The sequence below is a fragment of the Liolophura sinensis genome, chromosome 10 (assembly GCF_032854445.1).
Source record: "Liolophura sinensis isolate JHLJ2023 chromosome 10, CUHK_Ljap_v2, whole genome shotgun sequence".
In the NCBI taxonomy this organism is placed as follows: domain Eukaryota; kingdom Metazoa; phylum Mollusca; class Polyplacophora; order Chitonida; family Chitonidae; genus Liolophura; species Liolophura sinensis.
The window spans coordinates 4078497-4139444 of NC_088304.1; the positions used below are offsets into that span (position 1 = coordinate 4078497).

A 60948-nucleotide genomic window follows, 5' to 3' on the forward strand; every position below is an offset into this window, starting at 1 on the left:
CAAAGTAACAACATTTTTCAAAAGTCAAAGCACAGGTTTGCTATTACATGGGTAACTACAGAGCAGCCTGGCCTTGACAACTAATGCCACACAATTAGTAAAACTCTTTATTGCAAGCTCTACTGTACTTCATATTTTCAATTCATGTAATTTCTTATAGCTTTTAAATGAGAATCTGAGAAAACAAGCATTCACTGTGGTCAAAGAATAGGTTAATTATCTCTCGGCTCTGATTCCAACAAACAACTTTAATAATAAAATGTTTCCTTACTTACAGAATAAGAAACTTTAACAACAATCATGGTAAATAATACTGATGTAAGCTCAAAAAGCAGTAAAAATGTGACAAAATGTTGAAAAGAAAGTGATTTTTCCAATGTTTTCAGCACAGTAGGCCTATCTGTAATAGTGGGGACCATTTTGTCTTCAATAAAAATTCAGGTCCAAGCTAAAAAAAGCACTTTTATGATAAACAACCCTGCACTCTGCATATATATCATAGGAAAGAGTGAGTGTCTGCTCAGCTTGGACCTGAATCAACTTACACAGAAAAAGTTATAAAATGTGGAGATTTTATTTTGCAAGTTTGGTGCATGATATATCATTCAAATATATTGGATTAAAGAAGATCAACATGAGTAAGAATAGGTTGGGCTACAATAAGGCCCTAAAGAGAAGCATACAATTCACTCAATGTTAACTAAAGTTTTAAATTAAAATCTGGAAATACTTTAGAACTATAACAGAATGCGGACACGACCAGGATAATTTCGTTCAGCTTACATGAAGGACATGCCCCAAAATATTACATAGTAGAATATGTCAACGTGTCAATACTATAAAATTGATTACTGCTATGTGTACAAACTCAGTGATTACTTATACACGAATGATATATATATATGTATGTATATGGGGGTGGAAAACTTATTAAAACTGAATAAAACAGACACAAAATGATACTTAAAAGTGGATAAACTAGATGAGAAAAATCTGAATCTCAAAGCTGGTAATAGGATCTCACTCTTTGGCATCTAGAGTCCTAAAATAACAAATAAATATTTGACAAAGAGAAAAAACATAAAGTAGCTGCTATTTGTTCAACAATCTGATGAACACATCGTCCATGTTGATTAAACAATTTTCATTGTTTTTTCTGTCATTATTTGTCTTTATTTTGTTCCAGTCTGTGTTATAAACACAAGTGCATGTACATAAAGGTAAAATAAAATGTTTGACAGACCACAAGAAAATGGACTCCTTTTAATGCCCCAAATTTCCAAAAACAACAAGGGTTGAACTGTTATGAATGAATAACATCTTTAAAATATAAGGATGGATGTAAATTACAAAGCTCATGCTCAACAGTCATGTAAAAAATCCTGTTGAATCACCCTGCAACAGACAACAACAACACAGACATTTTTCCCTTCTTTTTCACGGTATGCATGGAAAGGACCGGTCATAAGTTCAGAAAGAAACAAAAATGACAACATACATCTATGAATTGGTTACCTTAGCAACAATATTTAGCACAAGCACAAAAAGAATACCCGGTTACGTATTGACAAGAATACAGAACCATTCAATGTTTGTTCGTTTCATTGTCATTTGTGGTTATATCATAGTTTTTTTTTAAATAAAATCAATGTCTTTAGATCAGGCTATGGACACAACACCAGCTCATTAATCAGAAACACTTAACTTGTCATGTTAGACTTGTAACCCATTTTTCTGCACCACTGGAACAGACACATCTGTCCTGTACTCTCAAACATATTTCCCTGACCTGCATTTCTGTCACATCACACCTTGCCCAATATGAGGATTACAGACACCATACATCTGCATATCCTATCACTGATGCCTTGTTCAATACAAGGATTATTGACGCCATACATCTGCATATCCTATCACTGACGCCTTGCCCAATATGAGGATTACAGACACCATATATCTGCATATCCTATCACTGGCGCCTTTGCCCAATATGAGGATTACTGACACCATATATCTGCATATCCTATCACTGACGCCTTGCCCAATATGAGGATTACAGACGCCATACATCTGCATATCCCATCACTGAAGCCTTGCCCAATATGAGGATTACAGACACCATATATCTGCATATCCTATCACTGACGCCTTGCCCAATATGAGGATTACAGACACCATATATCTGCATATCCTATCACTGACGCCTTGCCCAATATGAGGATTATTGACGCCATATATCTGCATATCCTATCACTGACGCCTTGCCCAATATAAGGATCACAGACACCATATATCTGCATATCCTATCACTGACGCCTTGCCCAATATGAGGATTACAGACACCATATATCTGCATATCCTATCACTGACGCCTTGCCCAATATGAGGATTACTGACACCATACATCTGCATATCCTATCACCGATGCTTGTTCAATACAGGATTATTGACGCCATATATCTGCATATCCTATCACTGATGCCTTGTTCAATACAAGGATTATTGACGCCATATATCTGCATATCCTATCACTTGATGCCTTGTTCAATACGAGGATTATTGACGCCATACCATCTGCATATCCTATCACTGACACCTTGCTCAGCATGAGGATTACTGACACCATATATCTGCATATCCTATCACTGACGCCTTGCCCAATATGAGGATTACTGACACCATACATCTGCATATCCTATCACTGAAGCCTTGCCCAATATGAGGATTACTGCACCATATATCTGCATATCCTATCACTGACGCCTTGCTCAGCATGAGGATTACAGACACCATATATCTGCAATATCCTATCACTGACGCCTTGCCCAATATGAGGATTACTGACACCATACATCTGCATATCCTATTACGAAGCCTTGCCCAATATGAGGATTACTGACACCATATATCTGCATATCCTATCACTGACGCCTTGCTCAGCATGAGGATTACTGACACCATATATCTAATAATACGTGGTTATAATATCTTATAATTATGTATGGTCTCACATATTTCAGGCAATCATATCATTACTCTGCACCATTGTATGGCTACATCTTCAGGTGTGGTCTTCTAGGACACGATTCTGGCGTATCATGTGGCAACAATTTTTTTTTCTTGCAGCACTGGATGGCCACATATTGCCAATGCACTACTTCTTCAGGAATGATTTCTGCTGCACTGAACTGCCAAAGATACTACTGTAGTGTCTGTATATGTCTATACATACCTCTGCAGTATATGCAACTCAGCCAACAATGAATAAATGTGAAAGTTATATAATCCACCTATCCATTTTGTTCAGTTTATAAGTCTTCATCCTTTCCTGTTTATCAAGCCTTCCAATCATATAAATATGTCCTCAATTCCTGAGATAGTCTACACTTTCCACAACAAAGGTGAGAGATAGTCTACACTTTCCACAACAAAGGTGAGAGATAGTCTACACTTTCCACTACATAGGGTGAGAGATAGTCTACACTTTCCACAACAAAGGTGAGAGATAGTCTACACTTTCCACAACAAAGGTGAGAGATAGTCTACACTTACCACAACAAAGGTGAGAGATAGTCTACACTTTCCACAACATAGGTGAGAGATAGTCTACACTTTCCACAACAAAGGTGAGAGATAGTCTACACTTTCCACTACATAGGTGAGAGATAGTCTACACTTTCCACAACAAAGGTGAGAGATAGTCTACACTTACCACAACAAAGGTGAGAGATAGTCTACACTTTCCACAACATAGGTGAGAGATAGTCTACACTTTCCACAACAAAGGTGAGAGATAGTCTACACTTTCCACTACATAGGTGAGAGATAGTCTACACATTCCACAACAAAGGTGAGAGATAGTCTACATTACCACAACAAAGATGAGAGATAGTCTACACTTCCCACAACATAGGTGAGAGATAGTCTACACTTTCCACAACATAGGTGAGAGATAGTCTACACTTTTCCACAACAAAGGTGATTTTCAAGTTTTATTATATTTTTATACCCTTTGCCGACATTGAACAATGATATACAGTAGTATCTCTGCCTGTAAAACACCACTTGAAATTAGTATGGCATTATGATGACATGTTAATCTAATTCAATTAAGATAAAATCTCCTACAAACCGACCACCTCACTTGCATGACCAGTGTATTCTCTGACGTTTGGTGACATTTGGTGACACTTGGTGACACTTGGTGATGTAAGCCAGGAGAATGCACCACATCACTACTAACAAATTTATTCAACTACGATTGGTACTTCAACAGAAAAGGATACTCCCATGAGAGTTGACTGCCAGCAGGATTTTAATTAGATTAGAGGGAACGCTTTTCTGCTACCTGGTATCTTTAATATGAATACATGCTTGGCATTATCATTTATTTTACGCGTACATCGCTACTATGATAAAAAGTGCAAGAACAACAATATATTTAATTCCAAGCTCTTTGTTATATAGAGCTTTAACTATACAAGCTTACTATATTTATTTTAAATGCAGAGTGTGTCCAGCTTCCTATCACTGGACTCAACTTCCTATCATCTTGTCTGTAGTCTCAATGGAAAGTCCATCATCAAAATTTGTATACAAATAAGAGTGACAACTTTACAGCAGTGTCTTTAAAAAACAGAATTAAGGAGAAAAATTCTGACTGACAAATTGTCTGATCAATTGAATGGAGAGAATTCATTCTACATCAGCATACTGAGAGTAACTCAAAACGCCAACTAAAAAAAAATTCCTTGTAGATATTTTACAGTCTGGATGCAAATTTAAGTTTGTGTTAAAAATAAATTTATTTACATCCTGTCTTTGTACAAAGTGTCTTCTTTCAATAAATACTAAATAGTGGCTCTTTACTCACAAACTCTTTTTTTACCTTCAACATGTTCACTCAAAACCTCAGTACTGTCATTCTGAGTAAAACCTAGGTATTATTTGTCTACCATTATGTGTCAACAAACTCAACAGTCTCAAATACATGTACAAATATTACAAAGCTCAGTTTGGGGGGTTCGGATGAACATACAAAATTGAAAATGACCATGAAAGAAGTTTCTAAGTAAACACATCATAGGGGTGATACTTAAAGATGATTTTCAAAGTCTGCAGTACTTTTGAATTGCACAGCCCTGTTCACCAGTTTTTGATAAAAAAAAAAAAAAGAGAGAGAGAAAAAAAGGAAAAAAAATGAAAATTGTCTAAATATGTCTATTAAAATGATAACATTTCAAAAAACGAGCCATCAGACTTAGAAAATGCCACAACGGTCAAAAACATCAAAACAAATGTCACAAACACGGACAGGTTTGCTGAGGTTGAACTTGACAATGGGAATGTCTTTGGAGGAACATTTTGAGCAAAGAAGACGTCCACAGTGGCGGCTGTAAGAACAGAGATGATATTTATAAACATACCTATGATGATATCAATTTTAAGTATTTATATGTTTATGTTGATTTATGTTGTACTTATGAATATTTCAATTTATAAAGAAGATTTATTTCAGGTTGTGGGGAAAGGGCGGAGCCTTGAGGAAACCCACAGAATCTATGAGTGGAGGAACTGGGCAGAAACTTGAGGAAACCACAGAATCTATGAGTGGAGGAAACTGGGCAGAAACTTGAGGAAACCACAGAATCTAAGCATCTACCTGACAAACCTCACATATATGAGTGGAGGAAACTGGACAGAGCCAGGAGGAAACCACAGAATCTAAGTATCTACCTGACAAACCTCACGTTTATGAATGGAGAAAACTGGACAGAGCCAGGAGGAAACTTTAGCACCTAATCATGTACCTGACAAAACCTCACCATTTATGAGGGGGAGAAAACTATGCAGAGACTGAAGGAAACCACAGAATCTAGCCATGTACCTGACAAACCTTAAGAAAACTGGGCAGGCTCTGGACGAAACGATAGCACCTAAGCATGTACCTGACAAACCTCAAGTTCATGCGTGGAGGAAACAGGGAAAGGAGGTCTAGAGGAAACCACAGCACCTGACAAACCTCAAGTATGGGGTACGCAAACTGTGTCCACCCCAAACATTGTTAATTAATCTGATCAAGCTGTAAATTTTTATAAGGTTCCACTGTATTTGTTCACTAAAACCACTTCCGATTTCTCACTTTATCCACTATTTGGAAGCCATTCTTCCAATTATTTTAACATAAACATGTAAAACTTAACAGACTTGTCAAATTCAACTGACTGGGCGTTCAACAATGTACTCAACAATTTCACATTTATATGGCATCAAAAATTTCTCTCGTCGAATGAAAATAGAGCAATCTATTTTATAAACTGTGTTCACATGGCGTAATTTGTCAAATGCTGAAAAATAATTTTTTATATATATATATATATATATATATATTTACTCAAATCACCGAACTCAACAATTCATTATGGCAAATCGCACTACAGTGCAAAAATCACTGTTTTGGGCTCTGATAAGTCAAGGGCTAGAGATCTTGATAACTAAAAGCTCCTCTGAGACAGAACTTTACCATAGAGGGCCTACACTGCATAGTAACAAGGCCTTTTGAATTGTGTTCAAATTTTTTTGGTCAAAAATCACTTCATCACAACAAAATAATTTTGCAGAGTTTAACTCACCAGTGATGTTTTCTTGTTTTGATACCAAACTTGACATTGCATTCCAAGCAGTTCTCGCCTTCATTCCATGGGGGCTCCTTAGAGAGCATGTCTGTGGGAAATATGCAAAATGAAGAATGGGAACATATTGAAAAATATTCTGAAAAACTTTGCTATTTACTTTCCTTTCTTGTAAAATGTTCAGACAAAAGGCCTTGTATATATTATAGCTGAAAAGTTAATTGTGGAAACAATTTGCATACTCATTTATAGCAGGTACCATAAATCAAAAGAATAAAAAAGAAAAAAGAATCATTTAACTTATAAAACAGCAGTCACTTTCTGAAGCATAATGTGCATTAAATGATTAAATGAAGGAGTGGAATGTCCAGGACAGAAAAACTCGCAGTGGAAATGTAAAAAAATACACAAACCAACTGTATTACAACACTTATTCAATATCATAAACTTCAAGAGATGGGATTTAAATGGTCTTCAAATGTTGAGATTTCATTCTGCAAAACAGAAATTTAGAGCACTGTAGATTGTAGTTGTATCAGGCTCTCAGCTTATTCCTGTGTTCAGATTAGTCACATCGGGTTCTCAGCTTATCCCTGTGTTCAGATTAGTCGCATCAGGTTCTCAGCTTATTCCTGTGTTCACATTAGTCACATCGGGTTCTCAGCTTATCCCTGTGTTCAGATTAGTCACATCAGGTTCTCAGCTTATTCTTGTATTCAGATTAGTCGCATCAGGTTCTCAGCTTATTCTTGTGTTTAGATTAGGTCGCATCAGGTTCTCAGCTTATTCCTGTGTTCAGATTAGTCGAATGAGGTTCTCAGCTTATTCTTGTGTTCAGATTAGTGGCATCAGGTTCTCAGCTTATTCCTGTGTTCAGATTAGTCACATCAGGTTCTTCAGCTTACTCTTGTGTTCACATTAGTCACATCAGGTTCTCAGCTTATTCCTGTGTTCACATTAGTCACATCAGGTTCTCAGCTTACTCTTGTGTTCACATGAGTCGCATCAGGTTTCTCAGCTTATTCCTGTGTTCACATTAGTCACATCAGGTTCTCAGCTTATCCCTGTGTTCACATTAGTCACATCAGGTTCTCAGCTTATTCCTGTGTTCACATTAGTCACATCAGGTTCTCAGCTTACTCTTGTGTTCACATGAGTCACATCAGGTTCTCAGCTTATTCCTGTGTTCACATTAGTCACATCAGGTTCTCAGCTTATCCCTGTGTTCACATTAGTCACATCAGGTTCTCAGCTTATTCCTGTGTTCACATTAGTCACATCAGGTTTTCAGCTTATTCTTGTGTTCAGATTAGGCGACACCAATTTCATATTGTGTTTTATGGGCAAGCTCATTGTAAAAAATCCAAAATGGAACAAAAATAAAACTGAAAACCCACCTTTAAATTTGTCTGATCTCCAGGTTTTATGATTTTCCTGTTCTTCTACACATTCTGATCATGTGAATGTCTTAAACATGAAAATTTGCCAAGACAGTGCACATTTTCCACAAACTGGATGATTTCCAAATTTTTATTTTTAGACCCTCCCCTGACATTTTAAAAAGATTTATTCTGCCAATAAAACAACAATTACAACTAGTGTCGCCTTATAGCCCTCAGGCAAAATTACACATACAATCATCAAACAAAACATGTCACATATCCATTATCTGTAAAGATGTTTGACACAGTACCATTTAATAATTTCAACATTGTGTCAGAAATCTCCTAGAACATACCTAGCAGTTTGAACAAAAGCTGTTTTGTTGCCACCGGAGCGTTGAAAATGGTCACACCCTGTTTGTTGATGATGCCTAGTTTGGCTCCAGCCCTCACAACTGCCCGACAAAGATTCCCATTGCCATTCATGTACGCCAGTAGCAACACTGTGGATAAAGAAATATGAGATGCTAATTGGTTTTTATGTGTTTGTTTGTTTGCTCTTGAGAGGGCCTTTGCTTATGTTGCAATAATCCAGAAAGCTCTCACCAATGCAATCGCGGTGAGTTCAAGTCCAGCTCATGCTGACTTCCTCTCCAGTCATACTTGAGAAGGTCTATCAGCAACCTGCAGATGGGTTTTTTTTTCTGACCATAAAAGTGAAATATTCTTTAGTGCGATGTAAAACACCAATCAAATACATAAATAAATTGTTTATTTTTGCATGATCACAGCCAAATCATGACAACTGAACAATAATTTGCTCCGGATTCTAAGTTCCTTCATTAATTTTGATAGGTTTTATCAGATGTACCCTAAATCCTTAACCTTTTTGTACAAAAGGTGTTTATTTTGTCATATTTTGAGAGGATTATTCTGTCTAGACTAACGAAATAACACATTCCCAAAAGCTATGACCTTTGTCACCAATCCAATCAATGTACAAGAAGTTTTATCTCCTCATCAAACTACTTTTGTTGATATATTGTACATGCATATACACTTTTGCACTTATACGTTGCCATCTGCCTTTTTCACTGATTCCAAAAAGAAGGTACATTCATAATTTATTTAGTACAAATAAGATCCAAGAATGGAAGTGTTATACGAGTACTTACCTGTATTGCCCTCCGTATCCGGGACATCAATTGGATATTCCGGCATACATTCTCGAAAGAGTTCAAAAATAGCTGCCGCATTTTCCTTTCCATATTGGCCCAATACATGCATTGGATTTTGTCCTCTACATAATGAGAAATTTGATAGAAACATAAAGAAACAATTTGAACTACATGTGCAGTATTTCCCCTCATGTTTGGTATGGAAAATTGCCCCCTCAGAAACACAGAATGGTTTTAAAAATGGTACTTATGATGCCAACACTTAAGTTTTTCTGATACGAACTTAAGCGAACTTCACAAAAAACTCCAATGTGGCCTAAAATGTACATGAATCGGTAAGAATCAAGCCAAACGTACAACCTGAAAAACGTTAAACTTTAGACAAACTACAGTATGTAATGCAAATGTTAACACACCTGTTCATTTCACCTTGTACACAGGACACTATATAAGCACTGTCACAGAAAACTGGACCATTTAAGTGTCTTTTTTCATTTTACGCATCACAGTAAAGTTGTACTGGATTAAGTCATAGAATGTTTAGACTTCAAACTCAGTCTAGTTAATGGCTGAGGCTGCAGAGGTATAATCTTGACCATAACCTGTTTTAGTGCATGTCCTACCTTGAGTTTGTGACCTCTGCATTAATGTTTGACTCGGTCAGTAACACCCTCACTGTGTTCAGATTGCCAAGCTGAACAGCCACATGTAGAGCTGAAAATATCAGAGGAACAGGCAACTGCAGACCAGGCAGGTGGAAATATGGAAATATGACAGGAACAGGCAACTACAGACCAGCAAGGTGTAAATATGGAATATGAAAGGCAGAGGCAGCTATAGACCAGCTGGGTGTAAATATGGAAATGTGACTGGAACAGGCAACTACAGACCAGGTAGGTGTAAATATGGAAATATAACAGGTAGAGGTGGCTACAGACCACTTGGGTGTAAAGATGGAAATGTGACAGGAACAGGCAACAACAGACCAGCTAGGCGTAAATATGGAAATATGACCGGAACAGGCAACTATAGATCAGCTAGGTGTAAATATGGAAATATGACAGGAACTGCCACAGACCACTTGGGTGTAAAGATGGAAATGTGACAGGAACAGGCAACAACAGACCAGGTAGGTGTAAATATGGAAATATGACAGGAACGGGCAACTATAGATCAGCTAGGTGTAAATATGGAAATATGACAGGAACAGGCAACAACAGACCAGCTAGGTGTAAATATGGAAATATGACAGGAACAGGCAACTATAGATCAGCTAGGTGTAAATATGGAAATATGACAGGAACAGGCAACAACAGACCAGCTAGGTGTAAATATGGAAATATGACAGGAACAGGCAACTATAGATCAGCTAGGTGTAAATATGGAAATATGACAGGAACAGGCAACTATAGATCAGTTAGTGTAAAGATGGAAATGTGACAAGAATAGGCAACTATACACCAGGTAGGTGTAAATATGGAAATATCACAGGGACAGGCAATGTTAGAACAGGACTGTACACCTATTGCGTGAGTCATACAATACAGGACCACAGTGAGAATTATCAGAGGGGGAAACCAGGCGAGGCAGCAACAAGTTCCATTTCTGAAGTCTTCGGTAGAACCTGATCCAGGTTTGATTCCAGATTTCCCAACTTCAATGCAGACAGTCTAGCCATCAGACCATCAGGCCATCGAAGCATTTCAAACAAATATGATAAATAATGAAAATCTATTCCATACCATTGTTGTTGTTTTCATCTAAGGCGTCAAAGTTGATGTTATTCTCCAGAAGAATAGAGCAGATGGTGGCATGATCTTTGGTGGCAGCCAGATGGAGGGCCGTTTGTTTGTGGTGGTTGACTTCATTCATACTCGCACCCGCTAACAACTGCAACAACAATGAGTGGGGGGGGGGGAGGGATATATTCATGATATTGACACTAACTGATCACATTGTATGCAGCGTGGTCCCTCTGTATTTGTACACGGGCATGAATCCGAGATCTGTTATATACTTATAATTGATCAGATTGATCCCTAACTTGTTTTGTTGTATGTGTAAATTGTAAATGTTGTGATATATTTACAGCTCACCAGATTTCTGACCTCTGTATTTGTACACAGACATGAATCCGAGATCTGTTATATACTTATAGCTCATCAGACTCAGCCCTAACTTGTTTTGTTGTATGTGTAAATGATGTGATATGTTTACAGCTTACCAGATTTCTGGCCTCTGTATTTGTACACAGACATGAATATGAGATCTGTTATATACTTATAGCTCTTCAGACTGAGCCCTAAGTTGTTTTGTTGTATGTGTAAATGTTGTGATGTTTACAGCTCATCAGATTTCTGACCTCTGTATTTGTACACGGACATGAATATGAGATCTGTTGTATACTTATAGCTCTTCAGACTGAGCCCTAAGTTGTTTTGTTGTATGTGTAAATGATGTGATATGTTTACAGCTCACCAGATTTCTGGCCTCTGTATTTGTACACAGACATGAATCCGAGATCTGTTATATACTTATAGCTCATCAGACTTAGCCCTAAGTTGTTTTGTTGTATGTGTAAATGATGTGATATATTTACAGCTCACCAGATTTCTGACCTCTGTATTTGTACACGGACATGAATCCGAGATCTGTTATATACTTATAGCTCATCAGACTGAGCCCTAACTTGTTTTGTTGTATATGTAAATGTTGTGATATATTTACAGCTCACCAGATTTCTGACCTCTGTATTTGTACACAGACATGAATCCGAGATCTGTTATATACTTACAGCTCTTCAGACTGAGCCCTAAGTTGTTTTGTTGTATGTGTAAATGAAGTGATATATTTATAGCTCACCAGATTTCTGGCCTCTGTATTTGTACACAGACATGAATCCGAGATCTGTTATATACTTACAGCTCATCAGACTGAGCCCTAAGTTGTTTTGTTGTATGTGTAAATGATGTGATATGTTTACAGCTCACCAGATTTCTGACCTCTGTATTTGTACACGGACATGAATCCGATATCTGTTATATACTTATAGCTCATCAGACTGAGCCCTAACTTGTTTTGTTGTATGTGTAAATGATGTGATATGTTTACAGCTTACCAGATTTCTGACAATTATCTCTGACCCAGCCACGACAGCCAGGTGGAGAGGGGTAAGCTGCTTGGAGTCCTGAACCCGTGAGTTCACGTCTGCACGCACACTGATCAGAAACAGCACACTCTCAATGTCACTCTTCTGTATCGCAGTGTGCAGGAAGTTACGGCCCTTGTTGTCTACCTGGAGTATATGAAACCGAACATTCACAACAAAAGGAACATTTAACAAATACTAAACCGTTTCCAGTAAAAGTCTAAAAACGTAAAATTTGAACAGTTTGTGTTCCATCATTATTTAACAAGATTTAAAATATTTTATTATATATTCTATTTAAAAAAAGGTCCTTGTTCGTTGTTCTCCAACGAACTGGCAGAGACCAGAAATGCCAACAGATAAATGGCAGAGAGGACGGATGAACAGACAGACAGAAGTGAGAATATGGATGGACGGACAGACAGACAGATGGACAGACAGACAGATGGACATTGTCAAACAAAATCAAAACAGCTCCAGCTATACAAAAACTATTACCTGTTCAGCGGCTGTGGGTTCTCTATTAAGAATTGCTTGAGCAGCTTTGTTGTTCTTGGTTGTCATGGCAGCGGCAAAAGGGGTCATACCCTGTTTGTCCTTGACAGTGAGGTCAAGGCCAGGGTGTGAGAGGAGAAGAGAAATGATGACGACATGCTGGTTGAGAATGGCCACATGAACGGGGGTTTTCCCCTCTGCATCCTGTTGAAGTAGAAACACATTGTCAAAATATATTCTGTAGCTTTCCTCGATATACCCTGGTATCCCTTCTCTGGATTTCACCTCGTCCTTGACAATATTTCAGTCATATCATAATGAGAAGTGATGAGGCGTGTGTACATACATGTATATTGCACCGTTTTGTAAAAGTCCATGCCGTCAAAGTACCGCCTCTGCTGAAGATCTGGTGCAGAAGTCACCAGACATGACAACCTCGTCCAGTCATGTTATACCTCTCGGTGCTAGGCACCAAACAAAGCAGCAAGAAATACCATTTTTAAAGTCTTTGGTGTGACCCCCACCTGGGTGAGATCCCGTGATCTCCTGACATCAAGGTGGACGCTCTAGGCAAAAGGATATCCAAGTTGTCCATCCCCTCTTTCATGTGTCTTTCTTCTAATTCAAACACTCATTTGGTGCCAAAAGTATTTTAAGGGTTTCTTTTGATGTATTGAAATTAAGTTTGGTAGCAAATCATTTTTCTGCTGGCAACTAAAGTATCCTGCTTTTTGAACTTTACAATAAGCCAGAAAATAATAATGATGTAAAACCACACTCAGCCATGGAGGTCTCCCCCCCCCCCCCGCCACCCCCAAATTATTTATTCTTGGCAAGAAATGATGCAAAACTTTTCCTGGAGCAATTAAACACATTTTACCAATACATGTATATCTTCAGAAATCTTATTCCTTTGTTTTGTTTCTGAACTGACAATGCCATGACATTAATGGTCTCATTGGATTGCACATCTACAATGTTGTCAACATAATGCTGAACGTTGGCAGTCAAAATGAAGACGTACCTGTGCATTGACATCAGCTCCATGTTCCATCAGACACTGCACAACCTGTTCCAGGCCCCAGGCACAGCTCAGGTGTAACGGGGATTGACCATCCCTACAGGAATATACAAATACTGAGTAATACAGAAGACAGACATTAAGGGAATTTAGAGACATCCACTAAATAATTAGTGACAAATTTTTTTTACAGTTTTAGTGAAGGCAATGAAATATATTACGCTTATGTGTAAAGCACTGGTGTAAAACCGAAATACAGAGAAGGACTTGTTGAAAAACTGTTGATAAAGGATGGTGTAAAACTGAACAAACTACCTAAGAAAAAATCCTTGAAGTATCTTGTAAATGCTGTAAATGAAGAGCTGAAATAATGAACAGTTGACTGAAACATAAAAAATGACATGGAAAAGTTTTGATCTGAGGAGAGGATGACTTACGTGGCTTCTTCCCCTCCTTCTCCATTAGGCCCAGGTCTACGAGGACTATTCTTATCACAGCCACTGTTGAAAACACAAAACCAAAGACAAAACTAAATCTTACATACAAAGCATTTTCGAGTCATATCATTAGTTACATGGTTACTCAGTGACAGGGTACAGAAATATACAGTGTCACTAACCCTCATATGACCCTGGCCCCATACAAGGGTTACTGACACCATATATTTCTGTATCTTCCTGTAATGAATTCATTCAGCAAAAGACCCATCAATACAGTGCAGAAAACTGATGTATAGTCCTCCTGACCTCTCACATAGGGGGCAGTTCAATTCAATTCAAATACTGACTAAACCTACCTTCTGATAAGAAAACAGGCCACAGATTCATTGTTCTCGTCTATGGCTCTATGAAGCAGCGTTTGTTGACAGTCATCTGGTCCCCGCCCCCAAACATCCACATTACAGCCGTGTTTTACCTGGTCAGGTGAGACATAACTCTATCAAACACAAAACTTTCACTCTATGTTTTCTTTATAAAGTGAACATATAAAGTTATAGACCAAAGCATCATACATAAAAAATCATTCAAAATTTAAGAGTTTTAATATAATCTAAGGCTACACCTATTTCACTTTGTGGTTTATGAGTAAGCTGACATTATAAATTCAAACAAGAATTTTCATTTTTTTTGATCTTGACAGTTTTAGGATTTTCCTGTTTTTCAAGGCTTTCTGATCATGTAACTGTCTTCAGCAGGAAAAATTAGCTTGATGGTCTAGATTTCGCAAACATAAGATTATTTTCAAGTTTTATTTTCATTTTTATACTCTCCCCCGACACTAAAAAAAGATTAATTCGCCGCTTAATACGACAATTTCAATTAGTGTGGCCTAAGGAGTTTCATATGGTTTAATTATATGTCATAGGCAGCCCCTCATCACTTGGAAGGGTGTTTTGGTCTTGTTACCAAAGATGTGAGATCAACCCCAACTTTGGATAGGGAATTTTCAAGACTGTCTTGCTTCATTTGTCCTTTGGACCTTCATGCCACGACGTGATCAGCCTTGTATGGTCTTACATGAATGGCAATCATTGGAGAATTCAGGGGTCGGTGTTTCAATGTAGCAACCTGGTGTTTTTCTCAAACCATAAAATTTGTTGCCGTTGTATAAATGAAAAGTCCTTGAATATGGCATGAAACATCAATGAAATAAAATAAATATTGTATGTTTATACCTAAACTTTCATTCATAACTAATCTGCCTGATTCTGACGGTCTTTGTTTGGAAGATAGGATGATGTCCTTCTGGCAAAATGTCATCTTCAGCCACAAAAGTTATTATCAAAAATTTATTATTCCACATAACTTCCATAACAGGATACCATTAAGGCCTGATAGATTACTCTCCTAATAGGGTCCACAATTACCTCCCTTGGTGTAACTCTCTTTTATGAAGGAGCTAATTTAGTGGACATTGACAATACAAGACATGGATTCATGCCCTCACCCACCAGAATGGAGGCCAAATCCTCCTGACCTCTCTCAAGGGCCTCCCACAGGGGGCAGTTCCCAGACTCGTCAATCACATTCATATCCGAACCCTTCACACATAAGGCATCCACAACCACTGGCAGCTGGCGTTTGATTGCCAGCTGAAGGGGCGTGTCTCCATCAGGGGTTCTGATACAAAGCAAACAAAGTTGTTGTGTTATAAAACATGTGTGATTGACTTTAAAGAAAAAAGAAAAGGTTGCCCAGCGGGCAATCTGTTTAGCTATATACGACTGTAAATTTTTAACGTTTTAAAATCACTGGACAAACCCTGCAAAAATGCAACGGAAGAGTTTAAATTTTTTCACTATGGCCAAATATTTAACTGGATGAAAGTCAATGAACAATAGCTAATAAATACAGAGGAAGAGAATTTCCCTACTTGCAGTTAAAATCTGCCTAATATAAGTCAGTGAGAAATGCTGAATGTACATAAGCACATTTAATATTCATACTTGAGGTTAATGTCTGCCTGATGATTCAGCAGAAACTGGGAGCTTGTTGTGTCCTGATTCTGAATGGCCTGGTGCAACAACGACATGCCCTCTGAGTTCCTCTCATTAACATGGGCGCCCTCCTTGAGAAGCTGGGAGGCGATCATGTGCAGGCCATTCCACAACGCTAGCCCCAGGGCAGACTGCCCCTGGGAATCCTTAATACTGAAATTAGGTAATATCTTGAGCTTGTCAGTTCCAACACTGACACCCGCTGAAATGAGAGGAGGAAATCTTCAGAACCCAATTTGAGAAAGCTAAAAATTACTACTTGGTAAATATTTAACTAATTGTTTCATAATTAACATCATGCCATGTTCAGGAATATTTTCCCCATACAACGGCAGTCAGTTTTAGGGGTGGAGGAATCCGGAGTGCTCGAGGTTAACCAGCAACACTTTCTCTGACAGACTTTCCCATAACGGAAACACAATGTACATTTTTTGAAATATTAATAGTAGAAAATCAGCATATGCATGCAATATTATGCCAAAATATTTCTGCTCTTTCAGCCGTTTCATAAGAAGGTTTCTCATACATGCCGATCAAAAGATTTACCTTTGTAAACGATGAACTCCTGAATGACTTCGTCGTGCCTGTTCGCGATAGCTAGGTGTAAAGGCGTTTGTTGTGACACAGGCTCGTCCTCATCTGTAAAGCCTAGTTTGGTCAGATCTGTGGGTTTGGTTTGAGCATTAGGGTTCGCTCCCTTGTCCAGTAGGAGGCGTACCAGTTTTGTGAGGCCATGCTTACAGGCAGTGTGTAATGGTTGTTCACCCTGGAAGAGACATAAATAAAATTTGATAAACATGTAGCTGGATACAATAGGTAATAAAAGAAGTTTGTTTGAGAGCATTTCTCAGCAAATATATTTTTTTATCTTAAATTCAAGTTGACTTAGTCTATATAGCAAATTCAGTTACACAATGAAAAAGGACATCTGACATACACTTTAAGAAAAGTATTGTGTGCTTTACGTTACAGCAGCTAAATCTTTAATCCACTTTTATTATGTTTCATACTTCTTATCTATATATAGCACAAATCTGCCATGTGACAAATGTTTTTATTATCTATATGATGTTCTGGATATCAATTTTCACCTGAAACCTAGGCTATTAATCATCATCTAATAACACTAGTGAACGACCATATGAATACTTATTTCTAAAGATGATAAATCTCACCTTGGAATTAGCTACATTGACCTTCGCCCCATTGGCTGCTAAGAACACGGCTGCTGCCTCAAAGCCTTGGCGTGCTGCCAGGTGGAGTAGACTATCACCAGTGTCAGGGTTCACGGCATCGGGGGAGCAGCCATGTTTGAGCAGTCTTGCAGCAAAACTGTCCTCCCCAAATACTATCTCCGACCCCTTCTCACTATTTTCCATGGCAGCCTGTGGAAAAACAAGACCAGAGACTGACTTGGTCTCACTAAAACCTTACCTATATGAAATAAAATTAGAGAATGTTCTGAAATAAATCACAGGTCTATCATACAAGTTTTGTCAAGATTCTTCTATAAAATCCTGTGTGACCCATCTACATGTAAGAACTCAGTTAAATCTTCAGAAAAGCTATGAACAAAATTGTTGTAATTTGTCATTTGGGATAACACTGTTTCCATTTCTTTTGGAAGGTAACATGAGAAACATGAATTTCATTATATTTATTTATTTACCAATTAAACAAGCAGATTGGCATTTGATTGACAGTCATCACTTGACCTTTGACCTTCTCCACTTACCTTCAAGGCCATCCATAGAGCTGTATGTCCATCCAAATTCTGAAGTTCAAGGTCCAGGTTGCCATGTTGAAGTAAGATGCTAAAAACTGGCTCATTCTTGCAGAATATAGCACGATGTATTGGAGTGCTGCAAACAACATCAAACATCTAACTGATTAATTTGAAGGTCTTGTTTTCCACATATTTTATACATCATCACGTTACTCTTCTCTCTCAACATTTTCATTTGCCATGCAACGGACATACTCATGAGCACCAAAAAAAAAAAAATCCCTCTCACCATAGGACCGAGTAAACATCAAGAACAATAGACCCATGAATATACCTATGAAATAGTTTTTGTTTTGTTGTGTTTAAGCTTGGTTTAATTCAAAATATTATTTCATAAATTTTCCTTAATAGTGCCAAATTATACTTTGTATTTTGTCAATACTCACTTTCCCTCTGTGTCCTGAGCGTTAGCGTTTGCGCCACTGTCTAGCAGCAGTTTTGCGATGCGCGTCATGCCCTGTACGGTTTCCTCGCTGGTAACCTCAGGGCTAAAGCTGCTCACCATGTGTAGCGGTGTTTCTCTGTCCATGTGCGTCACTGCATTCACATCAGCCTGATGCTGAATCAGAAACTCTGCAGAAAACTCATCCCCTAAAATAACAAATTTTAACTTGTTGTTGTGGTTTACTCCTTCATAGCCAGATTTAGATGGGATAACCCGAGAAAAAACACAGCAACACACCATGGCAACAATACAACCCGAACATGAGAATGTTCAAGCAAAGGTACATGTACTAGTGTGAATACAGTTAGCTCGATTTCACCTGTACTATCACCGAGACACGTAACACTGTGGCATGGACAAGACTGCAACTGGTTCAACAATAAAGTTGACTTGAGTGGTCAGCTTAAGGACGGTCTGTTGCAAAGGAGACCATACTTTATTTTTTGAAAAGGAGAATGATGAGCAGAATTCTGTCAAAATCTCTGCTTTTTACCACACTTTGTGTCACTTCTCTTTGCTGAGGGAAGGGGAAAACAAATCCCTAAAGCATCCATTGATAGTCGGAAAAGTTTTTCAATGTTTATGGTTTGATATCAGAAGTCGCCACTCTTCCTGTGAGAAGAACTGTTTTGGACCAAGACTGAAATGTGCCCCTATTACCAGAGAGCACGATGTGGGTTGTAACTGGGCAGCTATGGTGAAAAAGGTCTTTGATCTATCAACTGAGCAAAGTTTTTATGAAGTTTGATAACAGATCCTTCTGAAGTAATTCCTCACCTCTTTTAATAGCCTTGTGCAGTAAACACTTCCCAGCATTGTCTCTCTTGTTTACATCTACCTGATTCCCAAATATGGTATTGGCAACACTCTTCTGTTTTGACACAAGTGCTAGGTCCAAGGGGAGGTCACCCAAATTGTCTATTTCATTCAACTTGTGTGAAAGCTGAAAAATAGATGGCATGAAAACTAAAATAAGTCAATGGATCACTGAGACTAAGATTCATGTACTTCACTTCAAAATGAACATATCTGACAGTCAGACATTTGTAAAAATAAGCCAATTATATAGAACGAAGACCAAATGTCTAGAAAAAAAAAAAAAGTAAAATATGAACTGACAAATATTGTTTCTAAATTTCCAGTCAAAACTAACACAAAACTAAATTCTGTACAAAATGCTTTCTTAGAATGGCTAAATATTTAAAATATTAAACATACAGATGATTATTACTAAACCATTGTAAAACTAACCTCTGAGTTGAACTCAATGAGATAAAGAAATACGACGTCTTCTCTTTTGGCCCTGATGGCCGTGTGAAGTGGATATTCCGTCTTTGATTTGAACATCTGATATAACAATGGTGCTGGCATACAGGAAAAATCCTCACTCGTGAAGTCGCTCTGGTGAAACAAGACAATCATATAATAATCATTACTTAGTAATTAATTCATCACATTTGGGTTATACTCACATACTCATGCCATACTCACTTCTACAACTGCAGTCAGTTTTATCGGTGAGGGATATCATGCTGCACGAATTAAACCACTGGCCCTTGGCAAACTGCAGATGAACTTTCCCACACGATACGATACACACAGACATTCACCCACAGAGCAAGATTAATTTATTTATTTCATTAATTTATTTGATTGGAGTTTTATGCCTTGCTAAATATTTAACTTATACGACTGCGGCCAGCATTATGGTGGGAGGAACCCCATGACCATCTGCAGGTTGCTGGGAGATCTTCGAAAAATACAGCTGGAGGGGAAGCCAGCATGAGCTGGATTTGAGCTCACAGCGACCACATTTGCTCCAGGGTCATTGTGCCGTGCTGGCATGCTAATCCCTTTGGCCACAGAGGCCCCAAGCAAGATCAATATGTACTGGAGGAGTGCAAGTGATCTCCAACAATCTACATGTAACTGTAACAAATTGCATAACATTAATTCCACAAAACCTGGTTTGTAGGCAGCACCTTTCACATATTTTCTTCACCAAACAATTAACTGTGAAAAAAGTCTCTAACGAAATCAAACTTAAAGTGCTTGACAATTTTCTATTCTTACCCAGTGGTTAGAGATGAGCTCTGAGCAGTGGTTCTTCAAAATGTCCGCCTCCATTTCCTCTGCTGTCTGGTAAAACCGTATACAGTTTCGAACATTCACGAAAGACATGAGAGCATTTTCACATCTGAAACAATGACAGGAACAATCATCTACGACATTCTTCATTCCATCAGAAATAACAGAAGAAACATAGATTGTGCTTTCAAAAAAGTATTTTAATTTGTTTACTGAACAAAAGATTATGTATTACAGCCAAAACATGTTTCAGCCAGTTCATGGTAACATTTAATTGATAAATGCTAATTTATCTATTTCACCACAATATGGCTGAAATACTGCCGATGTGGCGCTAAGCCATAATCATTCATTCATTCATATTTAATCTATTCAAGCTGCTCCCTTACACAGGTACTAAAGATGAAAGCATGAGAACATCATGCTGAAAAAGCTCACACACCTGGATTGCAATTCACGCCTTTCCAGGTAAGACATTTCATAGTAAACCAGCACCTGTCTGACTTTTGTAGCTACTATATTTCACCTTCAGTTTAGCATTTCTTAACAGGCACCTGTCTGACTTTTGCAGCTACTGTATTTCACCTTAAGTTTAGCATCTCTTAGCAAGCACCTATCTGACTTTTGCAGCTACTTTAGTTCACCTTTAGTTAAGCATTTCTTAGCAAGCACCTATCTGACTTTTGCAGCTACTGTATTTCATCTTAAGTTTAGCATTTCTTAACAAGCACCTGTCTGACTTTTGCAGCTACTGTATTTCACCTTCAGTTTAGCATTTCTTAGCAAGCACCTGTCTGACTTTTGCAGCTACTGTATTTCACCTTAAGTTTAGCATTTCTTAACAGGCACCTGTCTGACTTTTGCAGCTACTGTATTTCACCTTCAGTTTAGCATTTCTTAGCAAGCACCTGTCTGACTTTTGCAGCTACTGTATTTCACCTTAAGTTTAGCATTTCTTAACAGGCACCTGTCTGACTTTTGCAGCTACTGTATTTCACCTTCAGTTTAGCATTTCTTAGCAAGCACCTGTCTGACTTTTGCAGCTACTGTATTTCACCTTAAGTTTAGCATTTCTTAACAGGCACCTGTCTGACTTTTGCAGCTACTGTATTTCACCTTCAGTTTAGCATTTCTTAGCAAGCACCTGCATGACTTTTGCAGCCACTGTATTTCACCTTCAGTTTAGCATTTCTTAGCAAGCACCTGTCTGACTTTTGCAGCTACTGTATTTCACCTTCAGTTTAGCATTTCTTAACAGGCACCTGTCTGACTTTTGCAGCTACTGTATTTCACCTTAAGTTTAGCATTTCTTAGCAAGCACCTATCTGACTTTTGCAGCTACTGTATTTCACCTTAAATTTAGCATTTCCTAACAGGCACCTGTCTGACTTTTGCAGCTACTGTATTTCACCTTAAGTTTAGCATTTCTTAACAGGCACCTGTCTGACTTTTGCAGCTAGTGTATTTCACCTTCAGTTTAGCATTTCTTAGCAAGCACCTGTCTGACTTTTGCAGCTACTATATTTCACCTTAAGTTTAGCATTTCTTAACAGGCACCTGTCTGACTTTTGCAGCTAGTGTATTTCACCTTCAGTTTAGCATTTCTTAGCAAGCACCTATCTGACTTTTGCAACCACTGTATTTCACCTTCAGTTTAGCATTTCTTAGCAAGCACCTATCTGACTTTTGCAGCTACTGTATTTCACCTTCAGTTTAGCATTTCTTAACAGGCACCTGTCTGACTTTTGCAGCTACTATATTTCACCTTAAGTTTAGCATTTCTTAACAGGCACCTGTCTGACTTTTGCAGCTAGTGTATTTCACCTTAAGTTTAGCATTTCTTAACAGGCACCTGTCTAACTTTTGCAGCTACTATATTTCACCTTAAGTTTAGCTTTTCTTAGCATGCACCTGTCTGACTTTTGCAGCTACTGTATTTCAGCTTAAGTTTAGCATTTCTTAACAGGCACCTATCTGACTTTTGCAGCTATTTTATTTCACCTTCAGTTTAGCATTTCTTAGCATGCACCTGTCTGACTTTTGCAGCTACTTTATTTCCCCTTAAGTTTAGCATTTCTTCAGTGACATATTTTGCTGGATTCTGACTTTTTCACTCACCTTACAAGGAAACTTTAAGGTTATTTTTTTATAACTTATTTATCTAATTTGGTATTTTATGTCGTACTCAAAAAATATTTCACTTACACGAAATCCCAGGGGAAAATCCACGGCCATCCACAGGTTGTATAGGTTTTTTGGAGAAGTCTGATGAATTTCTTATCAGAAGAACATAAGCTATGTATCAAAAGTATTATTTTGTGGTCATCATGAGGTTATGAAAGTGTTTCTTTTTTTCATTTTTATTCATTTGACATCTCAAAACTACTATTGTCTGCCAGTGCTTATAACACTTGCATTATACTGGAACTTACTTTTTCCTCAAGTCGGTCAGTTTGAATCTACTGGAAGCTTTCAACAGCTCCAGTAGAAAAGTGTCATCATTCTTGATGTCTATCTGATCCGTGTACACCCATTTTAATATCCCAAGGCCAACTTCCACATTAAAATCTACAAACACAAACATGGTACAAACATATATAGCAAGTGAACTAAAATTTCCTCCAAAAAAAAAGGAGTGCACTCTTGTAAGTGAATGTCATAAAATATTACTTTTGGTGCTGAATCTCAAATTTCTCCAGTAGGGTGTCATGGTACCTTTCTTAATATCTTAATATATACAAATCTTAAAACTTCTTTCCAAAATCAACAGAACTCTCAGAATAAGGAAAAGAAGAAACTAATAGTCACGGGTGAAAATGAGCAAATAGTGCTGCATCACTGAAGCATGAACTGAACACATCAGACCCCCTCCCCCACAACAACAGACACACATTTACATCATTTGTGCCTAGTTTTCGGTTGAGGTATAGCTCAGACTTGGTCTTGTTTATTTCCTTGGTATTCAGTGTTAAAAGTCAAACGCATCTGCACAGATAAGCTTCACAAAGAAGAGTATTGTGGCAGCTCCAACAAATGTTACAAATCAACACATGATTCAATATTCTTTAAACAAAACGGAGATATTAAATTATACATCACCCCATGCTGATCAGTCTACATACATACATGTACTTTAATAGTCTGACATATAGTCTGCTTATATCAGGTAAATGCGGCCGCTGTGAGTTCAAGTCCAGCTCATGCCGGCTTCCTCTCCGGCCGTACATGGGAAGGTCTGCCAGTAACCTGTGGATGGTCGTGGGTTTCCCCCGGGCTCTGCCCGGTTTCCACCTACCATAATGCTGACCGCCGGCGTATAAGTGAAATATTCTTGAGTACGGCGTAAAACACCAATCAAATCAATAAATAAATATATATCAAGTAAATACGTGTTTATGGGAAAAAGACTTCGGAAGCAGTCACCCTGCACTTATACGAACTGTAGCTAGAAGGAATTTCCCTTGGTATAGCGCTGGATTGTGGAAATCCATGTTCAAATGCTTTGTGACCCAAAGGGAAAAATCCATCAACCATTACCCTAGGATCATCACCAAACAGTTTCTAAGAAGCATCTGACTCTGGCCTGTGAATATGGGTGAGCCCTGGGAGTGGAGAGGATTAGAGTAAATGCTATAGCCAGTCAATATTCAAGCATTCACACTGTGGGGCACCATGGAATTTGAACACTGATCCCCACAGAATCCAGCACTGTACCTACTGAGCTGAAGGGAAATCCCCACTAGTTACTGCTAGTATAAGCACTGGAATACTGCTCCCATTACACTCTTCCATACCAGGAATTTCCCTTTAGCTCACTAGGTAGAATGCAGGTTTTTTGGACATGGAGATCTAAGTTCACATCCCCACTGTGACCCACAGAGTAAATCCTTCTGCCTTTACACATGTAGTTTTATGAAAGAAAACCTTAACTGAAAGAAACTTGTAGGCAACTAACAGTACCTGTGAAGTCAAGTTCTGACACATCTTCTAAGTTACTGACTCCCCAGCAGTCACTTCTGGCTGCCAACACAAATTTGTGCGCCTGGATTTGATCTCCTCCATCCAAACGAACAATCAGATCACTGAGGAAAAACAAAGGGGAAATATTCTGTGAACAAAATGATGAAGTAGTAATTTTTGTTTGATTTTTTTGGGAAAAAAAAATGACTAGACCAAATATACATACATGCATCAACAAAGTATCCAACACGAAGATTAAACAGCATAACCTTGTGCAATGTTGCGTTGCGGTTCGAATTTTAAAACATTTGCACACACTGAGAAAACAGAAAGCACTGCCATGTTATTAATTTAACCTCTCTTTATAATCCAAGGAAACAGTTGTTTTCCCTTATGTCGCACAAACCCTGGTTTGCCATTTAATCACATGTGCTTGGGTACGACTGACGCAAAATCGTGCATCCAGTTACTTCAACATGGTGCATCAGGCTGCTCTAATATGGTGCATCCGGTTGCTCTAATATGGTGCATCCGGTTGCTCTAACATGGTGCATCCCATGTACTCGTAGGAGCTCCAGACTAAAAATTGCTTTATTATGTTACCAAACATCAGAAAATAATGGCCATGGGCCTTTAGGTCTGTTTCAAACCACTCTTCTTGCAGTTTACTGGTTGTCTTTTATTTTAATGCCTTTATACTCAGAATGAATTTTTGACAATGCCCGCCAATATACTACAAGCGGAGGAAGCTGGAGTGTCCTGAGTAAACCACTAACCTTTGGTAAATTACATGTAAACTTACAAACTTATTCCATAGTTTTTACATGACAATGGTGGAAGGCAAATGTTCTCCAGTATGTATCATGTTAGACTGTACTAAACAGCACCATCAACCACCTATTGCCACAAATGTCCCAAAGATAATGGGTGTAGGGGATAAAACTGTGATATCGACTTAAAGTGCATAACCCACTGTTTTCAAAGTCACTATAAGTGAGTGAGTGAGTGCTTGGGGTTTAACGTCGTATTTAACAATTTTTCAGTCATATGGCGACGAAGGAATCCTTAGAAAGCATGTAATGTGCCTCCTTGTTGCAGGACGGATGTCCACTGCTCTTTTATCTAGTGCTGCTTCACTGAGACACCTTACCGAACCCAAGTAAGCCGCCCTGCCCGAGCCTTTATACTGATACAGGTCAACCAGTCCTTGCACTATCCCTTTCATGCTGAGCGAGGAAGTTACAACTTCCTCTTTAAAAGTCTTTGACTCAACCCAGGATTTGACGCTCTACCAACTGTGCTGTCGGGGCCAGAAAGTCACTATAAGAGGCAGTGTATTGGACCAAAAATTTTATTCATGACAATGTTACTCATGTTTCCTGATTATGAGAGTGCTGTTGATTTTGGAAAGTTATTTTGAAGATTGTTTAATATCCTACCAGAAAAATATATACATGTATTACAGAACCAAAAAGTAATATTTCATAACCACTACTTGCCTCCAAACATGCACTGTCAGGGACAAATTTCAGGTCAAACCACAAAGACTGCACTGAGGCTTTAATAGAAACCTTGAGATACTACTGATAGTTTCTTGGCATAAGTCACACACATACGAATTCTGAATTTGAAAGTTTCCACAATGGTTACCTGTATTTTGCTTTATTGAATAAGTCTGCAACAGTTTTGAGCAGCCTGGCTACAAAGTTGTCATCATCCAGCTGGCCTGATGTTGCCGCGGACAACTGGTACTTCCTCTCCACCTCAGCTAATTTGTTCTGAAGCTTGACATACTCTTCACGGAGGAGACTAAGGTGATTCCTCAGCTTAACCACCTCAGCTGCCACAGAGGACAAAGAAATAGCACTAAATCAAATATCACTTAACAATTTATCATCTTTCAAAATACTCAATACTCACTTCTCAAAAAACTTCTTAAATGGCATTATAAGACAGACAAATCAATCAAAATCAAGCAAAAATAACATTTTCATCTGCCTTATAATACTACTTAAGAAGTTTTTTGTGAATGTTGCACTGACTTACATTTAAATCTTTCATAAAAAATAAAACATTTATGCCGACTGTTGGGTGTTAATTTACCATGTATTCTCCCAACACTATCCTGAAAACTGTTGCTGTGCATACAAAGTCTACAATTTGCCGGTTTCTTGAAATAAAAAGGCATGTACCGAGAGTGATAGCTCTATGGAGATACCACAGGTTTATATACACACATAGCCCTAACGGATAACACTGACTTACCCTAAACTCCTTAATTCTAAATGTGCTGCCCTCAACATACTGATGTTGTCCACTATATTGTTTGAATTAGCTCAAGTTAGCTGAGGTGTTCCAGATACAGTGTTCAGCCTGTGTCACAGCTAACTCCACATGAACATTTCATTAACCTTTGTAAGAACTCGAACCCATCCTAACATTTGGTATTCTCTGATTCTCTAATTCATCTGTCATCTGATGAATTTAATTTACACCAACTCCAGGCAATATTTCTTCCAACGGGACTTTTGATCAACAATTAAATATTTTTTCTGGGGGGGTGGGGGGGGTGCCTTCAAAATATAAGGTTATCCTGGGCAGTGAATTTTGTTGTCAGTGATTTACCTTTCAAATACACAACTCATACATGTTCTTTGCCACAGGTTAGAAGTCAAAACATTGTGGACATTAGTGTGACTGCTTTGATTCAAAAGTTGAAATGGTTGGATTGCTGTTAAATGATGGTTTACAGATGGAGTCTTTGGCATGTCTACACTTTTATCTTCATAGAAATAGTATAGTTGTATAAAAGAAAATAGAATTGTTGGTGCATATTTTAACAAAGCACATTTTATTTTGCCCAGTTTTCTGCAAGAAAATGAAACAAAGTGTTGTTATTGGAAGTTGGATATTCCGTCTATCTTCTGTAAAACAGAGATCATAAACTCTGTCAGCATACCAGATAGAACAATAATGGACAGCCTTCACGGGTAAATAAAAAAAAACATAAAGACTTGTTAAGATTACTGAAATTTTAAACATGGAATCAGATGGGAAAGGGGCTGAGCACGATGTAAGGCGTGTCTCATCTAGTTTGAGTTACCATAATCCCTGCCTATTTCTGTGTTCAATTTATGTCAGCTTAATGACAATCTTTGCTTTGTACTGACAGGGTGTTGCCCAGGTCTAGAGTACTTGACCAAAACTTCGTGTACATGTCCTACAAGTATCACCTCAACTTCACGAGCCATGTTTGAATTTACTCTGAAACAAGGCTGATGAGATGTGTATGTCCTGTATATGGACAAGTTTTGGTTCAGTGCATGTTTGCAAAGAGAAGCCATACAAACAGTGGAAAACATCAGTATGTTGAGAACAGCACACTGCAAACTGAGAAGTGCACACTAAGTCAGTGCACGCCTATTCAAGACTGTGGACATCCGGGCATTGATCGTTATACTCATACCTACAGGCTTTTCTCGCACAGACACGGCGGTGAAAACATTATGTTACCAACTTGGGAGTTAGTACAGAACTCTGGTTCATGGCTTCATAAGACAAAAACCAGATTTTGTTAGCTTCCACAATTTACATGAGCTGTACTTATTGTTCTGTTTTCTATCACACTGTAATTTCCAGTTATTATCAGCCATAGTTTTCAAAATCCAGTGTTGTTTCACCTCATCGTCTGCTTTCCACTCCATGATGTGAGTGAAGTGGCTTGATGTGTGCAGTCTCGAATACGGCATTTTTACTAAATTTGATATTTGTTTCATTCTTCCAAGCTAAGCCTTCAGAAATACACTGTTAATGTGGAAATTAAGTTGAGAACATGGCTAACCGATCTCAGAGCTACATTTGTACATAAACATAACTCCATAGAGCTACTTACACGGTAAGTCAGAAAAGGCAAGCAAAACCTAGGCAACAACCCATCATGGCTTAAGAAACAATACCGAAAACACGATTGTGTACACTTTTGGAAGGCGAACACATTTAGCTAAATGCGACTAAAGACACTGACACGACAGTGACACATGTCAGTGTAAGTGACAGGGCAGCCAGATTCCGTCACGTGCGATTTGTAGAGAGCGCACACGTGAATACTGAAGTGAATAAATGCGTATGAAGGCACGTTCAAAAGTGATTAAGCGCAAACAAAAACGTGGTTATGTTCACGAAATGTTCCGATCATGCAACAATTGTACATGAAACACAGCATTCTGAAAGTAAAATTTCGAAGGAGGTACCTTCCGCCATTTTGTCCGCAAAGTCATGTGATTACAGTTCTGCAAATATTTAAAAAAATCTTTTAAGGTGTTAAAGCATTTTTATCTTCACAGAAATACTATAGATATATGAAAGAAAATGGAATAATTGGTACATATTTTGACAAGTGAAAAAAGCATATTTTATTTAGCCCTGTTTCTGCGGGAAAACGAAACAAAGTGGTGTTGTTGAAAGTTGGCTGTTCGATCCATCCTGAGTGAAATGGATAATTATATCAGCATACCTGAAAGTGACAGTGATGGAGAACCTTCAAGGGTAAATGAATAGCTCGCTATGCAATCTTTTTTCTCTGTAGGCCTTCATGTTCTAATCGTGGGAAATATTGCGTTTTAAAGTAGTGACTTCAGTTCGTTCATTCATTCCTCTATCACTATATCAGTCATCTTGTTTTCCTAAACCATTTGATAACCGAGATCAAATATTCATTGATTAAACTGAGTTCAAATTGACATGCATTAAGCTACAGTGTACACCTCAGTGGTACACTCTAGATACACCTCACTTGTACCTCAGGTACACCTCAGTGGTACACTCTAGATACACCTCACTTGTACCTCAGGTACACCTCATCAGAGTAAGGGTTTATGTGGTCCAAAGTTGAAATTGAGGGTCTTAAAAGTGAAAGGGTTTGGTGACACTACTGTGTCACAGTAACAGATTAGGAAACTGAAAGGAACACTTTACACAGTATGCCGTCAGAACTTGACAGACTTGGATGGCCGGCTCACACTAATTCTTCGGAGAAGAGGCAGCATGTATGTTGTCCCCAGTCTGTAGGCCGATAGCAAGTCATTATAGATCCATGGTATCTGTCACTAGACCTACAGTGTTTCTCAACTCCCAGAAATACCTGGTAAGGGCACGGCAAACCCATTTGTAACCCTCTTCCCTAGTTCAGTTGAATTAAGTTGAGGTCTATTTTCAACAATTTCTGATATTTTAATCGTGGAGTTAAAAAAATAGGGTAGGTCCATTACAAAATGCACTTTGTGGAATGAAGTTGGCTGTAAAATCCACTCCAAACGGAATCGAAATGTTGTTGAAATCCACAGAAATGTTTCCATCTCGCTCATCAAAATAACTTTGTGCTGTCATGGCGAGTCGGTTGTATTAAAATCTCGGAACCTAGTGAAAAAAGATACAGAAATGAGTCTAACAAGGGAAGACCACGCAACCAGTCTTAAATGACTACTTTAGCGATGATTTCATCATTCATTGTGGATGTAGAATAGAAAGAACAATTTGCCCGGTCAGTCTACAGAGAAAAATTAATTCTAAAGGTTCCAGGCAAGGCTTGTCATGTGCGCGTCTGCTTCGTTATCCACGATTTTGAAGAGAGAAAAGGCAACACTTTATCTGATTTTCTGCACATAATTAGTCTGAAATGGATTTAAACATGTGTGAGGATTGAAAGCATCATTTTCTCTTTAATTCTCAACAGCAATTTGCGTGTGCTGCTGTGTTAGAGTGGATTTACGAACCCAGTTCATTCTACAAAGTGCCTTGTGGAATGGACCTACCACGTTTTGGAATGTTGAAAATAGGCCTCAACGTTGAATATAATTGAACTACCTTCTTCTTTAGTTTTATCCCTTACATACCTTTTTTTTGTCATTCTTACACACATTGCATCAATGGCCAGTTGATGAAATTAAATGAAATTAAATTCACCACATTCCATGCATTTACCTGTCAGGGCTGTGTTTAGGAAAATACAAGGAAAATACAAGGGATGACCTTAGCATTCAGGTCTACGTAAGGAATGATTGTGTGTCAGTGAAAGGGTTAAGGAATAGGATCTTTTTGGTGGATTCTGTGCAATCTGGGACTAATATATTTATTTTATTGGTGTTTTACGCCGTACTCAAGAATATTTCACTTTTACGACGGCGACCAGCATTATGGTGGGAGAAAACCGGGGAGAGCCCAGGGGAAACCCATCACCATCCACAGGTTGCTGCCATTACCCTGGTCATTACGCTGTGCTAGCTAACTAACTGAGCCACAGAGGCCCCCTAGGATAAATATAGGTTACATTGTCCCAGGTGCAACTGACAGACAACTGAGGAATTCTTCAACAAAAATCAGACAATTTTTATTTGGAAAAGCATGCGCCGGATATCACACCAACATAGCATCACTGTTTGCATACATATGTGGATGAGAGTCTTGAGGGAAAACTTTTTCTTGTAATTTCAAGCTGAAATGAATGGAATTTTTGGCATCATGAAAAAAAATGAAAGTATGCCATAATGTTCCAAACTGAAAAAGTACCTGCCTGTGAAAATTGGAGTGTTGACCAAAAGGGTTGGCCTACATCACGTCTTACTGAATACGTCTGCATGATACTGATGTATAAATTACAGAGACGAAAACACAAATTTCAGGGTGTACACATTTGAGCTGCTCACTCACTAAATCATGAGACAATGAAGTGAAAGATAACATTTGCATTTTTTCATGTATCTATCTGCTACAAGCAAAGAAGTGACAGTGCTTGACACAGTACCCCCCCCCCCCCCCCTCCTCGAATTTATTCACATTCTGCAACAAATATTCAAATATTCCTAGAAGCTGATTTCAGCTGTTACTGTTAACAGTAAATGACCTTAAATTTTATTCATTAGGTTTGAAAGGTAGGATGATGTCCTAAAGGACCAGAAATGTGTAAACTTTAGGGCTAACTTTAATATGTTGTAACATTCCTTTGCCTCTAAAATTGCACTGTTTTAAGTGACATCTTTTGGCCATTTCCAGACACACCTTCCAGACACTCTAACCATTAGGCCACTGAAGCTACCCACTACTGCATGGACATTTTCATTCTGTTTTATATTTTGACAGGAGACAGCTACCTGTATATTGATCAGCTCAGACAGCGGTGAAGAGGATAACATAACTGTCAAAGGGAGAACATCCCGCTCCCGGGAAACCAAGAAAGGGTGGTCATTTCTTCCACAGAGTTTGCGGAATCCTCGCAAGAGGACGACTAAATATTCACCTATTGTTAACTTAGACTCCACGTCAGAGAGCAGTAACGACAGTGTGCACTCAGGGTCGTTGTCTGCGTTAAAGGAGACCCAATTGATGACAGTGACACCGACAAATCACACTGCTGTAAACGGAAAGATTGTTTTGGATCAAGGAAAGCATGATGGTAATGGAGAGAGCTCAAATCTCACAGCCCCGGAAAAAGCCATGTGCATCATACTCCTCACAGCGTGTGCACCACTCTAGACATGCTTTACATCACTGTCCCAAAAATAATGTGCAATTCCCATGTTTGTTGTACCTTCTTCGTGAAATTTATGATGAAATAATGGAGCAAATCTGTGTTAAGATGAGGAAACTTATGCTTAGTATTGAATGCTATAAACTCAAGCCTGCTTGGACACTAGACGCCTAATCTGTTATTACGGCTTGTTGCCAGATGTCTCCCTGTTACGTTGGCTGCACATGTTTTCCTAATGGTGCTTGACTGCATCACCTCTTTCAGAGATGATTGAAAACATTATTTGTACTCCTAGAGAATCCTCTGGAAAATTTCAAGCGTCTACTGGATGATTTGCTTTGAATGATACATCTATATTTTATTATACGCTTATGTTTTGTGAAAAGTTCTTCTGAAAAATCAGGTAAAGGACATCGTGCATTCAACAGTGTTGTTGTTCCTCTTTCAGTGGAAGCTACTAAACCAACAATGAAGAAATCCATGGCAGATTCAGAGAATGTTCACCCCTCAGAACCAGTGGGACAAAAGGTATTTGCAAAAACACATTTTGATTTGTGATTGACTTGTTTTGATTTATGTCCATTGAAGAGATAATCTGGCATTGCAGTAAAGGTAGGGCTTGGACACAAGCTTTCCACAATTAGTTAGTTGCCTCATAGTGCTGTATGTTAACATCTGGAAGATGCTCCCTGTACTGACCTACCAGGACACAGACATCTGAAGAAGAAAAAAAACTTCTCTCAATCATGTTAATATCTCTTCATAAGGAAAAACTACCAAGATAGGTTTTCAAGTTGTAACAAAGAGCAAATTTAGCATCAAAATCTAAAGTTTTTCCTTCTGGTTGAAAGTTTGTGAAGAAAATGTGTATGAAGTGACAAAGAAATCCACCAACTTGGCATAAATAAAGTCACTGATCATTCTAAATGGTGATTCTGGATCTTGTGCTCACTGTGATAAAGTGTGACAAAACCATAAAACTAATAACACCAAAGTGGAAAAGATCACACAAACAAATTGTGAAAAAATTGTTATCCTGTCCAGTAATCCCTTTGCACCTTATTAAACATGAATTTGTTCATGGACATCTTTCAGCACAAACCTGTGGCAGGCTCTGACTCAGACACTGACGATGGGGCCCCTGTCATCAAAAAGCCAACGAAGTCTCGGACATTCAGGCGAGGCTTGACCTCTCAGAGTTCCATCGCCTGTCAGCCCACGCCCCTTATCGAGAAGACAGAGAGCAGTAGTATATACTCCACCAGGGTCAGCAACTGTATGAATGCTCTGAGAAAGGGGAAGCTAGGCATACGTGTGGATCTGGCAGATTCGAGTTCTGGTGAGAGTATACAATTGTTTGTTCCTTTGGTTAAGGTTTTATATCCCTGCTACAAAGTAAAGTGGGTTATTCTGTTTATGTGAAGTTTAATTTTTAGTATCTGAAACACCACATTAAGACTTACATGTATGCTCACAGAAATGAAAAGTTAAATAATTTAACATTGGATTTAATATGTTCCTGAAAGTCTGGTGTGCAACAATATTTTATTTACTTATTCTCTTGCTTAGCATTCAGTTTGCTTTTCACATCTTCCAGACAATGAAGAAGGGGGATTTATTGAATCAGGAAAGCAAGGGAGACAACCCAGTGCAGAACACTTGACAGACGATATCAACCTGCATGACCTGTAGGTACCTGCAAATAGAACATGTATATATATAAAACTAGGCTGACAGAATCAGGGTGGGCAATCTGAATGAAAAAAATGAAAACACGAAAGCCCAAGATAAATGTTCAGACATTAATTGCGGTAATGGTATGAAAATGTTGTGACATTTCCAAATGTTGTGTTGGTTTGGAGACATTAGAATCTTGATTGTGTTTTGTGAATAATGTGTGAGGATTGTTTATTGTTTTGTGTAAACTTATTTTTTATTTGTATAAATAAGGGTATAAGACTTATTATAAATACATTCTTCCTCTCCGGCCGTACGTGGGAAGGTTTGCCAGTTATGGGTTTCCCGCAGGTGCTGCCCGGTTTCCACCCAAATTAATGCTGGCCGCCGTGGTATAAGTGAAAATATTCTTGAGTACAGCATAAATCACCAATCAAATAGATAAATAAATACATTTACTTCCTCAGAAATACATGTCCTGTTACAAAAGTTTGTCCCATTTCATTGTTGAATTGTTCAATCATTGAAGTTCATTTAGTTGTACCATCTTCAGAATGGTATGGGACCGGCCCGGATAGCACAGTTGGTGGAGCATCCGCTTCGGGACCTGTAGATCCAGGATCAATCCTTGGTCGAGTCACACCTAAGACTTTAAAAGAGGAAGTTGTAACTTCCTTGCTTGGCGTTCAGCATGAAGGGGATAGTGCAACGACTGGTTGACCCGTATCAGCATAATGGCTCGGGCGGGGCGGCTTACTTGCCTTCGGTAAGTCGTCTCAGTGATGCAGCACTAAATAAAAGAGCGGTGGAAATCCGTCCTGCAACAAGGAGGCACATTACACGTGCATGCACCCTAATGATTCCTTCGTCGTCATATGACTGAAAAATTGTTGAGTACGACGTTAAACCCCAAGCACTCACTCACTCACTCAGAATGGTATGAATTTGGCTTTATAAATTCTGTTGCCGTATTTTACGATTGTTGTTTACATCCATAGGTAAGAACTTTTCACTTACACCATACACCAACTATATTATGAAGGCAAAAAAATCTGCTTGTATCAGAATTGTTCATATGATAACTTTTTGTCCAAATGTAAGGTTTACTGTACAAATTGAGACACTCTGGCGGAAACAAAAAGAATACCTGATATAGCATTTGTGTATCTAAAAAGAAAACTGTATTGATAAGATTGAGAACAGATTGTTTCGCTTTCTGTGCCATGATGTCTAGGCCTTGATGGCAGTCAGCCATTTGTGTATTAAAACAAAGCTGTTGTGTATTTCCCACAGTTTCTTAGTCCTGATCACTGTCAGATTTAATCCAGTCAGTGCACCTTTTGTTCACAGGTCTCAGAATTCCCCACCTAGAGATGACTCTCAGACGTTAGCAAACAGATCTCCCACCCCTCCCCCCTCCCCTCCATCTTCCCCCAAAACCTTGTACCCCTCTACTGTCGGGAACAAGCTGAGCACCAATGTCAGGAATGCTATCAAGTGAGTGTTCGTCTTTGATTTGTTGTGCTCTGCCAGCAACTTGCGCATAGTTGTGGGTTTCCCCTAGGCTCTGCCCGTTTCCCTCCAACCATAATGCTGGACGCATTAAATATTCTTGAGTGTGGCGTAAAACACGAGTTAAATAAATAGATAAATAAATCGATTTGTTGTAAAATACAGGGATTCTCCCTTCTGTTACTTTTATCCCCATAACAGTCCTAGGCTGTACTTTGCGATTGTTATTTAATATATTGAGAATATTTAGGCAAAACGGTTGTCCATCTGTCTGCACTGTAAGGATGTTTTACGAATGAGATTTCTTGTAGCAAAAAATACTAGTGATAATTTGAACTTTTATGTGTAATCTTTCATGATCTCCATAAAACCTCTCAAATAAAACCACTCAAATAAATCCACTCAAATAAAACCACTCAAATAAAACCACTCAAATAAAGGGATTCATGTTCTCCCTCAAATTAGCTTTCTGCTGTCCTGAGAGAAAAAAAATACAGTGAAATAAAAACAAAAAAATACAATTATAGATGCTAAAAAAATTAATGCTTAATGTTTATTTATAATAATATTACGTGTGTGTTGACTGGATGGTATTTGTGCAGATTTCTCCATTCTCCACACCTGACTGATTACACCCCATTAGAAGACCAGGACTTGATATTTGACGGGGAAGAGCCGGCTGACACAGTCCGAAAGATGATGGTCAAGGTTCGCAGCCGGTCAGGCATCCAGAGGTTCTCACTCAAAATGGTGAACACATTCATTAGTCTTAATGTTTTTCTTAATGCAGAACAGATATGTATCTCTTGCATATAAAGCTGCCCTTTTGTTAACATTGAATCAAGTCCATTTTTTTTATTACCAAGTAACATTGAATCAGTTCCTGCTACGTGAATATGTGTATAATTTAGCACTGAACACTGTTAACTTCACATTCTAATGCAATCATGAGTCCTGTCAAGCTCAAGACTAAATTTGTTTTGCAAGATAGCTCTGTTGAAAATGGTATTGCAAGTTTCACACATGATTTATAAATTGGTGTTTAACGTTTTACAACACTTGATCTATATTAATATTATTAAAAATTTGAAAAAGCATACCATGTTCTTACTCAAATTAAATAGTGATGTGAATCTCATTTTTCAGACAGAAACATTTAAGAGAATATTTTCTGAAATGGCTGAACACGAGGGTGTAAAGGAGGGTCAGATTGTGATGTTTCGACGAGAAGAGTCCATTAGGCCTGCACATACTCCGGAGTCACTCAGTCTTCACGTTGCCGATATTATAGGTATGTGTTATGTGAATGTGTCAGTGCACACACAGGCACAGGAGACTTGTTGGAATTGTAATCTGATTGAAATCAGATTGTATGTATATCACTTTGCTAACAACGACCCGACACATTCCACTGCTCGAAACAGGGCAACTGTCAGGGACACACCCAAAGCTGGGGGTAACTTTATATGGCAAATCATGAGTCACGATGCCACTGCCAAGCAACAGCATGATCGCAAAGTCAACATTTGGCTGCAGAGCAAGTCGAATCCATTTATAGTTGTTGTTGTACTCCCATCGGCCAGTTGTTTCAGTGTAACGAACTTAAATCCGCAGAACAAACATTCAGTTGAAGAATAGCGATTAGACTAACATTTCCACCATGTTTCCGAGCCAAGCTACTTTTGTTGCAGGGAAGGGGGAATTTCCCTTTTTTCTTACAGACATCAACTGTTTCCAGCGAAAATGAGCTCTTTAGAAAGCCTCGTATTGATGGGTCACTATTGCCAATGACGTCATCTCCATTCAGTGGAGGTCAAGGGATATGAAGTGTGTAGTATAAGCGTCTGCGCTCAGTGTTTATGGTGCCTTTGTAAGTGGCTGACAATGCTCCTGTGGCTGCTAACCATCAGTCTAACTTTTGTTGACAGCCACTTGTCTTCCATCGATCTGCTGTCTGCATCTGTACGTCATACCTGGGAAAATTCGTCAGTATCTCATCAAAGGCACTCTGATGTTTTTCTCCATTCCTAAATCTGTTCAACTTTGTAGAAGGAAAATTCATTAAGTATAAACAGTAATCAGATAAATCAATAATATATTTGTCAACCATTGTAAGTAAAAAATTCTTGTGTATGGTGTTAAACCAGGAACATAGATTTTACTTCGTGTTGTGTCAACCTTTTCATGTAGAAAAACAAGTTTGAGTGCAAGTTATGCGCAGAAATAATTTGATGTGAGCAATGGTTGCTAATGAACAGACATCAAATTGAACGTAAGATTTCCATAGCGATTGTCTATCTGCCTGTTATAATATATACTGTGCAAAGTAGGAAAAGTTAACAGGCTGAATACAATGATGCATGTGGTTAACAATAACTGCTGCCATATGCATGTATGTGAAAAATTATTGAGCAAGGCGTAAGACACTAATTAAATAAATAAAACATTTTACAAAATCTTTCATATTATAGGCGAAAACATACTAGTTTATTACTCTGGTGAAGAATCAGAAGTTTGGGGCAGAATGGGATAATTTTTGTTTTAAGAATATCCTGATGAAGTTATTGTGTGTGTGACGTTGTTGTAGTCAGATTTATCCTGTGATGCCCTGGGATGTCATCGTCTTCACACATTATAAGTTGAAGTTGTTTTCTGTGTATTATTTCAGACTGTCGTATAGGAGGTGAGGCCGACATGAACGAAAGTCTGGATTGTTCTTTGGTGGAAAATGTCATCACGATTTTCATCCAGGGGAAAGATTCAAGATCCAAAACTGCCATCAAAATGAGAAAGGTTGGCTTAAATGATGAATGCTCAGCAGTTTTTTTCTTTTTACTTCATGCTATTGATGAACACATTTTCTTTAATCTCCATCTTTGTGTCTGAAAGCCTTGTAATCAGGTGAGGATCAGGTTCATACAGATAACTAACAGTGGCAATCCTAGTGCTCAACACAACATCTTAGGCTAACTACCCACTGATCGTTATCAGTATACTGTGACATGGTTTGGACGTCATGCCTTGTGTCTTTGGCAGGGCATTTGAGTGAGGCAGCATTATGAATATTTGCTGCAAGAAAAAACAAAACCATAATAATTTTGTAAGCTATATTTAACCCAAGTGATTCTGACAGCATTTAATTCTTTGACATTGGAAAGAAGAAATTTAACAGTGTTGGATATATGTATATTATTCTGTTCATGAATCACTTTGCTAATACGAAAAGTGTGAAAACTTTGGTGTGATCTGTACAATGTTGTATGAATAAAGTCATTCCGGCATCATTGCCGAATTTTATGCAGTTTTAGTACCAGTGAAAATTATTAAAAGTTGACAATGATTTCTGAGTGTGATAACCCCAAATGGTTACTGTCTGTTACAGGATGATCCTTTAGAGACTGGATTGCAGAAGTATTGTAAGCAAAGTGGTGCCACCATGGAAACCATGTCTTTGGTGTTTGATGGGGATGTTGTGAGTGTCAACCAGACGCCAGATGACCTGGACATGGAAGATGGCGACTGCATAGATGTTATAACAACGGGTAAAAAATCCAAGTCAAGAAAAGTGTAACAGAAAAGTGACAGTTTTATCAACATTTAGTATACAGAGGAGTGTGGAATCTGAAACAGTTGGTGAAAAAAATACTGTTTTACTGGTTGGAGAGAAAAAATACTGCTTTACCCACCTGTAGTGGAGACATCAGGTTGGCATGGGGAAGCACTGCTGCTCTGTAAAGATTTGTTGGACTTGGACAGTTGCTAAAGTAACTGATCCACCAATCAATGGACAGCAAAGTGTGAATAATTAAAGCATGGCATTATTAACCTGACATGCACTCTTGGTAATCTATGCATTAGCGAAGACCATGCAGCATTCATGACTGGCAACTTTATGACAATCGCCAAATAAAAAATATATATTTTAATACACATGCATTACATGTAAGTCAGCTGCAATATCCTGAATTACCATTACGTAGAGCTTAGCATTCTCTTTGGGGTTGTGCCAGTAGTGTGCTATGGACCTACCAGATGTTTTTGTGCTATGAACCTACCAGATGTTAGTGTGCTATGAACCTACCAGGTGCTAGTGTGCTATGAACCTACCAGATGTTAGTGTGCTATGAACCTACCAGGTGATGGTGTGCAATGAACCTACCAGATGTTAGTGTGCTAGAAGTGACCTAGTTGAATGGTGATGGAATGCTGGAAGCATGCTAAATATGTGCTAGAGGTGACCTAGTGGCATGGTGATGGAATACTGGAATCCTGCTAAATGTGTGCCAGAGGTGACCTAGTGGAATGGCGATGGAATGCTGGAAGCCTGCTAAACATGTGCTAGAGGTGACCTAGTGGAATGGTTATGGAATGCTGGAAGCCTGCTAAATGTGTGCTAGAGGTGACCTAGTGGAATGGTTATGGAATGCTGGAAGCCTGCTAAACGGGTGCCAGAGGTGACCTAGTGGAATGGTGATGGAATGCTCGAAGCCTGCTAAATGTGTACTAGAGGTGACCTAGTGGAATGGTTATGGAATGCTCGAAGCCTGCTAAACGTCTGCTAGAGGTGACCTAGTGGAATGGTTATGGAATGCTGGAAGCCTGCTAAACATGTGCTAGAGGTGAGCGAGTGGAATGGTGATGAAATGCTGGAAGTCTGCTAAACGGGTGCAAGTTGCATGGTAATGGAATGCTAGAATCATTCTACAAGTGAATGAAAGGTAATGGAAGCCTGCTAAATCTGTGCTAATGTTGAGTGAGTTGATTGGTTGTGGAAAGTCAGGAGCCATCTACAAGCGCGCTAGTGGCCAGCTTGTGACATGCTAATGGAATGCTGGAAGCTGTCAAAAAGCGTACTAGCGGTGGGCCGGTAGTAAGACTAGGTGAGAAGTTGATAATGTGGCTCGAATTTAGTTTCAAATTGTACAGAGAAATAGATGGATTTTGTGTGGAACTTTGTGTGGTGATCAGACTGTACTTCTAATCGGGTTTTACTTTTGGTTCTACTGAGCAGGGAGTAAAAGATTTTTGAGGACTATTATTTGACGTATCGCATTAATTCTCGGCCTTTTCATAAATTATTTATAATTTTGAATTTTGTAATAACTTAGATGGTTTTGCATGTACATATAGTAGAGTGTATTGATGAACATTGTAACTGTGTGTCAAATGTTTACACGAAGATGTGAAATTTATAGATCCCATCAGGTGAACTTATACAACCTTCTGAAATGTTCATAGAGCAGATTATTATGAACATGCATTTAATTCAGAAATCCCACCAAAAGCATTTCTGCATTCATACAACATGTTACTCTCAACTTTTCAAATGCATTGTCTGAATAGATTAAGCTGTTTATTCATTTGCTCATTGAACAGTGGAATGTGTTTTGAGCTGTTCATCAGCATATTAAGGCATTTTTATGGATAGGATTAATGGAACATTGATTATTGTTGTAGAGGATTTGCAAAAGTAGAATCAGAAATTCAGCCACTCATCTAAAACTCCTTTGTGGCTTAGCACGCCACCACAACCCAGGAGCATCCCAAGTCCAGCTCATGCTGACTTCCTCTCCAGCCATAGTAAAGGTCTGCCAACAACCCGTGGATGCCCAAGGGCTGTGGGTTTCCTCAAGCCCAGTTTCCTCCCACCATAATGCTGGCCACTGTCGTATAAGTGAAATATTCTTGATTACGGCATAAAATACCAGTCAATTAAATAAATAAAACTTTAATTCTCAACACCATAATTGTTCCATTAATTTATTAACTCTTTATGTCTTTGCATTAGCTAGGATCAAAATGTGACAAAAAAAAACAGGAAATTTAGCAGATCATGTGTTGTATTGTATGCTAGAGTTATGGGCAGATTTTGCTTCAACCTTGTCACCAATTTTCCAGTGCACAGCGTCTTTTTGATCTTCTACACATATCTTGTTTGAAGTGTCATCCATACACAGGTATGCAGAAAACCTAGATTTTATTTCTTATTTTATCCCAAGTCCTGTTAATTCAAAGATATTATGTGCAAAGGCAAAAAACATTTATTGAAAGTGATCATCATTTGAAAAACCATTAAAAACGATATACATGTGTGTATTTGGAGATATTTCACTTATTTCTTGCCTTTGTTCTTTTTAGTTACAGTCTGATAATTTTGCTCAGTCATGACAAGTTACAAATCAAGCTTCAATTTCTGGATATTTCTTCCGATTTCTTTCTGTGTCCTTTCTTTGTACTTTGGTGTATTTCTGGTAATTGCAAAATGGTGCATGATCTTGAATTGAAACTTGGTACAGAGGTTAAACATGACAAATTGGAGTTCAGCTTTCAGGCCTGTCCATTCACCTTCAAGAATTGAAACTTGGTACAGAGGTTAAACATGACAAATTGGAGTTCAGCTTTCAGGCCTGTTCATTCACCTTCAAGAATTGAAACTTGGTGCAGAGGTTAAACATGACAAATTGGAGATCAGCTTTCAGGCCTGTTCATTCACCTTCAAGAATTGAAACTTGGTACAGAGGTTAAACATGACAAATTGGAGTTCAGCTTTCAGGCCTGTTCATTGACCTTCAAGAATTGAAACTTGGTACAGAGGTTAAACATGACAAATTGGAGTTCAGCTTTCAGGCCTGTTCATTTACCTTCAAGAATTGAAACTTGGTAGAGGTTAAACATGACAAATTGGAGTTCAGCTTTCAGGCCTCTTCATTCAACTTCAAGAAGATAATGGTCGTTTTTTGGCTTGTTTTGAAATTTGTGTATACCTACTTTCCCATTTAAAAATTATAGATGACCTGCAAAACTTCCATAAAGCTTATCAAGGTGAGACTGGAGAAAAACATTACAAGGGTTGATGATGTCACTGATAAAACGGGAAAAGCTATGGTATTTGGTGTATTTGTATGTATTGTACGAGTTCAAGTCCAGCTCATGCTGGCTTCCTCTCTCGCCGTACGTGGGAAGTCTGCCAGCAACTTGCGGAAGGTTGTAGGTCTCCCGCGGGCTCTGCCCGATTTCCTTCCAACATAATGCTGGCCAACGTTGTATAAGTGAAATATTCTTAAGTATGGCCTAATTATATGTAATAAATCAATAATCATGATTTACTGAACAAAATTATTCTCCCTGTTCTGTAACTAAAGCAGTAACTTCCAGTGCGTTTTTAGTTTGGAGGCGAAAAAATACATTTGTTGGACGGGCAAAGTTTAAGGGATTACAAAAAGTATAATTTTATCAATCCACAAAAAGAATAATGCCATCAGGATAACTTGTGAAAAGGTTGAAGAATTAAAGTGATCTGGCCAGTGGACTATGCCTTTCAACCGCTAAGGTCACAGGATGCAGATTCATACCCGGCCTTGGACACGGAAAATGTAGATCTCCCTTGCTCGCACTCCTTGAGGGACTTTTGTGACAATAAGCAATCAGCAATGTGGTCGTTTGTGCTGTCTAACGTTGCAGACATCATGTCCTCCACCAATACACTATGAGTATCTATATATCTCATTCTGGGAAGTTCATCTATAACTGCCAGGTGGGTGGTTTATGCTGTACACTCCAGTTTTCACCATCCATAAAAAAACCCCATAAAATTCTTAAACCTGACATTAAGCAACAATCAAATAATCTGATCTGTAAGAAACAAAACAGCAGTTTGTTCCTAGCATGCATTGGCATTTCCTACCTTACTTCTTCAACCACCTCTGTAACCCTTATTTTGAAACATCCTGGGAGAATTATGGGATGTGAAGAAATAATTTGCACAGTTTTATGAAGTTTGCATTTTTAATGACAAACAATTCATTTTTAGCACCACTTTTATCATAATTGTGTGCATAAATTCCACCAAAAATAGTGCATTGGTGGTTGAAGAAGGTGAAGATTTACAATATTCAAAATTGCCGCTGCTTATTAACAACAAAAATATGTGTACAACTGCATTTTTTTTCCTGATTTTATTTCATCAATTGAGCAATGGACAAACACAACAATCCCCTTATACCAGTCGTAATAAGTTCTGTGCAACCATCCACAAAAAGCACACAACTGAAGTTGAAAGACTACAATCACTGGCTTCAAACAGAGTCAGCTATAAGTTCATGGAAATTTACACTTTAAATCACCATGCTGTATTGATGATGTTAAAACCAGATCAGTAAATCAGACATCACTTGAACTAATTTTACAACAACTAATCACCCTTCTCTACATCAGTTAGTACAACAGCACAATAAGTGTGTGAAAATGTCCATGAAATTATGAGCAATTGACTACACTAGTGATTTAAGATGCAATTATGAGTTATTGGTCACTGTCTTCACCTGTGTCTGTCAAGTCATCTTTTTTTTTCAATATTTTCCAATAAGCCGTTTTCAAGGTACGACTTTTCAGTAGGAACTGATGTCATTGCTTTCTGACAAAATAGGGTTAATCTACCGATTTTAACATGGCTTGGTATACAGAACACAGAAATCTTATAAAACATAATCAGATTAAGCTTTGAAATGCCTTCCCGGGTGGGCTGTGCTATCATGTATTGAAAAAATAATGATTTCCTGTCGAGAGTTATATCTATACTAGAATACCATCTATGCCATGTTAAAAGATTGACCAGGATCATTAAGTGCAAACATCATTTTGCACTGACTAGGACATCACTTGTTTGTCATATTAACATAACTCGAAAACTGCATATTTAGAGAACATTAACTCATCTCTTCATGCATGCCACTTTAATAACAGCATCTTTGTTACTATGACAACATCAATGTAAGGTAAGGTAATCAAAAGGTATAATAATAAAACAAATCACTTCCAGACAAGCTGGTTGTAAGATTAATTCTAGTTGTCAATTTCATTAAATACACGTACTTTTCAATAAAACATGGTAAAGCCGTATACCTCTTCCATATATTAACAAATAATGCATACATCGTATAACTTTCGGATAAATTTAAGCTGAGCATAATTAATTTTGCAAATTTAATTTTAGCAATAACATAATTTCTTTGTCTTTTCTAAAAAAATTTCACATTCCAGCCAGCAATGACGGTATCAAATACAAAGCAATAAACTGTAAACATATAGCTATTTTTTTCGAAATGACTTTATTACTTATCTTTATTGGGCATGTGTATGACTCCATCTATATAATTTGTACCACATAAATTTCCAGCAAGTCAATAAATAGAACAACCTTAGGATGACACTCTATAATAAGAACCTACCTAATACAGCAATAAGAACTGGGTACTCACTGTTTGTCACACCAGACTTTCACATACACAACTACGTTTAAGTGACTAAGAAACTCTTGTATCACAACTTGGGCTAATATGACCTGGTGATCTTTATATGCAACTACACAGTAAGTAACTAACTTGTTTTTAGCACTTCAATTAATGAATACTTTCTATGAAATTAATAGCAAATGTTTTACTTCTAATCATCCAGCTTACACAGAGACTTCAAATACGATATTAGAACAATCATTACAAATGTGGATGTCAAAAACTATTATGTGACTGACAGAAATTTAAGGCCTTCACATTTTTACACTCTCTGCAACACAGTTAATTTCTAATTTTTTTTTTTTGCCATTTCATCTTTTTTCTCTATGAAGAACACAGTTCCACATGTATTAATTATACATAAAAGATTTAGCAGAAGTTCTGTAGATTAACCCGTATACTAATTTAAAGACAACATTTAACTTAGTCATTCTCATATATATGAAAAATACAATAGTAAATTCATAAATCAATACAAATACATAAAAAAAATCACAATACTTCCATTACCTGTGAGAATCAAAAGTTTTCTTGCGTAAAATTTTCTGTTGTAAGTGCAACACCATATAAGCTCTGTATAAAACAATATCACTCCATTGTTCACATAAATAACTTTTTGTTTCATAAACCTAGTATCATGATAATTGGTCAACAGTAAAGAAAAAAAAAGTGAGAATTAAAAAAAATTCCTTGTGAAAAAATTTTACTTCGTAATTGCAAACCATATAAGGCTCGATGTAAAACATATGTATCATTTGCTCACTTGTATAATCAGTTTTATAAAGCATAATCATTATAACACTGTCATAAATAACTTCTCCATTAAAAATTGATAGTTTATTTGCTTTTCCTAAAATCATGTGTATACCTGTACACAGTTTTAAAATGGAAGTAATTTTCCATGGCAAATCTATCAATCTCACTTCAACCATACTGGAGTATACAGTAGCTGCTACACTGGTCAATGTTGTTTGTGCTCCAAGATGGTCGCCAAGCTATCGTTGTTATCCGGCTATAACATCACAAACAAACTCTATGCACAAAAATCTCTTAAGTTTCAGGTGAGAAGAGAAATGACCACCAACTCATCCTGATTTCACCCCCCGTGTTTTCCCATGGGACGATGCTCGTAGCTTTGTTGTGAAATCCACACTATTACTGTTAAGGAGGCACCAGTTACTTACAGAGATAAAGGTATATATATGTGCATAAATTGCTGGCAAACTTGTTGACATAGATGCTGTATTAAAATCAGAAGGGAAATTATTAAACAAAGTGGAAATTGCACAATTCCATAACAATAAACCAATTTCTTTTGTGCATCGAGAAGACACTAATAAGTGTCATGCCATCTGTCTCATAACTTAGAGGTTGCTTCACTGAATGAGCAGTTCAAAGTTTAAAACTAGAAAGCGCTATAGATAACAAAGCCCAATGATAAAGTGCCCCAGACTTGCCTGGGTGTTCTTATATGCAGTCACAGAGAGTCAGAGAGACAGACAGACAGACAGACAGACAGACAGATGAGGGCCTGAAAAGTTACTTGTTTGAATTCAGGTTGTAAAACATTAGATGTAGCTTTATATCTGGTATATGTAACTGCTCAGATGGAATGACTTCCTCTACACTGGAGACTGTTTGTACAACAGAAAAATGCCTGAGTGTGGTATTAAACTAACTACATGTACACGGTCAACAAAACAAAGTTATAAAAAAAACAACTATTAAAACAATGAGAAACTCGTAAAACTCTTTCCCGTCTGTATCAAGATGGTCCAAAAACTGCGAACTCATTTATTCTTTCCTTTATCACGTCACAATTATCTGTGTACGTGTGCTCATAAAACATATATAAAGTACACATGCAATGAAAGTCACAGAAGAAAACAATGTGTTTTACTGCTCTTTGGACCGTCTGTGTAGCTTGTCCTCAAGTCTCCAATTATCTCTGCTGATAATCTCTAATCTGAAATTATTTCACGCATACCATGGCGGCCAGCATTATGGTTGGAGGAAACCGGGTAGAGCACGGGGGGAAACCACGACCATACGCAGTTTACCTACATGAGCTGGACTTGAACTCACAGTGACCACATTGGTGAGAGGCTCCTGGGTCACTGTGCGGTGCTTGCATGCTAACTTCCTCGGCCACAGAAGCCCTCGATTCTGTTGTTAAATGGCTCAACATACATTTAATCCAAATAAAAAATACAGAGCTACCAAGAGATGTATAAGGCTGTACAAGTGGAAGAACTACCTTGGGCACTATAAAAATGATACACAATGTTGTAGATGTACAAGTTTGCATAAGCAAACAACTATGGAGAGCACTATAAAAAAGTATGTACTATGTTATACAAATAACAAGAACTGCTGAGAACACTATGAAAAGGTATTACAATGTTGCACAAATAACACGAACTATGGAGAGCACTATAAAAGGGTATGTACAATGTTGTACAAATAACAAGAACTATGGAGAGCACTATAAAAGGGTATGTAAAATGTTGTACAAATAACAAGAACTATGGAGAGCACTATAAAAGGGTATGTACATTGTTGTACAAATAACAAGAACTATGGAGAGCACTATGAAAAGGTATCACAATGTTGTACAAATAACAAGAACTATGGAGAGCACTATAAAGGGTATGTACAATGTTGTACAAGTAACAAGAACGGCTGAGAACACTATGAAAAGGTATTACAATATTGTACAAATAACAAGAACTACGGAGACCACTATAAAAGGGTATGTAAAATGTTGTACAAGTCACAAGAACTACTGAGAGCACCATAAAGGGTATGTACAATATTGTACAAGTAACCAGAACGGCTGAGAAGACTACAGAAAAATATACACTATGTTGTACAAGTAACAAGAACTACTGACAGTACTAAAAGATAGAAGTACTATACTATGATGTAGAAGTAACAAGAACTACTGAAGGCACTACAAAAAGAGATGTACACTGTTGTACAAGTAACAAGAACTCCTGAGAGCACCTCTATAATCGATGTATATGCACTGTGTTGAACAAGTAACAAGAAATAACCATTCATACAAAGAACATCAACAATACTTTCTGGGCAATGATCCCTAATTAGTGGACAGTTGACTCTATTCCAAAACTACACCGTGAGTACAGTATGACCCAAAAGTACTATGTATGACTGCATGACAAGATTAATGGCACTGAGTCCTCACATACATGTAAGTACACTGTAAAATTTGACCCAATGCAAGCAATAAATATTATCTTGTGGCCGATGGTACACGCTGTTCTATACTAATAATGCTGTCAAAAAATCAACCCTGCACTCTGACGAGACCGTAATGGGGCCATGGCAAGTTACAAAGTAAACTCCTAATTATCTTTCCAGGACTTTGGAACCAGGAAATTATGCCTCATCACCCTCTAACCTGGCATGATGCACTGAAAACTATCTCCATTTTGGGTTCATACACAAATCCGAACACAGACCTCTTGGGCATGGAAGTTTAAAACCAGTCATACAACACGACAGAAAATCTGCAACTTACAACCATTCATCTGTATACTCAGTCCAACGCTTGTGCTTTTACTGCTCTTGGTGTTTGTTAAAAGTTTCACATGAGAGTGAAAGTGAAAGTTGATGGCCTCTTACAAATCAGTACATAGAAGGTTACGCCTCAGCCGTTCCTGTTCAATGCTGCTGAATCCAATATACTCCAGGTAGTTTGATACTGACCCATATCTGCGGAAACAAAAATACTTTTTGTACATCTATATTCTTAATCGAATTCAGGCTTAGCGTTGTACTAAAAACAAAATCAGTTGTATAGCTCTGGTAAGGTTCATAGGTGGAGGGCACCAATTAGACCTCAGGAAAAACCATCTCCTCGGTTACCTACTGATTTCATGTAGTGGCTGAACTAGCAAGGACTGGATTTGAACTTGTGACTTCACTGGTGGATCTAGCAGTTACTGGAATTCTGCAGGCCATATAACAGGTTTACTAAGTGCCGTACCCTGATACTGCTATTCCAAATTTTGATGAATTTTGCCCTTAGCAAGCAAAAGTAGATCAAAAATGACCAAAATTAACCTGTTTAACCTACTTTGGGTTCACAAAGGGTAAATAAATTGCTTTGCAAGACCTAGACTCTCCGTTCTGGCAGAAACTCATACATTTAAAACATTAAATCAATTCACGAGTATTATTAAAACATGAAGGGTCTGTTCATGTTGGTACTATGTGCCAGACAGGACATATGTTCAACAAGCATCGCACTAGAAGGGTTAATCCATTGAACTCACCATGGCAACAAAAACGTGTTGCCATGGTCAGTCCAATGGATTTACTCTACTACTCTAAATTCCTCGACCTTTTCACATATGAAACAAAAACTTTCAGTGCAATTTATGCACATTTTTGATTTGATTTTGAAGAAAAACACACACTGGTTGGATTGGTTAATTTCAAGGCTGCACAAAAAACATATATTTTTCAGGCAACTCAAAATAATCAAATCTCAGAATATGCTTGAATAAACACTTTGCAAACTGGCGAAAAGGTTAAAGAATAACAGTAGTTACAATCAACTTTACAGGCTATATACACCATATTTGTGAGGGTGAACTGTAGGTACCACCATGGAATCTCAATCATTCAATCAGTAACATTTGTGAGGGTGAACTGTAGGTACCACCATGGAATCTCAATCATTCAATCAGTAACATTTGTGAGGGTGAACTGTAGGTACCACCCTGGAATCTCAATCATTCAATCAGTAACATTTGTGAGGGTGAACTGTAGGTACCACCCTGGAATCTCAATCATTCAATCAGTAACATTTGTGAGGGTGAACTGTAGGTACCACCCTGGAATCTCAATCATTCAATCAGTAACATTTGTGAGGGTGAACTGTAGGTACCACCCTGGAATCTCAATCATTCAATCAGTAACATTTGTGAGGGTGAACTGTAGGTACCACCCTGGAATCTCAACCATTCAATCAGTAACATTTGTGAGGGTGAACCATAGGTACCACCCTGGAATCTCAATCATTCAATCAGTAACATTTGTAAGGGTGAACTGTAATCATTCAATCAGTAAATTTATTAAAGCAACTCCAATACTCCACCTATCCGGACTATATCATGATGTATAACTACAGACAAATTCTCCCTAATTCAAGCCTGATAAAACAGCCTTACTTTTCACTTAAGTAGTCCAGTAATTTCAGCATTGTAGCTGCCTCTGCAGTCATGAACTGCTCGCTGAAATGGTATCGGCCAACCATCTCTTTGTAAAGCCTCTCCTTCACAGGTAGTAATCCAGCCTAGAGAAAAGGAACAAAAGACTCAAATTAGACTAAACTAGTCGAGTCTGCTCAGAGGAACAGTTTGACAAATATGGCCTTTCTGAAAATTTGACTTTGAAATCTTCCTTCAATGAGAAGTCACACGTAAAAAAAACCATAGATTTTGGATGTATATTTTATATTTTTCAAAAATCCCTCTATTTTATGCATATTTTCTGTCAATGGTCAGAAATATTCGGAAATGACATCATTGATAAACATATTGGGAACGTGGGACCAGATCAGGGCCTCCAATACAGGCTCTACCCCATCCCCACCACGTTTTGGCAGTTATCAACACTGACGTTACCAAGGCAGGTTACTTACTGACTGCTGAGGTCTGACAACTTATGTGGATTAAAGTCTTTTTTATACTCAACAGGAAATCTGCTAAGTGTCATCAAGTATTTTTAAATAGCAGATTAACCCACTCTACCTGGATGAATCGAAGTACTGTTTCTTGGCAGATCTTTTGTGAAGGGGAGGAAGCAAGGCATGCACTCAGCGGGATACATTTTACAATACAATCATCCTCTTGTTATATTTTAGGCACAGCATTTCTGTACTCAGCATCCAACTTTTAAACCAAAACAAATCTCACTCCAATCTCAACCCTTTGCCAATTTGCCTTAGATACATGTGTGTGGCTATTTCAAGCTCACTGCCTGACGTCATATACATACATTGCTTATCTGTTGATTTATTTATCTGATTGGTGTTTTACGCCATACTAAAGAATACTTCACTTATACGAGGGCAGCCAGCATTATGGTGGGTGGAAACCAGGCAGAGCCACTGGGAAACCCACAACCATCCGCAGGCTTATCTGTTGATAGACAATTATACGTAACTGACTGAAGTTAATACTGACAGTTTGCTTAAAGGCCGTGCTCTGCACCAGGCTGGATCTGTCATAGTTGAGTTGAGATTTCTTTACTCCTAGATGTAAACTAAGAGATCAAGCAATGATAGATTGAAGGACAGAGCAGTAAGACTTACTTCTGATCGTGAATACTCCTCCGCTATTTCCTCTCTTGACTTGCCCAGGCAGTGCATCACGAGTGCAGTTACAATGCCAGTACGATCCTTCCCATGAGCACAGTTTATCAGAGCCGGAATGTTTTCACTGTCACTTAACAGCTTCAAGGCTAGAAAAATTCAAAAGAACAAACACTTTCATTTTGCATGTTCAAGTAAGAACATGTTCATTTTCCACTTAACAGGTTTTTGATTATATGGATGGCAAAATGACTGGCATTGTTGGACACGTGAAATATTACATGTAACATGAGCTGAAAACTGAACATACAGTATTCTTAGTTGTTCTACTGATTCACAACACTTTGCTTTTCAGCTCTTTCAGTTGATTTCTGATGTTAATATTGATGCACTACTCATCACACCACACACGTACCACAAAGGTGCTCTGTACTGTGCAAACATCACACCATGCATACCACAGAGATCATCTGTACTGTGCAAACATCATACCAAAAGTACCACAGAGGTGCTCTGTACTGTGCAAACATCACACCACTCTTACCACAAAGGTGCTCTGTACTGCGCAAACATCCCACTACACGTATCACAAAGGGGCTCTGTACTGCTCAAACATCACACCACACATATCACAAAGGTGCTCTATACTGCGCAAACATCCCACTACACGTATCACAAAGGTGCTCTGTTCTGCGCAAACATCACACCACATGTACTGCGGAGGTGCTCAGTACAGAGCAAACATCACACTACTAGTACAGCTAAGGTACTATGTACTGCACAAACATCACACTACTAGTACAGCTAAGGTACTCTCTACTGCACAAACATCACACTATAAGTACCACTAAGGTACTCTGTACTGCACAAACATCACACTATAAGTACCACTAATGTCCTCTACTACATAAACATCACAAGTACCACTAATGTCCACAGTACTGCACAAATATCACACCATAAGTACCACTAATGTTCTCTGTACAGCACAAATATCACACTGTAAGTACCACTAATGTCCTCTGTACAGCACAAATATCACACCGCGAGTACCACTAATGTCCTCTGTACTGCACAAATATCACACCACAAGTACCACTAATGTCCTCTGTACTGCACAAATATCACACCACATGCACCACTAATGTCCTCTGTACTGCACAAACATCACACTATAAGTAGTGCTAAGGTCTGCTGTACTGCACAGCAGTCTCATATGATGAATGCTTAGCCACAAGGTGTTATGGTGATTTTTCTTGTATATTCATATCTGAGACTGCTCAGACATTAGGTTTAGCTAAATTGACCCAAACCAATTGTCAGAGCCCTTTACATTTAAAAATTTGATGCTGTTATCTGCTTATGTCAAATATGCTGAGGCTGTCAATACAGCCCTTCATTTTGAGCATCAGCAAGAAATCTCACACCAACACAGGAAAGGACATGTAGGAAATCACAATTGTGCTTGTAATAAATCGAGAGGGGGAAAAGTAAGGAACATAAGTGCCTGCAAACTTTTAAAAAGCTGAGGAGACGTATTTGTTGGGTAATTTTTGTCTCTTAATGCCTTGATAAACTGCCATGGCAACTGTATCACCTTCTTTAAATGGAGCTCCCTCCAACGTTGGTTTTGGACAAGATTTGCCCAAACCTAATGTCAGAACAATCTTGTGCCTAATATTTTAATCGCAAATTTCTCAAAATATAATAAATGATTTTTTAGGAGGATTAAGATGGGAATCCGAAAGGTGTCATTTTTTTGGTGGCATGAGCAGGGCTCAAAGTTTATATCTTCATCATGTTTAAGCAGAATATATATGGATTGTCCACATCTAGTGCTACAAAACATATGTGGGAAGGTCTGTCAGCTAACTGTGGAGGGTCATTTTCTTCTACTATCATGCTGACCACCATCACATAAGTCAAGTATTGTTGGCTATGATGTAATTCATTTTTTTTAATTCAAAAAAAAAGGTGTGGGGAAGGGGGGGGGTGTGAATGTGAGCTTTTTACAGGAATCCAACCCCACTCTCATAGTCAGAACAAGTATTGGATTCCTAGATACCCATTGAAATAAAGCCCGCCTGAAAACTAAAGGGAAGAAAGAAAAACCCATTTCATTACCTGCACATATACTGCGCTGACTCAGATCCACAATGTCCATATACTGATGGAGAATACCATTCCTATTCAGGACATACTTCGCAAAAGTTTGAACAAAGTATAAGTAACCTGTTCTTAAAATGAAGTCGATTAAAAGCCAGAAAAAGGCGTAAAGCTGAATATACCAGGGTGCACGCCTAAACACTGACCAAATGAATCTCCCAGTAAAGAAATCAATCAGATAGTGCTTAATGGGAGGTGGTGATGAGGAATTAGCCTGACTTTTCTCCAGGGATTCTTTGTCCATAGATGATGTATCAGGATTGAACTCTGCTTCCTCCACTTCACTGCCTTCGGTTTCAGAACCGACTTCGTCTTCATTGGGTACTTCTTTGAGTTGAATATCGTTTGATTCCCCGGTTATCTTAATATCTGTCACTTTTTCCACCTTTACATCTTTTGAGCTGACCTCCGCTTCTAAGGGTTTCTTCTGTCGTTTATTTTTCCTAGTGACCAGTTTGCACTTGACAACCTCTTGTGGTCGGTATTTTTCCCGATGAGGTATTTTGACAGTATACAGTGCAGAAATCCCGTCTAATAGCTTGAGGCCATCCGCCTTGGCGTACTCCTTTGGCGATCTAAAATCCAAGACGCTCCGAATTCCAAGTCGCTGTAGCTCGCAAACTTCCGTGTCAGTCAAAAAATCAGGTCGGGAAGACCGATAAAGTAAGCCCCGTGGCAACTTCTCGTCGTCATTGTAATTTTTCACACATATTTCACGAAAATTCGGCAGATTTTCCATTATTTTGCTTCGACGTTGTTCGTCCGTCTCTTCTACCGCATGCATCATTTCCGCTCTTGAACATAAGCACGCCACCTGGTGTCGTAAAAGTGAACGACTACCTGTCACCGCGCGATGCGCGCAATTCTAATAACAACGAGAGGGAAATTTATTGTCATCATTTATCTAAGGTAAATCTCGACAGAAACACAATAGTATAGAAACTTATAAATCAACAAATATCGCAATATTGCTCATTGTATAGATGCGCTGCGTGGATTGCATAGCATAAAAAGGGAAACACCCGACTTAGAGATCTTCCTCTGCCAGTTAACCCCCCTCTCCAAACAAGTGGTACAGCTCGAAAGTCACATGACACTGGCACCGAGCAATACGCGATGACAGCAGGAGAATGCGGCGCGCGATTCATACATTCAGAAACATGGAAGATTGCGAAGATTTGGAGTCGGTGGGTTCAGTTGAAGACGACATTTATCCAGGAAGGGACAGGTCTTCATCCAGAATCATCAAATACAGTAACTACGTTGATAGACCTAAGGTAAGAACTTAGCAGCTGATTCCCCCACTCCCCCTAATTTTGAGAGTTAGACATAGTGACCTGCATGTCGGTGAACTCTCCATTCATCGACTGTAGACCCCCTTTACATGTATCGTCAACGCTCACAAGAGTTTTATTGATTTGTAACAGCTAGAAATAACATTTCCAGAAATAAACCAAATCAGCGTGTCAGCCGCCTAAGTTACACTAGTGACATATATCACCAGCGGCTTTATAATTCCCTCCCTGTTCAGAATTTTCTGTGTTGATAACACTGGCAGCCGTACAGACTTGTATGATGCTTTGTTAGCCAGTGACCAGTGAGCCCTTTCTTACTTGATCATTCTGAAAAGTTTACTCCCGCCATAATACTGGCAGTAGTCATATAACTGAAATAACGTTGAGTGCGGCGTAAAACAAATAAATAAATAACTCGAATTTCACATCGTTGTATGCATAGTACTGGAAAGTTTGACATGGTAAACTGTGTTTCTCGATTTTCTCCTTTCTCTGTTAATATTCCAATTTGGTATTCCTGCAGTCTTGTGGGTTTAAGCAGATTTGGACGCTCTTGCAAACTAATGCTGGTAAAGGCGTACATGGTTTGACGATATAGATGCTAGACAGAATGTATGTCTTAGATCGTTAGGTTTGTCAGCTCATTGGCACTGGTCTGTGGCGTGGCAGTTTACTTGCCTTCGGTAAGTCGTCTCAGTGAAGCAGCACTAAACAATACAGCGGTGGAAATCCGTCCTGCAACAAAGAGGCACATTACACGTACATACACCCTAAGGATTCCTTCGTCGTCATATGACTGAAAAATTGTTGAGTATGATGTTAAACCCCAAGCACACACTCACTCACTCAAACGGCAGCCCTTTGGTGGTCTGAAGAGAAAATCAACTGATCATGAACTGATTGACAGTGCTCAAGATGTTTTTTTTTTTCATGTTTGACACTATTGTACTCCATAAAATTTGACCAGGGACATTTACTGGGAGTCTTAACACCTATTCGTGTGTTTTGGGTGTATTGCAAGTTACCAGTAACTGGACCACTTGAAATAAAGTCTGAAATGCTGTGTTTGAAACTCGCCCTTGTGTTGAAAATACAAACGATTGTAAAAGAAAGAAAAGTGTTATTGTTTAGCTTTATCAAGTATCTGGTTGACTAGACTGACTTTTTACACATGTTACAAGGCCTGTTTCATGGCATTTTTCAACTTGTCATAAGGGTTTGATACTCAGGGGTTTGGGATCCCAAATAAGGAATTTTGCATTTATTTTTGTACTTTGCCTATAATGAGACAAAATTATGATTTCATGTTAAAAAGGTTTCCAAAACTTTTGAGCTATATCAGGCCCTGCGTTACTCTGTTTTCATGGTAGAAAGAAATTGATAGGGTGTCACTGGGCTCGCTAGTACTTAAGAGAAAAAAAAATTTACCTACCTACGTACCCATTTTTTCAGGGCCTCGTTACGGGAAACACATTTTTTTTTGTGGATGGCCTAAACTGTTACAGTTCAAGTAGTGGAAGAATTGTCTTGCCAGTATGTCCAATTTCCGAGAAAACTTTTTATCACTTGGACATGCATCGCCAAAGTCCACAACTTTTATCTGCCATGGGGTACTGCTTTGACTATAATACGGAAAATAACTTTCGCCAAAGTCCACAACTTTTATCTGCCATAGGCTACTGCTTTGACTATAGTATGGAAAATAACTTTGACGTTAGAGAGCTGGAGTAAAGTCAGCTTGTGGTCGATAATGGAGTCGTGCTGAAGTTGTATCAAGACGAAGTTTCACTAACCTTTTACTGGGTTGAAAAAAAATATTAAATGCCGTTTTAAGATACCTTGAATGGTAGTCTTTCAGTGGACATAAACAGTAGTCAGGTGCTGTCTTTAAATATGTGCTCACTTTAATTGTATATGCACACCATAATGGTGGGAAGAGGTCTTCAACAAGAAGGGGCAGGGGCCTCCGTGGCTCATTTGCTTAGGGTGCCAGCGCAACGTAATGACCCAGAAGGTGCTAAACATTGTGACTACTGTGAGTTCAAGTGCAGCTCATGCTAGCTTCCTCTCCAGCTGTACGTGGGAAGGTCAGCAACAACCTGCGGATGGTCGTGGATTTCCCCTGGGCTGTGCCTGGTCTCCTCCAACCATATTGCTGACCGTTGTGGTATGAGAGAAATATTCTTGGGTACGGTGTACAACACCAATTAAATAAATAAATATAATGCCAGGGCTGAGTGATCATTAAAAACATGTTCGTAGGAGGGTATAATTCTGACTGATCGTGGTTAGGGTGCTAGCACAGAACAGAGACCCAGGAGCCTCACATCAGTGTCGTCACTGTGATCGTCCTGGCTTTGCCTCCAGTCATACTGGCAACCTTCAGATAGTTGTTGGCATCCCAAGTTCTGCTCCTTCCACTATAATGCTCAGCTGGCCGCCTTTGTGTAAGTGAAATATTTTTGACTGCAACATCAACACCTGTGAAATAAATAAATTAAACAAAGTATAAGCCTAGTTATGTACATACTCATGACTTTTAACCTAATAAAGCATTAGTTCAGGCGATTTTAGCAAAAGAAAAATTTAAATGGAAATATTGATGAGTTATTGATGATTGCATAATTGAAAGTATTCCATTGCAAAAATTCATGTGCAAATGTTCAAAATCTAATAAATAAAGAAATAAAAATTGAACAGCTCGCTGTTATGAGACCATTGGATCAAAAGTTGTATTCGTAATGAACGTCCTTTAATCAGCTAAGGCTGAATCTGAGTATTCCCCAGTCACATTTAAACTTTGGGAGTGGCTTACTGAATCAGTTTTCTCTGAAGACTTTTAACCTAATAAAGCATTAGTTAAGGCGATTTTTGCAAAAGAAAAATTTAAATGGAAATATTGATGAGTTATTGATGATTGCATAATTGAAAGTAAAACGAATGAAGTTGAAAAAAAAATTGAAGTCATTAAACATTAAGAGAGGAAGAAACACGTGATGTCAGACTTATTATTGCGCTGTTAACATGGTGCACTGGTATAAAAATATAACTTATTTATGTTTGAAAACATCTAATGGAGTCTGCTTTATACGGTGTGTCCATCTGTCACTTTGGCAGGTACACACAAGGTTTGGTTTCAGCCCCGTCCATGGCGATGGAAATTGTGGATCCCCCTATTCTGTTTACATGTATTTATTTATTTATTTATTTGACTGGTGTTTTACGCTGTAATCAAGAATATTTCACTTATACAATGGCGGCCAGAATTATGGTGGTTGGAATTAAGGCAGAGAGAAACCCACAACCATCCGCAGGTTGCTGCGGACCTTTCCACATATGAAGGAAGCCAGCATGTGCTGGACTTAAGCTCTTAGCGACTGCATAGGCGGAAGGCTCCTGAGTCATTGCACCGCACTGGCATGCTAGCCTCAGAGACTCCCTCCCCAATTCTAAGTGTTTGTCTCGGGCCATTGTGACAGTGAACAAATGATGGTGATTGTGTGGCCACTTTTACAGTCTAGTGCTCTTTGAAGACTACTTGTCTAGCACAAATATGGTGTGAACATCAGAATATTGCTCAAATATGAGGGGAAATTCTGGTAAATTAAATCAGCTTTTCTTTTTGATCATAGATAATGCTCTAAGGTTAATATTGTCTGCTTCATTAAGCCATGGCCTGCCGACATCTTTCACTCTACTGTTCAATGATCCATCAGTGATCAAAATGGATAAAAAAAATGGTCTGGTGACGTCAAGATATTGATCGCATTAATGTGATTAAGTCACAGGATTATGTCCCTGATCAGCAAGTTCACGCGGTAAAAGGCTAAATGTGAGGCACCATCGATTACACAGAGCCTGGCTTAATTCCACTAAGTAGCTGGTTAAAGGTTGGAAAGGTGTTACTGACTTGCTTCAGTCTGTGTGGCTCCCCAGATCAATTGACCATTAAACCAATATAGTAGTCAGTAAAGTCATAGCTTTGTCTTTATTAGCCAGACAGGCTTAACGAGAATCATTGCACCTGTTAACGAGCTGTTATCAGGATATACTGTACATACTGCAGCCAGGTAAGACATCCTCCAGTGATGTTTGATTGAAAGGTTTTGTGGTAGTGGATATCAGAGAAAAAATATGGCATGAATTTGAATTCCTTTAGACGTACAAAAGTGTAATGTGCATGTTCATGTAATGTGTAGCTTGAACAGACCTGTAGACATGCATGTATTTTCATTCAGCTGTATTAACATACATGCAAACCAGATGAGGATAAATGCATATTTATGCAACACCAATTTTTCTTTGTGTTTTACAAATAAGACTAAAAAAGGCCAAAAAGTATGCTAGAAATAAAACTGAAAATCCGCCTTTTTAGGCCAAACAAAAAATATGTTGTGTTTCCAGTAACCGGGGTTAAAAAAATTTAGGGAAGGTAGGTAGGGATTTTTTTTTTTTGTGGAATTTTTTTTTACATCTGAACCGAAGGCATTCAGACAAATAGAAATTGTTAAATCTCTGTTTTTACTGCTGGCTGTAGCTGCTCCTGTAATGCAGATCTATTACAATATCCTAAATACTTAATACATCCCCATATGTGCCTTTCTGGGAGAATTGGGGTGTGATCGTCTAACTTGTTGTTTTATACCGTAGTCAAGAGTATTTCACTTTAATACAGTGAGTGAGTGCTTGGGGTTTAACGTCGTACTCAACAATTTTTCAGTCATATGACGACAAAGGAATCCGTAGGGTGTATGTGATGCGCCTCCTTGTTGTAGGTCGGCTTTCCAACGCTCTTTTGAGTACTGCTACTTCACTGAGATGACTTACTGAAGGCAAGTAAGCCGTCCCACCTAAGCCATTATACTGATACGGGTCAAACAGTCATTGCACTACCCCCTTCATGCTGAATGTTAAGCGAGGAAGTTACAACTCCCTCTTTTAAGGTCTTAGGTGTGACTCAACCCAGGATTTATCCTGGACTACTGCTATCCTGCCCAGTCACTTTATTACAAACCATTGATCATTGCCAAGCCTCTAACAACTCCCCCATTTGGAAAATACAGTGGTGAAGGGCAGGTCTCCAAAGAATAAAGCCTCTTTTATACAGTTCTAATAGCCTCATTGTCCACCCGCCACCAAGACCCCTTGAATTTATTTATTTATTTATTTGATTGGTGTTTTATGCCGTACTCAAGAATATTTCACTTATTCGATGGCTGCCAGCATGATGGTGGGAGGAAACCGGGCAGAGTGATGGGGAAACCCACGACCATCCGCAGGTTGCTGATAGACCCTTGAAATTAACTACTCATCTACCTGCAGCGGAATGAGGAAATTCCCGGCATTCCTTTGTAAATCTAACCCAGATCCCCAGGTTAGCAATCTTTGGTGATACCCACTAGATCCCCAGGTTAGCAATCTTTGGTGATACCCACTAGATCCCCAGGTTAGCAATCTTTGGTGATACCCACTAGATCACTGCCTCCAAACTGAGAATTCAGAGGAAACAAAATCCTTTACATCATTTATACATTTTATTTGGCATACATGTTAATGCCCAGTATTTACCAAGACATTAACTTCGGTAAAATCATGTCACACGTGCTTGCCATAGGGCCTTAAACAAGAAACCTCATGTTCCAGAGCAGAACATGCAGCACACACTGGTAAAACTGTCTTTTACTGTTTCTTAAGTTCAGTGTTTACTGTTCCTTTATCTGTCCCACAGAAACAACACAAATCCTTCTGGCCAATGTCAGAACTGTAGTATGGAGTTTCCACAAGGGACTCACAGGTGATACCCAGCCTCATGAACACTTTACTGTACAGCGGATTATTTGGTGGGATGACAGGAGCTCCACATGAATACTCATACTCTGTCATGGTAGTTATGGGTTGAGCCTGCTGGCGCTCAGTAAGTTTACTTTTGGAATACACCACTTTTGGTTTCTTGCACTCCACACATTCAAACACTGCTTGTGCATTTTGGGCTGTTAACACTGCGGGCTATACAGAAATGCCACTTTCAGTGGATATAATGGCAGATTGATGGGCGCTTGCTTTGATTTTTCCAAGTTTCAGTTTAGCAGCACCAGTTTCAGCTTAGCAGCACCAGTTGCAGCTGCTGGACCATGTTTTTTCTGCTGAGCTTTTGCAGCTTCCTCCAGGAGGCTAGGACAGTCATCTTCAGATGTTTCTGTTCCATTGACAGTTTCAAAAGGCTTGTAGTGTTCACCTGACTGGTCAAGCACAGGGTCTGGCAACCACATCAGTTTTTCTCTCGAGTTAAGTGTTGGAGAACAGCATGAATCATTCATACACTCCCTTTTTTGAAAGGAATATCTGCGACACTGACAATGCTCCTCCAACCATTTTTGGTAAGATGCCACTTCTTTTGTGCTTTTTTTGGGTCACTTTTGAAGCATTTAGCCCTGGGAACAAACCCTCAACATGCTGTTTCGCCTCTTGAATTGCAGCATCTTCTACAGACTGCTGAACATTGACAGGT

General features: G+C 38.5%; 4 protein-coding genes across 4 annotated transcripts; 1 reads left to right on the forward strand and 3 right to left on the reverse strand.

The window, feature by feature from the left end:
* Positions 1 to 5211: 5211 nt before the first annotated feature.
* LOC135476416 (rabankyrin-5-like) lies at positions 5212 to 28381 on the reverse strand. The gene is made up of 24 exons (XM_064756436.1): positions 28236 to 28381; positions 26283 to 26498; positions 24633 to 24754; positions 23105 to 23240; positions 20658 to 20781; positions 19836 to 19985; positions 19362 to 19527; positions 18526 to 18730; positions 18089 to 18215; positions 17529 to 17738; positions 16900 to 17119; positions 16303 to 16555; positions 15808 to 15976; positions 14653 to 14771; positions 14294 to 14356; positions 13860 to 13953; positions 12839 to 13039; positions 12311 to 12487; positions 10935 to 11082; positions 9816 to 9906; positions 9190 to 9314; positions 8371 to 8517; positions 6633 to 6723; positions 5212 to 5393 (listed from the first exon to the last, which is right to left on the reverse strand). The coding sequence occupies exons 1-24, from the start codon at positions 28379 to 28381 to the stop codon at positions 5261 to 5263; spliced, it is 3633 nt and encodes a 1210-aa protein (XP_064612506.1). The 3' UTR covers positions 5212 to 5260.
* Positions 28382 to 29070: 689 nt separating this feature from the next.
* LOC135476664 (NFATC2-interacting protein-like) lies at positions 29071 to 39174 on the forward strand. The gene is made up of 10 exons (XM_064756767.1): positions 29071 to 29177; positions 31767 to 31912; positions 32604 to 32682; positions 33250 to 33493; positions 33752 to 33842; positions 35182 to 35328; positions 35946 to 36093; positions 36490 to 36634; positions 38012 to 38136; positions 38726 to 39174. Exons 1-10 carry the CDS (start codon positions 29124 to 29126, stop codon positions 38912 to 38914), a joined length of 1368 nt encoding a protein of 455 aa, XP_064612837.1. The 5' UTR covers positions 29071 to 29123; the 3' UTR covers positions 38915 to 39174.
* Positions 39175 to 45359: 6185 nt separating this feature from the next.
* On the reverse strand, positions 45360 to 53910 carry LOC135476212 (uncharacterized). The gene is made up of 4 exons (XM_064756157.1): positions 53104 to 53910; positions 50980 to 51128; positions 49835 to 49959; positions 45360 to 48371 (listed from the first exon to the last, which is right to left on the reverse strand). Exons 1-4 carry the CDS (start codon positions 53882 to 53884, stop codon positions 48278 to 48280), a joined length of 1149 nt encoding a protein of 382 aa, XP_064612227.1. The 5' UTR covers positions 53885 to 53910; the 3' UTR covers positions 45360 to 48277.
* A 6209-nt stretch (positions 53911 to 60119) lies between these two features.
* LOC135476417 (uncharacterized) lies at positions 60120 to 60709 on the reverse strand. Its single transcript, XM_064756437.1, has 2 exons — positions 60571 to 60709; positions 60120 to 60439 (listed from the first exon to the last, which is right to left on the reverse strand). The coding sequence occupies exons 1-2, from the start codon at positions 60707 to 60709 to the stop codon at positions 60120 to 60122; spliced, it is 459 nt and encodes a 152-aa protein (XP_064612507.1).
* Positions 60710 to 60948: the final 239 nt, after the last annotated feature.

Bases quoted from the DNA above. Each gene is read 5' to 3' on its own strand.
- LOC135476416 (XM_064756436.1), bottom strand. From the start codon at position 28,381: ATGCCGTATTCGAGACTGCACACATCAAGCCACTTCACTCACATCATG. The intron at 19,986-20,657 runs GTAAGAATAGAA...TTGTTTCACCAG, and splicing joins AGCTCATCTCTAACCACTGG to AGCGACTTCACGAGTGAGGA. The intron at 18,216-18,525 runs GTGAGTATTGAC...TGTTGTTTGCAG, and splicing joins GCTCAGGACACAGAGGGAAA to CACTCCAATACATCGTGCTA.
- LOC135476664 (XM_064756767.1), top strand. From the start codon at position 29,124: ATGGATAATTATATCAGCATACCTGAAAGTGACAGTGATGGAGAACCT. The intron at 29,178-31,766 runs GTAAATGAATAG...ATATTTTGACAG, and splicing joins GTGATGGAGAACCTTCAAGG to GAGACAGCTACCTGTATATT. The intron at 32,683-33,249 runs GTATTTGCAAAA...GACATCTTTCAG, and splicing joins CAGAACCAGTGGGACAAAAG to CACAAACCTGTGGCAGGCTC.
- LOC135476212 (XM_064756157.1), bottom strand. From the start codon at position 53,884: ATGGAAAATCTGCCGAATTTTCGTGAAATATGTGTGAAAAATTACAAT. The intron at 51,129-53,103 runs GTAATGAAATGG...GAATTTTTCTAG, and splicing joins TCAGCGCAGTATATGTGCAG to CCTTGAAGCTGTTAAGTGAC. The intron at 48,372-49,834 runs GTAAGGCTGTTT...TTGTTTCCGCAG, and splicing joins CTGGACTACTTAAGTGAAAA to ATATGGGTCAGTATCAAACT.
- LOC135476417 (XM_064756437.1), bottom strand. From the start codon at position 60,709: ATGTGGTTGCCAGACCCTGTGCTTGACCAGTCAGGTGAACACTACAAG. The intron at 60,440-60,570 runs GTCCAGCAGCTG...TATAGCCCGCAG, and splicing joins AGCTCAGCAGAAAAAACATG to TGTTAACAGCCCAAAATGCA.